We start from the raw sequence: 72,089 nt of genomic DNA on the forward strand, positions 1-72,089 counted from the left end.
ATGTGTAGGTAACTGCGTGTTATTGTGGTGGAGGATAGTATTATGTGCGTTGCAGGGATGTTGGGGACAGCACAAATACCCAGCTCCCGAGCCACTGGAATTAACCAATGAAGGTTAATATCCCAGACCCGGCCGGTAATCGATTCTGGAACCCTCTGAATCGAAACCAGTACGCTGACCATTCAGTCAACGAGTCGGATGGGATTTTTGGTGAAGATGTTAGTCAATTATCTACAATGTGACACTTGTAAGAAAGTAGTTGTACATAAAAGAAAATCCTTATCCATTCATTTCTTTCAAGAATAGAGGTAATCAGGATGTTCCTACGAAAGATGTTGTTCACGTGTGCAAAATTACAGAGATGTATTTCAGAGAGAATAAATGTAATGGTTTAAGCTAAGTCGTGAAAGGGAACATACCTAATGAAGTTACAGCTCAGTTGTACGAAACTTTTTAAGCTCACATAGATCTAAACCCAAAGGACACGCCCGTTTATCGCCTTATTAGTGTAATTTCATCATAGTGCTTGAAAATACGTGTGAATCATGTTGTACAAGACTTGAATGGAAACAGATTTTACCATAGATTGATTTAAAACATATGGCTATTTGTAAGCATTTATACCAGTGCTTCTTTTTCTTAACAGTAGACCTAATAGGTCTAATTAATCAGAATTTTTGCTATTATATCTAAGTTATTTTAATTATTTGAATTATCTCCTGTCCAATATTCCTGTTTCGGCTTCTATTTTACACTAATGCATCGGGGTAGTTTAGTGACGTAAGATGGCGGCGGCCGCACGCTTCCGGCTTCAGAATCGTTCTGCTTATTGCCAGTCTAAATCTATATGTCTGTGATTCTGACTCAGATAGATACAAAATTGTGTTATTTAGGTAGAAAATGGTAGGACCGTTTTGTAATTTTCCTCTGATTTTTGAGTGTTATTATCAGACTCCCATTTGGAGAGCTTCCTTGATTTTCATGCGAAATAGTGTGGATGTGGAGTGGGCGCCAGGATATTGAGAGAGTGATAAGAATTGACGGCAAGTGGGGAGAAATTATGAGATATGAGATAAAGGTCAGTGACAGCCTTATCCCCAAGGGGCTAGGATACGCGATATGAGAAATAATGAGAAGGCCGAATGCACAAAATAGCCTACGATGAGACCAGGAATGAGGATTTCGAATGTTATAATGCCCCAAAATCGTCGTGAAGAAGGAGAGAAGAGAGAGTAAGATATGAATAATATTCCTTGGGAACTCTGCGGTGATATGAAATAAATGGGATAAATAAATGGGGGTGAAAATAAGTGTATCCTCGGAGGAGAATTAGCCGCTGTAATTGCACTGAAGAAAATGGAAATTGCAACACCTAGAAGGAGTGGTGCTACATTGCTGCAATTGAAAATGCAGGACGAGTGTTCGGTTGTGATTCGATTATTACACTTTCAGGTCCCTCTGGCCGCAAACTTTGGACAACCATCAATATAGGATGTGCCCACCACGAGCTGCAATACATTGATGAATTCGTCGAGGCATGGAGTCAATAAGGCCCTGGATCGCTTCCTGAGGAATTATGACCCATGCTTGCTGCACTGCACGGGTCAGTTGTTCCAGAGTTGTGGGTGGCTGAGGACGGTTGGCCAGTTGCCGACCAATCATGTCCCACACATGCTCAATAGGACTGAGGTCCGGGGATCTGGCGGGCCATTCTAAGGTTGTGATGTCATGGAGAGCTTCTCTGGAGATGCGTGCAGTGTGAACCTGGGCATTTCCCTGCTGAAACATCCCATTAGCAATGTTCGCCATCATAGGGACAACCACTGGATTGAGTACCCTATCAACGCACTGTCGAGCAGTCATAGTGCCCTCAACAAGCACTAATTATGATTTCACATTAAAGCCAATAGCCCCCCAGACCATAATGCTTGGTGTTGGCCCTGTGTGCCTCTCGACAATAAGATCTGGGCGGCCCGTCTCCCCGATACGTCGGCGCACACGATTCCGGCGATCACTGCGGGCAAGACAGAAGCGCGATTCATCACTAAAGACGACCCTATCCCATTCGTCGACCCACGTCGATCTTTCTCGACAGCAGGCCAGCCTTACACGTCGCTGTTGTGGAGTCAATGAAACACCTTCTGCAGGGACACGGGCTCGTAAGCCAGCTGCACGCAGGCGATCACCAACTGTTTGTTGTGTAACGTGGGGTGCCACAGCTGCTCGAATTTTCGCTGCTGTTGCATGGGGTTCCATCCGGGCCATCCGAACGATGCGGCGATCCTCTCTCACAGTTGTCTGTCACGCTGGGCCTGTGCCAGGTCTACGAGTGTGGGTACCTTCATTTGACCACTGCTGCCATACACGTTGTACGTAGATGCCTGTCGGCCAACACATGCAGCGACAGTCCTTAGCGATAATCCAGCCTCACACAGCCCAATTATCCGAGCCTTCTCAAACGGCGACAGTTGTTTATAGCGTGCTCTTCTCTGTCGTCGAGGCACGTTTGACGGGGAACACTTCACTGCACAGACTGCAAGTCAACTACGCTATACCAGAGTCCGTATACTGGAGTTGATTCCTCCGCGACCAATCACGTGGGGAGAGCTGTAGCAAAAATCCAATGGGTCTGAAACTTGGATCGTTTACATACCTACATGGCAACGTTCCATATCTTGAAAATCAACACAAACGACCAATGCCATCATGGTGTTGCAATTTCCATTTTCTTAAGTGTATGAAGGGTTATGGTCCTGGCAGCCAGTGAATAGGAGGGACCGTCCGACTGACCTAGTCGGGCACAATAGAAGGGAAATTTTTCTTTCGATCTATCTTCCTTCAGTGCAGAGCGGCATGCCGTGTTAGTGTCGTTTAAGGCCATGGAGACCCTGGATTCTACACTGTGTCTCCTTTCAATAGTTCGCCTTAAGAACACTTGTGTTAAATGATAATATGGTAATAAAAACTGTTAGTTAAGTGGTGTTCCGTTGTTCACAAGTATGGCGAGATAGATGGTTTAGGGATTTCAGATGTATGCATCTCAGTCAGAGGAGCCCCATTCGATTCCGGACGATGGCCGGGTTGTGCCCGCATGCGAGAGCTCCGTGCTGAGCTTTCAAACTTGGCAGAATAAGTATGTGTCTATGTTTCTCTTTCAAGAATGGCTCTTTTGTACATATAATTTTTGTTCAGTGCATTATTTTATTTCTTTGAGTTCAAACATAACCGATGTTCATCGTTGTTTGTCCTGGTTTCAGGGTATACGGTGAGTCCGGAGAATTTTGCTCATTGTTGTGTATTTTATATGAATAGTTTGTGTGTACTCATGTAACGTAAAAACCCGGTTGAACGTGCTAAGAATAGAGTGCATTATGTAGGCAACATCTACTCAAATGATATGATGAAGGTGATCGACCGAAAGAAAGGATAATTTTGATAAAAAGGTAAGATAATATTTAATTGCCAGATTTCGATTTTACTTCATTGCCAGATGAAGTCCGTGAGGATCAATGGACGCCCTTCAGGCGAATCAATTTATTTTGCGTACTGCCCTTTTTCTTTTGGTGTGGAGATTGTTATTATGATAGTGTTGTTTATACTTATGTCGCAATTCAGAAATAAATTTATATTCGTGGCCCCATTACATGATTTTTGTCATTTATAGTAGTGCTAAACAGTATCCAGTAAATAGTTGAACCCAAAAATCCTACTTTCACCTTAGATAAGACTCCATCTTAAATATTTTTTTTCTTATTTACTTATCCCATTTTACGACACCACCCACATTGTGCTCGAGCAACGCCAAGACTCACCCAGAAAGTAGGAGGAGGGCGGTTCGCAGCACGTGTTGGCCGTTCGGGCCGCTCTTCGATATAGTCTCATCCGCGATTGATCATCAGGTTACACAGGCATATTATTATGCTTGGATCCCCTAGTCAAGTCCAAGCCCCTGTTTTCACAGGCCTCAACAATTGCTTTAAACCCATTCCATAGGCTGTTAACATTTTTATTTACAATTTTCCATTGATCAAAATTGCTTTTTTTTTAAATTTCCCCATGCCTCTCTTATCAACCATATGGTATTGCCTAATAGTCCTACTTTTTTCGACATTCCTTTCTATCAAATATGTTCTTTACAACGGCAAATACAGCTTCATGATCACTTATTCCATCTGAAGCCAGTAGCGGCGATGGTGGTGGTGGTGGTGGTTGTGGTGGTCATTGCTGTAATGGTGACTTGACAATAAGGTGAATAGCGATACATGACGGCGATTGATTTTCCTGAAGACTGAGGAGATATAGTACTGCTGACGATGGGCTCGCCCTGAGGTGATACCTCTCTTCTGTCCGCATAGTCAGAACACTTTTTAACCTACGAGCATGAGTTACGGTGTAGAAAAACCGTTGGTTGGTGAAGGATTCCCTCTTCGTCTGTAACTCTTCCCCGATTTCCATCTTCCCTCCGCTGATCTGCGTGCAGCGACTCATACCGATTCCTCACCGATATCTCTCCTGGGCCCACTCCCAGAAGAAATCCCTTAGCCCTCATTTCCCTTCCTCTTAAATTAGCCCACCTGTCTTTCGTAACGTCTCTCCTTCCTTCCACCCCCATCCCCTCCTGCCTACCTACTAAAGGTCTGAATTCCCCTTTTACGGTCGGTCGAACGAAGTTAGTCGTATAGTTAAGTATTGCTCCGCTAGTGTCGGACCACTTGGTGCTCCATAGTCTGAGCGAACGCACCACATTCGGTCCGACTGATTCACATTCGTAGTCACTAAGACATCAATTATGAACAGGGAACGGGAGTCCAAAGACAGGGTGAAAGCAAAACCTGTGAGGATGACATACGGATTACTAAATTAAGAAAGCATGAAGAGCGAATACCTCTTACTAGTAACAACTGCGAATGGTCAACATGCAGGTTATGTGCCATGTAAGCGTTGTGCTACCCTACTGACGTTCGCATCTACTAACTCACATATGAGAGCACGTGTGTGTGTAAAGTGCTGCCGAATACAGTGCGTCCATAAAATACGTGATATCAAATTCAACTTTACACAGAAGTGCGTCAAAATAAGTTCAACAGATCTCCGTCCCTTTATGACTGCTTCGGGAATAGGTTCCTACATCTATGTCAAAAAAATGAGTTCATTTTGGCGCAGACTATGTACGAATAACCGTTGCCGATATTCTTACTACAACAATTTATTTATTAAAATCTCACCTTTTTGATGACGATCCCCTTGCACAGTAGACAAACAACAGCACAGAATATCCAAGACCTGCTCTGCTAGCGAAGAAAATATTGTCTATTCCAGCCTCCAATGTGGCAAGTGTAAGACATTTCGGTTCAGCCGGTAACTTTATTAGTGGCAAAAGGAGCTCGCTTAACTAAGATATAGTATATGACATTCTCTTGATTCATTCTGTAATAAAACAGGCAACACAAAAGTGACGAATGTTTGTGACGATGTGCAAGACAGTACGAGTTAATGTCCCGTGTCGACCAACGTGACAAGTTGATCTCACAGTGTTCATAATAAGTTTATAATTGCATTACTTCAATGCATATTTCGTTAAAATATTTGCACGGTGTCCGACGTTTTATAGTCAGTCACTCTCCTTTCCGCGCTCCTTCAAATCTGTTCGTCGTAACCCCCTTGACACTGTCCGTAAGGGCACCAGCCGCCTTGCAACAGATTACATGCTGCTATCCAACCCGCTTAAAGTCGACCGAAATACGGTCGACCGTATGAGGGTCGAATGAGCGTGAGCAAACGAACTGTGTCGTTTGCAGATCCCTACCACATACCGTATCCTAGACATTGATTGAGGGGGGCTTTAACAAGTTAGCGCGTACGGGCATTGACATCAGAGTTGTGAAATGGATGCGAGAACTCCTCAATGGAGGAATTCAGAGGGTGCGAGTAGGAGAAACGATATCTTCTCCAAGAAAAAGCGTTACGTCTGGTGTGGCTCAAGGTAGCATTATTGGGCCAATTCCTTTCATACTTTTCATGAATGATATGCCTGATTCGATAAAATGGGAAGTGCGCCTCTTTGTCGATGATTGCGTCATATACCGGAAGATAGTCCGGCCCCATGGCTAAATGGTTAGCGTGCTGGCCTTTGGTCACAGGGGTCCCGGGTTCGATTCCCGGCAGGGTCGGGAATTTTAACATGAATTGGTTAATTTCGCAGGCACGGGGGCTGGTTGTATGTGTCGTCTTCATCATCATTTCATCGTCATCACGACGCGCAGGTCGCCTACGGGAATCAAATCAAAAGACCTGCATCTGGAGAGCCGAACTTGTCCTCGGACACTCCCGGCACTAAAAGCCATACGCCATTTCACTTCATTTCACCGGAAGATAAAGACAGAGGAGGACGAAATATTGCTTCAGCAGGATTTAGATACGATTGAAAAATGGGCCGTGAAAATCCACAACGGAGAAAGCAAGAAATTGTGTTTCAGTAAACAGAAAATGACAGGAAATAGTGATTACGAAATCGGAGGGGAAAGTTTTGTTGAAGTTGATAGTTGTAAGTACTGAGGTGTTACTATAAGAAAAGACTTAAACTGGTCAGAGCAAGTGGAAAATGTAGTTAAGAAATCCTGGAGATCGTTATATTTTATTATGCGGAATCTCAAGAAAGCTAATTCTTATTCCAAAAGTAAAGCTTAAAAATGCTTGGTAACACCGGTTCACCAATATAGATCTGCGTGCTGGGATCCGTGCAGGGTGGGTTTAATAAATTCTCTAGAAAACTTTCAAAGAAGAGCGATGCGTTTCGTAACCGGGAATAGGAGGAATACCGTTAATTGGGAAAGTCTAGAATCTAGAAAACTAGAGCTCGGCTGTGTGGTCTTTATAAGAGCTATACGGGAAGGGCTGCCTGGAGTAGTATTAGAAATACAGTAGGTTGGAACCTCCATCATACATATCTAGAAATGATCATAAGCATAAAATTAGGCCCAGAAACCAGCATACGGACGTGGACAAGTTTTCCTTCATAAAAAGGACGATAAGGGATTGGAATAAATTACCTAAAATGGTCTTTCATAGATTCCCTTACGGTATCAAGTCATTTAAGAAGACCATTAGTGCTAGTGTAAAGTGAAAAGTAAAAGTTGTAAATTACGAACACTGAACTTGTGATTTTCTGCTTGGTTTAGATTGTGAAACTAATAGTTTTTTTTGTGGTATTCCCTTTCCATGGAATTGCTTGTTGTACTCATGTTGTTGTTGTTGTTGGGTAATTACTTATTGTTTTAACTTTACTTTATTATCACTTGTAATGTTAAGTTAATAGTAACCTCAGCCTATAGTACTGTAAGCTGTAGTGTTAAGCACTGGGAAAATACTTAAGTTTTGTGTCAATTTGTATATCGATGACTTAGTGCACAAACATTGTATGTCCATTTATGGCCAGTTTGAAGTTAATACCCTACTTGGATGTCCCTCAAACATACCTAGCTAATTCACAATTATAGTAGTCTATATCCAAATAATAGGGAACATGCTAATTTCCAAGGTACAAATATTTCATGTCCTAGTTAAATCAACAACTCTACTTCACGAATGTTGTATGTCCCGTATAATAACTTTAGCCTAGGTATGTCCATTTGGTTTTCATCCCATTGAAGGCGCAGATATTGTATGTCCGGACGTACTCTTTTCCTGTTGAAACGTTCAAGTTCTTACTGCCTTGATGGAGCACAAATATTTTATGTCCTGGACACTGTTTTGAAAGATTTGAGATATACTTATAACTGAACAGTGATTATTCAACTTTATTCAATTACTTATTATTCATACCTTGTGACTTTATTAAGAGAATAAAACGATTTAATAATAAATGATGAAAAAGAATGTTGAAATTCATTCCTTTGAGAAATACAAAGATTGTGCTTTGAAGCTCTCTTTCACATTATTAGTGATAAATGTTGTATGTTCCAAACTTCCATTAAAATATAGTGAATATTTCCTTTACTGATGCACAAAAATGTGGTCCAGTTAGTAGAAAAAGTGGATGGTTCGGCCGCCGCCTCCGCCTCCGACTCCCAGGGGCCTCCTCCGCCTCCCGTGGGGCCTTCCCAGGAGCCAGCTTCTCCTCCTCCTCCCGGGAGGCCTTCCCAGCGGCCCGCTCCTCCTCCTGCCGGAAATTTGAATTGGTAAACAAAGCTACTTGCTTTTTGAAAGCTATCATCGACAACAACGCATCGCTAACCTCAGTACTGCCATCTTGACTGGCCTAAACATCAGTGGTGCCAACTTAACCTCGCTAGCGCGAGATTTGAATCGGTAAACAAAGCCACGTGCTTTTTTGACAGCTATCATCGACAACAACGCATCGCTAACCTCAGCGCTACCATCTTGACTGGCCTAAACTTCAATGCTGCCAACATAACCTTACTAGCGCTAGATTTGAATCGGTAAAGAAATCCACGTGCTTTTTTACAGCTGTTATCCACCATCTTTAATCAAGAGAGCACCGTGCTGCTATCTTGCAGGTAATTTCGTCAGCTGTCATCCACCATCTTTAATCAACAGAACACCGTGCTGCCCTCTTTATGGCTACTACCTTAAGCACGTAGTAGCGGGCAATTTAAAAAGTTCCGTTAGCTGTCATCCGCCATCTTTAATCAAGAGAGCACAGTGCTGCACTCTTTAGCTACTTACCTTTGAAATGTGGTGACGGCAAATTCCATGTGCTCTTGTTTGGAAACAAACCCACGTGCTCTTTTGACCTTTGAAATGTGGTGGCGGCAAATTCCACGTGCTTTACAAACTCACGTGCTTCTTTGACAGCTGTCATCCGCCATCTTGCATCACAAACCTCATTGCTGCACTCTTTAGCTACTAGCTGAATTAGTAAACAAAGCTACGTGATTTTTTCAGCCATGTTGCATCTCTAACCTCAGTGCTACACTCTTTAGCTACTTACCTTTAACATGTAGTGGCGGACAATTTGACATGCTGCCATCTTTAATCCAGAGAGCACCGTGCTGCCCTCTTTACCTACATACCTTTGAAATGTGGTGGCGGCAATTTGAAAAATTCCACATTCTCTTGTTTTGAAACAAATCCACGTGCTTTTTTAACAGCTGCCATCCACCATCTTTAATCAAGAGAGCACCGTGCTGCTCTTTTTAGCTACATACCTTTAACATGTGGTGGTGCACAATTTTAAAGTATTATATTTGACAAGCTGCCATCTTTAATCAACAGAGCACCGTACTGCACTCTTTAGCTACATACCTTTAACATGTGGTGGCGGACAATTTTAAAAATTCTATTTGACAAGCTGCCATCTTTAATCAAGAGAGCACCGTGCTGCACTCTTTACCTACACACCTTTGAGGCAGGCAATTTAAAAAATTCTATTTGACAAGCTGCCATCTTTAATCAACAGAGCATCGTGCTGCTATCTGGTCGCGAACCTAACCTCTCATCTACTATCTTGAAGTAGACCATCCTTAGTTTACAACAAGATGTCCCTCCCGACGCTAATTACTACTTAGAGGTTACTACACAAGATGGCGGTAGCTGTTATGACTACCTCCTCTACCTCCTCTCCCCCTACCTCCTGCGCCTCCTCTACCTCCTCCTCATCCTCTATCAAGGCATAGCTTTATCGAACATGCATCGCGAATCGAACACGGTACTCGATACAACATGTGTTTAGAACATGCTAGGGGATAACTTCGTTCTAAGAAAATCAGTTTGAAACATTACAAGACTAGAATCGAACACTGCACTCGATGTTGTTAACTTCAACATGTGATTAGAACATTAAATCAGATTAAAACATAACAAGACTAGAATGGAACACTGCACTCGATGTTGTTAACCTCGACATGTGATCAGAACATTGATGTGTTCAAAACACTAAATAAGTGATTAAGACTAGAATAGAACACGATACGACATGTTTGAGGATACCTTTATGCATATCGCGTAACTGCAGTGATGCATGTTTAGACTTGAACACATACTGCTGTTTAAAACATATTACTACTAGAATCGCACACTATAGTTCGATGTTGTAGAACACTGCATTGCAAGACTAGAATCAGGCACTGTTTAAAAAATTTTCCTTTTTACATACTTACTAAGCTGCTGTTCCTCCTCTGTCAAGGTAGATCTCTATCGAACATGCATTGCAAAAGCAAGATTGTGAAACATAACAAGACTAGAATCGAACACTGCACTCGATGTTGTTAACTTTAACATGTGATTAGAGCATTAAATCAGATTGAAACATAACAAGACTAGAATCGAACAATGCACTCGATGTTGTTCACCTCAACATGTGATTAGAGCATTAAATCAGATTGAAACATACCAAAACTAGAATCGAACACTGCACTCGATGTTGCTAACCTCAACATGCGATTAGAACATTAAATTAGATTGAAACATAACAAGACTAGAATCGAACACTGCACTCGATGTTGTTAACCTCAACATGTGATCAGAACATTAATTGATGTGTTCAAAACACTAAATAAGTGATTAAGACTAGAATAGAACACGATACGACATGTTTGAGGATACCTTTATGCATATAGCGTAACTGCAGTGATGCATGTTTAGGCTTGAACACATACTGCTGTTTAAAACATATTACAATTAGAATTGCATACTATAGTTCGATGTTTTAGAACACTACATTGCAAGACTAGAATCAAGCACTGTTTAGAAAAAAATCCTCTTAACATACTTACTAAGCTGCTCTTCCTCCTCTGTCAAGGTACATCTCTATCGAACAGGCATTGCAAAAGCAAGATTGTGAAACATAACAAGACTAGAATCGAACACTGCACTCGATGTTGTTAACTTTAACATGTGATTAGAGCATTAAATCAGATTGAAACATAACAAGACTAGAATCGAACACTGCACTCGATGTTGTTAACCTCAATATGTGATCAGAACATTAATTGATGTGTTCAAAACACTAAATAAGTGATTAAGACTAGAATAGAACACGATACATGTTTGAGGATACCTTTATGCATATCGCGTAACTGCAGTGATGCATGTTTAGACTTGAACACATACTGCTGTTTAAAACATACTACAATTATGATCGCATACTATAGTTCGATGTTGTAGAACACTACATTGCAAGACTAGAATCAAGCACTGTTTAGAAAAAAATTCCTCTCAACATACTTACTGAGCTGCTGTTCCTCCTCTGTCAAGGTACATCTCTATCGAACATGCATTGCAAAAGCAAGATTGTGCAAGTTTAGACTTGAACACATACTACCGTTCAAAAACATATACATACTATAGTTCGATGTTGTAGAACACTGCATTACAGGACTAGAATCAAACAATGTTCAGAAAAAAATTTCTCTTCTCAACATACTTACTGAGCTAGACGATAACATACTTACGAATTTGCTCAACACCTTCTTTCTTGCTCTGTACTTCTTCGAGAAGAAGGAGTAGGAGGAGGAAAAGGTAATACCTAATCTAAAATAAAGGAATATGCCAATTCTACCTTATTCATTTATATTAAATACTACAACTTAAGCTAACTTACGCTCTAAGTTTAGAGCCCTTCTTAGGACTTAGCCTTTTACGAATGTGCAGCTAGCTGTTAGACATTGCAACAGTATAACTCTTACTTCTGTAATGCCGATGATAATTCTCGATGTGCCTGACAAAGAGCAAAAATATATGAATGTAGCGTTAGCACATGCATCGCATATAGTGATGATGGGATATGAAAGGGTAAGTTGGTTTGATCGTCTGACTGTCTGAAAGTAGCGTTAGCACATTATCATGTTCACATACACAGCACTTGTATTACACATAGTGATAATAGGATATGAAAGGGTTACAAAAGTTACTTGGTTTTTTAACAGTTAACCTAGCTATCTTTAGCTCGAAGACCTTTATTGCCTAGCGTGAAAGCACTTGTGATGATGGGATATGAAAGGGTAAGTTGGTTTGATCGTCTAACAGTCTGAAAGTAGCGTTAGCACATTCTCATGTTTACATGCACAGCACTTGTATTACACGTAGTGATGATAGGATATGAAAGGGTTACAAAAGTTACTTGATTTATTAACAGTTAACCTAACTATCTTTAACTCGAAGATCTTTTTGCCTAGCGTGAAAGCACTTGTGATGATGGGATATGAAAGGGTAAGTTGGTTTGATCGTCTAACAGTCTGAAAGTAGCGTTAGCACATTCTCATGTTCACATACACAGCACTTTTATTACACACAGTGATGATAGGATATGAAAGGGTTACAAAAGTTACTAGGTTTGTTAACAGCTAACCTAGCTATCTTTAACTCGAAGACCTTTATTGCCTTGCGTGAAAGCACTTGTCATAATATAATATGAAAGGGCAAATCAGCTAGCCTAGAGTTGCTATGTTCGGAAGAAACCAAGATTCAACCTATAGAGGTCAGATATTTGTGTGAGTTTGAAGTTACAAGATTAACCTCTTCCTTGTCTACGCCTTCTAATCCTCCTATCCTAGAATGCTAAAAAAATGAGCTAGTCTAGCTATCTTTACAAACATGCAACTTAAAGATTTTTATTACCTAGTGTAGAAGCACTTGTAATAATAGGATATAAAAGGGTAAGTTAGTTTGTTAACAGTAACTGTCTGAAGGTAGCGGTAGCACATTCTCATGCTTACACACAGAGCACTTGCCTCATACATAATGATGATGGGATATGAAAGGGCAAGTCAGCTAGCCTGCAACTCGAGGATGTTTATTACCTAGCGTAAAAGCACTTGCATCGCATATAGTGATGATGGGATATGAAAGGGCAAGTCAGCTAGCCTAGCTATCTTTAAATCAAAGACCTTTATTTCCTAGCGTGAAAGCACTTGCAATGATAGGATATGAAAGGGTAAGTTGGTTTATTAGGTAGAGTAGAAGTTGCTTTCGAACAAAAAATGCAAACACTAACCAACAGTTTAGGCTTGCCTTAAGTTGAAGGCTGCAAACTGAAGAATAATATTCACAGCAGACGGGAATTTTCTAAAAACAAAGAAAAAAGAAATCGTAAATAATAATAATAATAATAATAATAATAATAATAATAATAATAATAATAATAATAATAATATTCAAGGAATTAATCTTACCTTTTGTTTTTACTACTAGACGGTAGGTGAGAAAGTAGAGGATGCGCACACCTACTTAACGCACACGGAGAACTGTGAGCACAGACTACACCGAGTAAATATGCAGCTTGTTACCAAGCGGATGTGTAAGTTGCAAACGTCTGCACTACAGTTGTAACGAAATGTTTATGCAACAAGAGTTCTTTCGAGTGGTTTTAGAAGAGACGCTGAGTTCTGCAGGCTGACGTATATAAGCACTATCGGACTAAGCCAGGATCGAACATGTTGTTTTCGAAGATGCTGGGGTGCCGGAATTAAGGAGTTCTGCAGGCTAATGTATTATACTAGTGGATCGAACCTGGGAGGGCCAGCGCGCCATCCTCGACCTCTGAACTTAAACGGGGCACTAAGCTAAGCAAAAAGCCATCATCTACGGTATCCCTTGCCTGTAGGCAGACAAGCGTGCTGAGCTGAGTTGCGATCTTCAAGAACACTAAGCTAAGACCACATCTACGGTATCCCCTACCTGTATTTAGCAGGGTGCTGAGCTACGCAAAAAGCCAACATCTACGGTATCCCTTGCCTGTAGGTAGACAGAGGGCGCTAGGCTAAGAAGCGATCCTCAAGGGCATTAAGCTAAGACCACATTTACAATATCCCCTGCATCCTCAAGAGTACTGAGCTAAGACCACATTTACAGTATCCCCTGCATCCTCAAGAGTACTGAGCTAAGACCACATCTACGGTATCCCCTGCCTGTACCTAGCAGCGTGCAAAGCTAAGCAAAAAGCCAACATCTACGGTATCCCTTGCCTGTAGGTAGACAGAGGGCGCTAGGCTGAGAAGCGATTCTCAAGGGCATTGAGCTAAGACCGCATCTGCGGTATCCCCTGCCTGTACTTAGCAGCGTGCTAAGCTAAGCTAAGCAAAAAGCTTACATCTACGGTATCCCTTGCCTGTAGGTAGACAGAGGGCGCTAGGCTGAGAAGCGATCCTCAAGAGCATTGAGCTAAGACCGCATCTACGGTATTCCCTGCCTGTACTTAGCAGGGTGCTGAGGTAAGATAAAAGCCTACATCGACGGTATCCCTTGCCTGTAGGTAAACAGGGGCGCTGAGCTGAGTTGAGATTCTCAGGGGCACTAAGCTAAGCTAACATCTACGGTATCCGCTGCCTGTAAGTAGATATGGCGCTGAGCTGAGGTGCGATCCTCAGGGGCGCTGAGCTAAGCTAACATCTACGGTATCCCCTGCCTGTAAGTAGACGGAGCGCTGAGCTGAGTAAAAAGAGAAGGAGCCAAAATCTCCGGTATCCCTTGCCTGTAGGTAGACAGAGGGCGCTAGGCTGAGAAGCGATCCTCAAGGCCATTAAGCTAAGACCACACCTACGGTATCCCCTGCCTGTACTTAGCAGGGTGCTGAGCTAAGACCACATCTACGGTATCCCCTGCCTGTAAGTTGACGGGGCACTGATAAGCAAAAAGCCAACATCTACGGTATCCCTTGCCTGCCTGTAGGTAAACAGAGGGCGCTAGACTGAGAAGCGATACTCTAGGGAATTAAGCTAAGACCACATCTACGGTATCCCCTGCCTGTACTTAGCAGGGTGCTGAGCTAAAACCACATCTACGGTATCCCCTGCCTGTAAGTTGACGGGGCGCTGAGCTAAGCAAAAAGTCAACATCTACGGTATCCTTACCTGTAGGTAGACAGCTGCGCTAGGCTGAGAAGCGATCCTCGAGAGCACTAAGCTAAGCCTACATCGACGGTATCCCCTGCCTTTTAGCGACCTTTGAGCTAGGGTAAGAACAACACGAGACGCTGAGGTGCCGAAATATAGAAGTTCTGCAGGCAAACGTATTTGTACCCCGATTAAACCAGAAGGCCTGCACCTCTGAACTCAGCCCGACAAGCTGCTGATGACAATTTTGATGTGGACTGTAGGTGTGCAGTGAACTTCGTACTCAGCGAAAGTAGCTGAAGCATCACACTCTAGCAGTGTCTATGTGCTCGCCGGCCTGATGTAGCTCGTGTGTGTAGGCTTGCTTCAAGCTTACTCTAAAAACACATCCCCGATATTTTTTCTTGTTTAGGAACTCTAGAGTCTGCTTATTCGAAACCCGGTGTTAGTACATACCTACTCGCAAGGCGTAACACCTGAACTGCACTAGGAAGCAGCTAGCTGGTGCTCCCCCACTCCTAGTCCTGTTTTACAGCCGGATGCCCTTCCTGACGCAAGATTTTAAGTAGCAAGAATCCGTCTTACGGTCACAGGCGCTTCCTGGCGCAAGATTTTAAATCGCAAGAATCTGTCTTACGGTTGGATACCCTTTTAGGATTTTCCTGACGCTGAAAGACCGAGATTTAGCCGGTTGCCCTTCCTGACGTAACAAGACCAGGATTTATTTTTTCCTAAGTCACTTCCTGCACAAAAGCATGTTAGGTGCAAGTCATGCTAAGCAGCATTAGCTTTAACTCGAATCCTAAAACAGATCCGTTGGATAGGGACCGTCCAAGCACCTAACAAATTGCCTGCGTAAAGTTGCAAACATGCGGATTTAGCTAGCACATCGTTGATGGTCGCTGTAAAATTACCTACCACCACGTGCCAAAGGTATTAAAGATAGCGGATAACAGCTGTCACAAAAGCACATTACCTACCACAACATGTCAAAGAATAAAGTTTAGTGTTATAAAGATGGCAGCACGATGCACTGTTGATTAAAGATGGCAGCTTGTCATGTAGATTTTTTAAATTGTCTGCCACCACATGTTAAAGGTATGTAGCTAAGGAGGGCAGCACGGTGCTCTCTGGATTAAAGATGGCAGCTTGTCAAATTGTCCGCCACTACATGTTAAAGGTAAGTAGCTAAAGAGTGCAGCACTGAGGTTAGCGATGCAACATGGCTGAAAAATCACGTAGCTTTGTTTACTAATTCAGCTAGTAGCTAAAGAGTGCAGCACTGAGGTTTGTGATGCAAGATGGCGGATGACAGCTGTCAAAGAAGCACGTGAGTTTGTAAAGCACGTGGAATTTGCCGCCACCACATTTCAAAGGTAAGTAGCTAAAGAGTGCAGCACGGTGCTCTCTTGATTAAAGATGGCGGATGACAGCTGTCAAAAAAGCACGTGGGTTTGTTTCTAAACAAAAGCACGCGGAATTTGCCGTCACCACATTTCTAAGGTAAGTAGCTAAAGAGTGCAGCACTGTGCTCTCTCGATTAAAGATAGCGGGTGACAGCTAACGAAACTTTTCAAATTGCCCGCTGCTACGTGCTTAAGGTAGTAGCCATAAAGAGGGCAGCACGGTGTTCTGTTGATTAAAGATGGCGGATGACAGCTGACGAAATTACCTGCAAGATAGCAGCACGGTGCTCTCTTGATTAAAGATGGCTGATGACAGCTGTCAAGAAAGCACGTGGATTTGTTTACCGATTCAAATCTCGCGCTAGTAAGGTTATGTTGGCAGCATTGAAGTTTAGGCCAGTCAAGATGGTAGCGCTGAGGTTAGCGATGCGTTGTTGTCGATGATAGCTCTCAAAAAGCACGTGGCTGTCAAAAAAGCACGTGGCTTTGTTTACCGATTCAAATCTCGCGCTAGTGAGGATAAGTTGGCACCGCTGAGGTTTAGGCCCGTCAAGATGGCAGCATTGAGGTTAGCGATGCGTTGTTGTCGATGATAGCTGTCAAAAATCACGTAGCTTTGTTTACCAATTCAAATTTCCCGCAGGAGGAGGAGCGGGCCCCTGGAAAGTCCTCCCGGGAGGAGGAGCGGGCCCCTGGGAAGGCCCCCCGGGAGGTGGAGGCGGAGGCGGCGGCCGAACCATCCACTTTAGCTACTCCAGTTGTTGAAGTACAATTACAAAGAAATAATCTGCAGATCAGTAACACTGGCTACAGCTATATCATTTATCGTAAGTAACTGCAACTTCATAAAATTTCAATTTAAGTATCCTCAGAATCATGATTTTTGGGCATACAATGTTTGTTCACTAAGCCATCGATATGGTGGTGATGGATTTAGAATTTTAAACTTAAACTAATAGTATTTCTTGTAATATTGTCCTTCCCGGGATTTGCTTGTTGTACTCATGTTGTTGTTGCTCTTGTTTTTAACTTTACTTTATTATCATTCTAATGTTAAGCTAGTAGTAAGCTCAACCTATAGTATTTTAAGTCGTAGTGTTAAGCACTGGAAAAACTTAAGTTGTGTATGCAATTTTATACGATGATGCTGAATTTAGAATGTTAAACTAGTAGTAGTTCTTGTATATTTTCCGTAGAATAGCTTGTTGTACTCCAGTTGTTGTTGTTGCATAGTTATGTTTTAAGTTTACTTTAATATCACTTGTATTGTTATGCTAGTAGTAAGCTCAAACTGTAAGTAGTAGGGAAATATATGTTCTAAAACAATGGGTGCTGAGTCAGCATTTTCTCACGAGGTAATTGACGCCTAGTTCAGTAGTAAGGATGTGCTGGTTTTGACGCAAGGTCATTGACCCCTAGTTGAGTAGTAATGCTATGAAGGTTCTACACCATTAAGTGCGGAAAATGCAACCAAGAGCAAGCCTAACCTCACAGATTCCATTTGAGAGGCCTAATTGGTCAGGGAATGATCTGATGTGTTTAGACACCCTAGGTTACGTTATGACATCGTACACATACAGTACGTACGAAGGCAACGCTAACCTCACTGGCCACCCTGGAGTGTTTTTGACTGCTAGGTGAGGCTATGACGTCATACCCTTACGTACGAGGGAAATGCTAACTTCACGGGCCCCCTGGAAGAGCCAAGCCGGACAGCTTTTTGGCTGCTAGGTGAGGTTATGATGTCATACCCTTAAGGACGAGGTCAATGCTAACCTCACGGGTGACTTTGGTGGAGCTGAGTTGGACGGCCCTCTTGGAAGAGCCGAGTCGGAAAGTTTTACTGCTATGTGAGGTTGTGGCGTCATACCATTACACACGAGGAAAATGCTAACCTCACGGGCCACTTTTGAGGAGCCATATCGGATAGGCCCCCTCGGAGGAGCCGAGTCGGAAAGGTCAAAAACCCCTTTGAAGGAGCCGAGTAGATCGGGCGCCCATGGAGGAGCCACAAATCGGCTACGTGAACTACAGACGGTGATAAGATGTCATTATGACGTGTTATCCTGTCCTTGAGCACGAACGCTAATCTAACCTAACACACAAGCTCCCCATGGAGGAGTCCAATCGGTAGTTGAAGATATGACATTTAATCCTAACCTCGCTACGAGTAACGCTAACCTACTTTAGATGGGTTCCCCCTGGAGGAGCCAAACTAGTGAGGTGAATTGTAGGTGTGGTTAACACGTGTGCTAACCCAACCTTGGCCACGAACAGTAACCTAACCTAACATATAGGCTCTATGTTGTCTCCCCCCTTGGAGTAGTGTCAGAGCTGTCACGTAGTAAGGGCGGCCGATTTAAAAATTCATGCTTATCTTTACCTTTACGGTGTTGGGTTTCTGGTGAGATGAATAATTTAAGATGGATTTTTTATAACCGGATGACCTTCCTGACCTCAACCTCATCAGGGAAGGTAATAAGATGAAATGAATGACATGATATATGGTAGTAGGAAGGGAGAGGGTAAAAGCCGGTAATGACACATAGCCTTCTGCTATCGAATAGCATCGAGAGGTCTGCTGAAGGTTTTACGTCTTCATCCGACGGACAAATAACCATCAACAGCGTTATATGCCCTCACTCCAAATGAGGACTACGGAGCGGATTGGAATTTAATCAAGGCATTTTTGGGCACACAATCTGGTGATTAGAAATTGTATACCACCACCTACCTTACCCTGCCAGGCTGAATGGTTCAGACGGTTGAGACGCTGGCCTTCCGTCACAAACTTTTCAGGTTCACCTCACCTCATACATGAACACTGTAGATAAACGGGACAAGGGTTGGACATGTCAAGGTCGATTTTTATAACCGGATGCACTTCCTGACTTCAACCTCACCAGGGAAGATAATAATATGAAATAAATGACATGATACATGATATTGGGAAGGAAGAGGGTAAAACCCGGTAGTGGCACATAGTCTTCCCTTGTCGAATAGCATCGAGAGGTGTGCTCAAGACTGTACGCCTCCATCCGACGCACAAATAACTATCAACACTCCTCCTCCTCTTCCTCCTCCTGAAACGCATCTCTAATAAGTTGAGCAATATATATGATAGGTATGACGAGGCAAAGAAAATGCAATAAGAAAAACATTTTAATGTTAATGAAATATGTATTTTATAATTATTTACTAAATTAAACAAACAACTACCGGTTATACTTCAGTCTTTGTTACACTGCCCACAAGGTTGTTGTACTCTTGAACATCTTACTGTGAGGAGGTAGCATACTTCCAAAATTGCAATGCCCCCTACAACATTCAAATTACACAAAACATTTATTGTATATGAAATTAAGTTCTCAAGATACAGTATATTATACTATGCAGGTAGTGCTTCACAAAGAAGTCGATGCAGTTCCTTCCTTGATGTCATCCATGTGTTTAATTCCTTTCAGAATCATTAACAGATACTGTAAAGAAGGGAAAAAGTTCAGGCATACACTGTCTGCAGATTTCAATCTTCGGATTAGGTCCAACCCAATCGATGTGATTTACACTTCCGAGGCATGTAATGTCGTCGACAGCGTCTGCATGAAGCTGAATCGATTGACATCTTATTGTGGAGAGGTAGGAAGTCCCAAAAAACGCATCTAAAAAAGGAGCAGCGTACGTAGATAAAAATTCTGGTGATAAACACTGAATGAGACGTTTAGGCATCTGATATAAAGTTCTGTGTTTATAGAACATCACAATAGCCTCACTTACTTGAATGAGGTAAATAAGATCTAGGGTATTAGTTTTACTGGTAGGCGAACAGGATGTACATTCACAGTTTTGTTTGTTATCAAGAAGATTGTCTGTAACCGTGTAGTATTTTTCTTCTTTCCGTTCATAGTGTACGGTGTAGCACACACTTATGTTAATGATGAAGGACTACCCTTTTTATAGTCTTGTAACAATATTCGGTATTGGATGGTAAGTGACATCACTCATGTGAATAATAAGAATATAGGCTGTTGTGTTAGTAGCAATATTTTCAGATGTTTAAAATTCTAAACGGCTATCGACAGGAGATTCTTTCATAGATTCTTCATGATAAGAGCAGTCTATAACTACAATCGGTGCTTTATTTCTAAATTCTTCAGGTGAAGATAGCGGACGATCTTCTTTCTGATAATACGCTGATTGGAATTTACTGTACAAAACATGTCATATAGTACCCCAAATTTATTTTTCTCAGAATTAATGTCCATGTTTCCGTAGGGATACGTAATTACGTTGAGATATAGTCTAATAGTTCTTCGTTTACAGTGATCAAACTGTGAGCTGTCTTTTTCATGGTTGAATTTACGATGGGTTTGAAATCCACAAATAATACATAAGTTAAAGGCTTTTCAGTAAAACGTAACGTTTTAACAGCCCAGATGTGCTTGTTTGGAGGTGGTAATAGAGGATACTCACGTAGCTCCCGACTTCGAAAACGTACAGGTAATGGTGTATCATTTTCTACAATCTTGAGCAATCGAAGTTTTTCTCGATCAGATAATGTTATATCTGGAATCATCCACAATATACGACGAAGAGTAATTTTCGAGTCTCTTGGCGATTCTGCTGCTTTAATCATTGCCCCAGAGGAGTGTGACAGGCTTCGGCAGCCGGCACAATTCCTATTGTCGCCGCTAGATGGAGGCTTTATTCATTCCATTCCTGACCCTGTCGAATGATTAGAAACAGACTGTAGATTTTCGATGTACTTATTCTGATCATAAACCGATCATTTTTAATCCTTCTTGGGTTCGTTTACAAGAGCCATCTTTTCCTTCGGAGAACGTTCTTAGATTACAGTAGATTCTCCTGGCATATAAACAAAAATTTAAACACATTTGAAATAAACGATAGGAATGAGATTGATCGTCCAATTGTTCACCTCTATAATAAGGTCAATAATGCACGGAAGTACACTATGTCATTCGTGAAATGAAATGAAATCCCGCACACTTGCCTACGCGCGACAATGGTGCTGGTCACATTGTCAACAATGACAATGGCAGCAGATGTAATTTACCGCCAAGTAGCGGTTTTGCATCTTGCTGTGGGGTCCAGAACATCTATAATAATAATAAGAAGAAGAATGTTCTGGACCGTCGTCAAATGTGCGGACCTCGCTGGAAACGGGTCCTGGACGGGTAATGACTAAGAATGCAGTCCGGCCGCGGGTTCAGTACCGCCAAGGCACCCAAGACGACACCACGCCGGATCTCCTGAAGGATTTGATCCATATTAAAAATGCTTATAGGGAAAGATGGCAAAGATTTAGGGACCCAACTGACCGGGTAGAATACCTGGACCTAGCCCGGGAAGTACGAAATCGATTGCTGGAAAGAAAGATTGAAATACGGGAAGAAACTTGCCTAAATCTATTAGAAAACGAGTAAGATCGCGATTTTGGCGGATTCTCTCAGAAAACGAGTCAGGTCGCGAATTTCGGCGGATTTGATATAAAACAATAAGCATTCAATTATAAATTTCAGTATAATACCGTAGCGAAGCACGGGTATCTTGCTAGTGGTAGATATAAATCATGGTGTTTATGTAAAGTTAAAGGCTAAAGTGCCAAATCTACAATTAATCAGATGCGTTTGTCACTCTCTACAATTGGCAGTTTCACATGCATCAGGGTGTTTGCCGAGGAACTTAGATTTTCTCATAAGGGAAAGTTACAATTGGTTTCCACAATCATCTCTACGGCAGGTAGTATACAAAGAACTGTACGAGACAAAAATAAAGGCGACTCTCCCTTGGAAATAGTACAGTTAACCCGAACTCGGTGGCTGTCCATCGAAAGTGCAGTGACAAGAATAATGCAACAGTTGATCGCTATTATACAGCCGATATTTTGTATTCAATGTATAGCGACCCTCAGAATTACTTGTACTTGCCTTTTCTGAAGCCAATTTTGTGTTAAATGCAGACCGTAAATAAGAAGTTCGAAAGTCGAAATCAAGATCCTTCAAAATTATTAGGTGACCTAATCTTTCTCATTAAGTCATTATGCACCAAGGTGCTACTTACTACCCAGTGTCGAAGTAGATGTGCTGAAAACAGAAATTAATAATCATGTAGACCCAAAGCCCTACCTAGGTTATGATTTCGAAACTAAAGTATCATCGTCCTCACTTTCTGAAGACGAACAGAAACAACTACCGGTAGGTACGCGATGGATGCGTGCAATTCATTGTTAAACTTATCCAACAATTGAGGCAAAGATTACCTGAAAATATAGGGATACTTGAAAAAAAAAAGTCTCTCTTTTCGCCTGAAAATTGTTAAAGGCCTTTTAAGTTGCAAATTATTGATACAGCACAACTCTTTTATTGCGGCAGTAGATAACCAGTGGAGAAATCTGCATCATATCCAGTGGACTGAAGTTAAGGACACTGTGAAATTTTGGGCAGAAGTTGATTTGTTTAGGGATTCAACACGAGAAAACCCTTTCAGCGAACTTGCAAATTTAGCTATATCGACTCTCGTACTTCCTCATTCTAATGCGGATGTAGAACTAGTTTTCAGCCAAGTCAATGTAACTCAAAATAAACTGAGAAATGAAAAGTCAATTCAAACTCTCCATTCGGTCGTGTGTGTAAAATTTGGATTGAATAGGACAGGGAAATGCTGTTATACATACGATCTACCGAAAGAAGTACTGAAGAAAATAGGCACATAGAGTCATATAACTATCCAGATCAAGGGTACCCTCAACTTCTACAGATCAGCCATAAATAAATATACCGTAGTACAGTTTTTAAATTTGTGTATATAGATTGCAATTAAATAGACTTATGTTAGGATTGCAATAATTGATAAAACGCAGTGAAATTTTTATTATTATTATAGTACTAGTGTTTTAGTGTGACTTGTATTCAATTTATCATATGGCTATAGTATAGGCTAGACCTATCTTCACAAGAGGACACCATTAGAGTTACGGTACTTAACTCCAGAGGCAGAACAGCATAACTGAAAGAAGGTAAGTGTAATTTTAATGCCTTAACTTATTAAATCTATAGAATTTATAGAGTTTTCAAATCCAGATCTGGTGATTTCTGGTATTTTTCAAATCCATATCTGGTGATAATGAGTATCTAGGCGTTGGCCGTTGGCAACCCTGACTATTCTTCCTTTTTGTTTCTTTGATCGTGACCATCGTGACTGTGTGTAGTCGCTGGTTGTACTTTAGTGCTGTGGAGTGAAATTTTAAATACTGTACTAATATGAGAGTTGAAAGTGTAAATCCACTGCATTACTGCCGATTAGTGTACCACGATCCATTCAAATGGTAAGATCGAACACTATTCTTCTTATGTGTTCCACATTGTATTACCAACGTATATTTAGTGAATTTTTTAGTTATTTACAAAAGTAGTGAGGTTAAGCACAGTGTCGTTCACCACATGGTCTTGTACATGCGAAGAACCACTGTGTGGGTTAGCTTTACGAGTCTAAGTAGGCGAGTTCAGTTTGGTGGCATTTAAGGGGGCTCACATACGCCAGCCTCGTGTAGGTAGATTTACCTGCACATAAAACAATTGTGGGACAAAATTTCGTCTCCGAAAAGCACAAAAAATGTTAAAGAGAGTAAAGTCATCTCCGTACAGGCCATGAAGGTCCTTCGAGGGGTGGAAGGTAAAGGCTTCCACCATTCGTAACCTCGGCACGTGATGGGGTAGAGTGGTTAGCTCTACGCCCGGCCGCCTTTGCCCCCAGGAAATAACCTGGTACTCATTTTTGGTGTAGGCTAGTGGGATGTAAAACCGATAGCACTGATATTCTTAGTTTAATGATAGACTGCAATGTTTGATTGTATGTTATTTTCCAAGTATTAATAGATCAATTAGAGCAGAACATTTTAAATCCTGTAGCCGAGGACATCAGATTAATGTCGCATGCTAGCCTACTATTCTAGAGTATGTTTTGGATGGATTTTGTTGACATATTGCAGACTGCAGGTGCAGCCAAGTTCAGTTACAGTAATCGGTTTAGAATTCCAAGCTGCAGTTATCAGACTGTGTAGGCTACATACAGTCTTTAACTCAGGAAATTCAACCGATACTAGGCTTATCGGTAATGACACACGATTTTCTCATTTTCGCAGTTGACTCTCTCATCCCCCAGAGCTATTCCTTTTTCATACTTATCAACTTTCTAGGATGTATAGTGGCAGCTGGTGGTTGTAATGAAGTTGAATATTGTTTTTTTTAAATTCAATTATTACTGTAGTTAGCGAGCTTGACGTGACCACAGTAGTCCTGAACAAGGTACCAGTATTCTGAATTTCTTCCCTACACTAGTTTTAATTAAGACACTATGCTCTGTAGAAGTTATGAATCTAGTCTATCATGCAAGCAGCCTATCAGAAATTAAATTAACAAGAAAGTGGCCATGTGGTTCGAGTCACGCAGCAGTCAGCTTACATTCGGAAGATAGTGGGTTCGAACCCCACTGTTGACAGCTGTGAAGATGGGTTCATGGTTTCCCAATTTCACACCAGATCAATACCTTATACCGTGCATACCAACATTAGTGCCTCGGCTCTGCGTGGAATGACTGTCTTTTGTTTACTTCTCGCGGAGGATGTGGTCGGGACGGTCGACAAGGCTGCCAACCTCTCTAGTTAAGAAATTAGATGAGGCGTGAGCCCCCTTGAGGAGAGGAAGGAATGGAAGTTAAAGAATATTGGTCTGGATTGGTTAGGGTAGGGGGTGGACAAGACCATTGGGACCATTGGTCTCTATAGGTTAGGGCCTGGACAAGACCATTGATATGGGGACAAGCAAACGGGGTCCCAGGTTTGAGCCGCAAAGCCCTCCTAGGCGTCTGCACTGGTTAGGGTCACGTTAGGACGATAGCACATTCCATCTGGCTAGTGGTGGGAAGATGAATTACAGTTTTGGGTACATGGCTTTCGACCTCTAGTTTTTATAAACTTAAAACTGTAAAAGGAATTCCAAATTTGATTTGCATAAATTCTATGTCTTAATAATGCTACAAAGCTTGGGGTACACGGTGTATATTTTTACCATTCATGGAGTGGCCCAGCTAAGCCTCTAGTATCCTATGTGACAGTACTAAAGAAATATCCGAGGATGACAATGATGTCAGATGGTGTGAGGGCAGCCGGGGGGGGGGTTGGATAACGGTGTATACACGTTATGAAATTGTGACATTAACACGTAACACACAGCTTGGAATGAACCATGAACCGACTGTTGATGACGAACGTACGCTTTTTTTTTTTTTTTTTTTTTGCTAGTTGCTTTACGTCGCACCGACACAAATAGGTCTTATGGCGACGAGGGGACAAGAAAGGCCTAGGAATGGGAAGGAAGCGGCCGTGGCCTTAATTAAGCTACAGCCCCAGTATATACCTGGAAACCACGGAAAATCATCTTCAGGGCTGCCGACAGTGTGGTTCGAACCCACTATCTCCCGGATACGAGTTCACAGCCACGCACTCCTAACCGCACGACCAACTTGCCCGGTGACAAACATACGAATTTCGAAAACACCGAAACAAAATAACGATATAGAAAGGACATGTAAATCCTTAATGGCTGGCAACCACATATTACTTAAGTGATAGCCAGTGTCCCTGATGAAATTTTAAGGATTTTTACATATATCCACAGCTTACCCTATAATCCTCGACCTGTAGTGTTAAGTGTGATTAAGAGCTCGGAACATCTTGGAACAAGACATCATACCCGATAATAGGGCATGCTCGGCTATTATTCACTTATTTGGCTGGTTGAGACGGATATTTGGCTCCGGTAACGAAGTAGGGGACTGGAAATAATAATATTGCATTGAAAATTACTCACATGTGTTTAGGACTCCATTCTGAATAATGTTAGGTCCCGAAACATCTTAATTGGAGCTCAACATTGTTGTCAGCTCCCGTTTGGAGCGCTGTGCCAGCATACAGCGAGCCACCTGGTGACGAACGAACGTGCCACTACAGTTCCAAGGGTAAAGCCTTCTTTAATTCAAACCCTCATTATTGTAGAAGACTTCCCCGTGAAGTCCAGATTTTCTTCTGAAGATGTGGAGCAAAGTTCTTTGCGAAACATAAAGAGTTTTTCCGCGTTTTCTTGACTCGGCATAAGCCCAAAAGCTCATAGTGTGTCTAAAAGTACAGGCCATGAAAGCTTCGATGTTAACATACATAGGGATGTTTTATACATTGTTTATACGTTTCAGAATTCTATCCTTCAAAGAAAAAAAAGTTATCAGTTATGTATGCTAATTTTATCTCAGCTTGGGGGATAGGAAAATTGCATTATTGGTAGCATTGTGATCTTTATATATCCAATGGTTATGCGCTATGACTGTGAAATACATAAATGAATTCACTTTTTTTAATATTGCTTTGTATTTATATTCGGTAGAAGGATATGGGTGGGTTGCCAGCCGATGCAGGGGAAACTTCTGCGATGTTACTGCAATAGAATCTGACAATGCGCCATCCCATGCCTTGCTCAGATTTGAATCCACTGGTTACAAGTTGCATGTACAACAACATTTGCCTAAACATTTCCTCTGGTATTTAGTAATTTCCTGTGATTGGGATTGAAACAAATGGTCTTAAAAGGCCATAGGATTGAAACAAATGGTGTTAAAAGGCCATGCAAAACACTTCCCCCATCAGCTTTTCTAACAAGGACTTTGAAACACCAATAGCGGATTTAAAATTTATACGCATGGTTTTTGTAGTATAAGTTACTCACTGTCAGCTCACTAGAAAATAATGCTCAGTTACGAGTGAAAAAGTCGACAAGATAATTTGTGATATAAAATATCATGCAGCCTGTTACATCAGTACACAAACTTTGAATTTTGTGGAAAACCACAAGTTAGTGTTGTCAGTTATTATTGCATTATTATTATTATTATTATTATTATTATTATTATTATTATTATTATTATTATTATTATTATTATAACTAGGAAATATTTGTTCTGTAGTTTAATAAGCAAGTATCTAGTTACCTGACAAGTAATTTTCTCGTACATGTTTTTAACTGCACTCATGAGAAAAGCTGAAGGGAAATGTTTGTTTTATGATCTCTTAATACACCGGGCGAGTTGGCCGTGCGCGTAGAGGCGCGCGGCTGTGAGCTTGCATCCGGGAGATAGTAGGTTCGAATCCCACTATCGGCAGCCCTGAAGATGGTTTTCCGTGGTTTCCCATTTTCACACCAGGCAAATGCTGGGGCTGTACCTTAATTAAGGCCACGGCCGCTTCCTTCCAACTCCTAGGCCTTTCCTATCCCATCGTCGCCATAAGACCTATCTGTGTCGGTGCGACGTAGAACCCCTAGCAAAAAAAAAAAAGATCTCTTAATACCATTTGTTTCAATGCTAATCACAGGAAATTATTAAATACTGGAGGAAACTGATAAATAAATGGTGAAACTGATGTTATTGTACCTGCAACTTGTAGTCATTAGATTCAACTCAAAGTGAGGCGTGGCATGGCACTGTGTCGTGCACTATCGCGGCAACATCGCATGACTTTCCCTGCATCGGCTGGCTATCCGTCCATATTAATCTACCCATTACAAATACAAACATAAAACTGAATTTATTTATGTATTTTAGTCATACAGCATAACCATTGTATATAAAAAGACCACAGCGCGACCAAGAAAGCAATTTGCCAACCACCCTAAGCCGAGAAAAAAGGTACCGTACAAAACTGATGAGTTTTTCCTTGAAAACATAAAATTCTGAAATTTTTAAAGAATCTATAAAACATCCCATTGTATATTGTCGAAATTTATATTCGATAAGGTGACTGGTTTTGGAGAAACAATGTCCTAAATTCAACATACATTTGAAACACACTTAAAAACGGGTACTTTTTGTGTTCCATGTGCGATAAAAATCGTCAAAATATAAATTAAACCTTCGAAACTTTCACTACTTAATGTTAAATGAAAATATAAAGATAGTGTTATTGTATTTTCTGTAAGTCTATTTTGGTTATTTCATAAACAACCTCCTGACTCAAGTGCACATAATATTTTGGTCTACAGTAGTATAATGGCAGCATATGATCACATATGCCGGCCATTTTCGAGAGGGTGCTGGAGTCCGTGAGGACACGTCACTGTTGCCGAGAAGGTAGGAAGTTTACACTTTGAACAATTGTAGGTTTTATGGGCTGCTGACCTAGATATTAGGCCCCTGTAAACAACAAGATTTTTTTCATTTTTATATTTTTACAATCTGCTTTATGTGCCAACGACCAATTTCATGGGGAGGAGAAAAACTATCTTGGTGAAATTACGCTTGGGGAAGTGGAAAGGATGGTAAATAAACTCCATTGTCATAAAGCAGCAGGAATAGATCTGAAATTAGATCTGAAATGGTGAAGTATAGTGCGAAGGCAGGGATGAAATTGCTTCATAAGTAGTAAACTTAGCATGGAGTGTTTGTAAGGTACCTTCAGATTGAACAAAAGCAGTAATTGCACCTATCTATAAGCAAGGGAACAGGAAGAATTGCAACAACTATTGAAGTATCTCATCGATTAATATACCAGGCAAAGTATTCACTGGCATCTTGGAAGGGATGGTGCAATAAGTGGTTGAGAGGAAGTTGGATGAAAACCAGTGTGGTTTCAGACTACATTATATTTCGTAGATCTCGAGAAAATATGACAGGGTGCCAAAGGAAAAGATGTTCACCATACTGGGGGATTATGGGAGTAAGGGTAGATTATTAAAATCAATCAAAGGCATTTATGTTGACAATTGGCATTGGCCTGCAGTGAGAATTGATGGTAGACTGAGTTCTTGGTTCAGGGTATTTACAGGGGTTAGACAAGGCTGTAATCTTTTACCTTTGTTGTTCGCAGTTTACATGGATCATCTGCTGAAAGGTATAAAGTAGCAGGGAGGGATTCAGTTAGGTGGAAAATGTAGTAAGCCGTCTGGCCTATGCTGATGACTTGGTCTTAATGGCAGATTGTTCCGAAAGCCTGCAGTCTAATATCTTCAAACTTGAAAATAGGTGCAATGAGTATGGTGTGAAAATTAGCCTTTCAAAGGCTAAATTGATGTTAGTAGGTAAGAAATTCAACAGATATGAATATCATATTGCATTGGTGATACAAAACTAGAACAAGTATTTAGGATGTGTGTTCTCTCAGGATAGTCATATAGTGAGATTGAATCAAGGTACAGGAAAGCTAATGCAATGAGCTTGCTGTTGTGATCAGCAGTATTCTGTAAGAAGGAAGTCAGCTCCCAGACAAAACTATCTTTTACATCGGTCTGTTTTCAGACCACCTTTGCTTTACGGGAGTGAAAGCGGGTGGACTCAGGATATCTTATTCGTAAGTTAGAAGTAACAGACATGAAAGTAGCGAGAATGATTGCTGGTACGAACAGGTGGGAACAATGGCTGGACTGTACTCGGAATGAGGAGAGAAAGGATAAGTTAGGAATGAACTTGATGGATGAAGCTGTACGCATAAACCGGTTTCTGTGGTGGGGTCATGTGGGGCGAAAGGAGGAGGATAGGTTATCTAGGAGAATAATGGACTGTGTTATGGAGGGTAAGAGAAATAGAGGGAGACCAAGATGATGATGGTTAGACTCAGTTTGTAACGATTTAACGATAAGAGGTATAGATGTAAATGAGTCCATAGCACTAGTTGCAAATAGAGGATTGTGGCGACGTTTAGTAAATACGCAGAGGCTTGCAGACTGAACGTTGAAAGGCATAATGGTCTATAATGTTGATGGATGTATGCATGTACACAAGAACCTCATTTTAAGCCATATCTCCTGTTTTTCCAGATCGAAAACAATAAAAAATTATTTTTACTTGTACAGTACTGCTTTTACTGCGTCGACTCTTCTTGAATGTCTTTTCTGCCAAGGATAGTTAACAACGGGAATTAGAAGTAATTCGGCCATTGTCTATCAATGGTACCGTCCCGGCGTTTGCCTGGAATTGAGACTGGGAAACCGTGGAAAACCATTCCCAGGATGGCCGAGGAGGGATTCGAACCCATGCTCTTCTGAATGCAACGCACTATTAATTCACTGATGGTGAATTCGAAAATGAAACCAGCTCACCATGAGAAGAAACATTGACTGATGGAGAGGCAACAATGCAGCTGGACAAACTGATGGTCTATTTAGAATCCTAAACTGAAACCACACCAGCAGAACTATTGTTAGTAAAACATCTTTGTGATTGTGCTGCGCGCAACCGCTCTGCAAATGTAAAACAGAAAAAAACTCTCACATTATTTTAGTCCATAAAGCGATCATGAGTGTACGAAAAGTGTTCTGATATTTTTTGTACAATTGAGAAAGGTGCCTTCCTTTTATGCTTACAAGTTGCACTCAGTTCATCATTCCAACCACATGTTAGCTTTTTCCCATCTTTACACACAGTTCCTCCTAGGCATTCCCTTGCTGTTTCTTCAACAGTATTCCTGAATGACATCCATTATCTTGGTAGGTGTGCTAGGTACCAACTGATGAACCCAGCCTAGCACATGAGGGCGAAACGCTGGCAACCAGGAATGAATTAGCTCGAAAATTTATAATGTCCAATAATGGACCATTTATATTGGTATTATAAATTTACTCATTCGGAACAAACATGTCAGATTCCCTATGGGAATCAACATCTATATCATCTGATGGCCAAGCAGGCATCAATTTTTGATGAGACAAAGTCTCTCATAGTTCATTGGCACTGCCGGTGGCTACAATTAGCCTACGCAGTGGCCTCCACGGTATGCACTAGCCAGCGTCTTGGTAGGTGTGCTAGGTACCAACGGATGAGCCCAGCCTAGCACATGAGGGCAAAACGCTGGCAACCAGGAATGAGTTAGCTGGAAAATTTATAATGTCCAATAATGGACCATTTATATTGGTATTAACTAACATCAAACCGATAAACTGTTTCATTTCGATCATTGACACAGGTTTCCAAGTTTGATAGATTGAATATTCAGTGAATGGACGCGGTGCGCTACTGGTAACCTGCTGTGCATACAAGTTAGTCTGCTCACAAACATACGCAAAAAAACTGTCACTGATAAATATATTTACAACAGACATATCTTCAGCGTTTGGAACCTCTACATTTAGGTCTACATTTCCTAAAAATTCGGGTAACGGGGGAGAATAGCTCAGAGAGGTGTCATATAGAGGAACACTGCCTGGTATTTCAATATTATCGCGCACTGTTGTTTCATCCTCCAAGCAAGGACTGATGCAGACAGGGAATTTTATGTAGTTGAAAGAGAGTTGTTACTTGAAATTGAAAGAAACAGACCGAAACAAATAATTCAATGAATTCAAGAAGTCATATGGGAAGATTTTGGTAATATTCTGTAAACACTAGTTCAAACATCCAGGAAACCTTTGTAGACAGTAAGAAAGAATCTTAGAAAGGGAAGGAAAAGGGAATGGAATAGTATTTTTTAGTACATCAGGTCGAAAATCAACGTAGCATAAAAAAGAAATATTTCTGGTTATGAATTGAACAACCAAGCTTTGGAAGGAGGACAGTCATGTTGGCAAAATTGCGCTTGAGGGAGTGGAAAGGATGGTATATAAAGTCGTTTTCTTAAAGTAGCAGGAATAGATAAAAATAGACCTGGAATGGTGAAATAGAGCGGAAAGGCAGGAATAAAATAGCTTCATAGATTAATAACATTAGCATGGGTGTTAGTAAGGCACCTTCTGATTGGAAGAAAGCAGTACTTGCATCTATCTATAAACAACGAAAACTGAGCGAGTTTGCCTGCGGATAGGTGCACAGAGCTGTGAATCTTGCATTCAGAGAATAGTTGGTTCGAACCCCACTGTCGGCAGCCCTATAGATGGTTTTCCGCAGTTTCCCCATTTTCACACCAGGCAAATGCTGGAGCTGTACCTTAAGTAAGGCCACGGCTGCTTCCTTCCAACTCGTAACCCTTTCCTATCTTATCGTTGCCGTAAGACCTATCTGTGTCGGTGCAACATAAAGTCAATTAAACAAGGAAACAGGAAGAATTGCAACAACTATCGAAGTATTTTATTCATCAGCAAGCTTAAATGCTGTAACAACTTGCTGGGTAGACTAGCTGGTACTTCATGAGGTGCAGATGCGTGTACACTACGAACAACTGCTCCAGCAGTAATATATTCACCATCTAAATATTGCTCCTCTGCATGGCTCAATAGCTTCCACATTAGTCTGGTTGATGTCCAACTGTACCACACAATAAGAATTATATCTGATACATTGTGCTTCACCCATTATTCATTGGTTACCATTACTAAGCAACATTCAGCCTCACAACAGACGGCGGAGCACCCTTGTTGGACTGTGGACCAGGATACTGAAGAAGTTACCTCCAAAGGGATGAGAATACTGATGAAAACGCCGTAAAGAGACTGAAATCACGGCAACTTGCCAGAAACACGGCAGAGGAATCAGTTTATTCACATTTTGAACCTGATGAAACCTGGAAACATGAATGATCTCAAATACACTCTCACGGTATTGTCAACATCAGGGATCCAACTACCAAGTTGCCTGGGTTCGTAAAGTCCTCGACTGAGTGATCTACTTGAAATATCGGAGACCGTTAAAGGATGATATCCGATATTAGGAAAGCTCGCCAGTAAAGTGGCAACAATTCCTGTATCACCCTCGTCATGTGAGCGAGGGTTGAGCACAAGCTTGCCGTGAAGAACTTGAGTGATCTCATGATGATATCTTTGAATGGACCATCTATAAAGGAATTTTCAACAAAATGTATTGATTGTTGGTATTTTGGTGGGAAATCAAACTGGCACATGTAGTGTCATTTTAAAAGAGCTGACTTTGAAGATTACTGGTGACTATTTGCATTAGTATATCTTAAAATAGAAATTGTTTCAATTCCATTCTTATGATTGATAGACTAGACTACTTAAGGACACATTTAAAAACAATACGTAGCTTTATCCTAGTCTAATCTGTGGCTGTCATATTCTTTATTTACGAAAGATGTGCTGTCTCGTGATAAAAAGGGGCTGGCTACTGAATTATTTCTATTTTTTTTCTCCCTGTGTATATTGTTTTTTTGTGTGTCAAGGACATGTGCATAGTCGGTTGTCAACTGTAGCATCATATGCTAAATGTTGTTGTTTGAGTCATCAGTCCATAGACTGGTTTGATGCAGCTCTCCATGCTACCCTACCATGTGCTAACATTTTCATTCTACGCAACTGCTGCATCCTACATCTGCTCTAATCTGCTTGTCACATTCATACCTTGGTCTACCCTTACTGTTCTTACCACCTACACTTCCCTCAAAAAACAACTGCACAAGTCCTGGCTGTCTTAAGATGTGTCCTATCATTCTCTCTCTTCTTCTGGTCAATTTTAGCCAAATCGATCTCCTCTCACCAATTTGATTCAGTATCTCTTCACTAGTAATTCCATCTATCCATCTCACCTTCAGCATTCCTCTGTAACACCACATTTCAAAAGCTTCTATCCTCTTTCTTTCTGAGCTAGTTACTGCCCATATTTCACTTCCATACAAAGCCACATTCCAGGTGAAATTCTTCAAAAACATCTTCCTAATTCCTATGTCAGTGTTCGAAGTGAGCAAATTTCTTTTCTTAAGAACGATCTTCCTTGCTTGTGCTAGTCTGTATTTTATGTTCCGCTTACTTCTGCCGTCGTTAGCTACTTTTCTACGCAAGTAACAATATTCATCTACTTCCTTTAAGACTTCATTTCCTAATCTAATATTTCCTGTATAACCTGACTTCGTTCAACTGCACTCCTTTGCATTTGTTTTGGACTTATTTATTTTCATCCCATACTCCTTACCCAAGACTGCCCATACCATTCAGCAGTTTGTCCACTTCTTCTGCAGTCTCGGGTAAAATAACAGTATCATGAGTAAATCTCAGGGTTTTGATTTCATCTCCTCGGATTGTGATTCCCTTCCCAAATCCCTCTTTGATTTCCTTTACTGCCTCTTCTGCATAAATATTGAAAAGGAATGGGAGCAATCTGCAGTCATGCCTCACTCTTTTCTGGATTGCTGCTTCTTTTTCAAAGCCCTCTATTCTTATAATTGCAGACTGTTTTTTGTACAGATTGTAGATAATAATTCTTCGCTCCTGTATCTGATCCCGATCACCTGAAGAATCTCCAATAGCTTGGTCCAATCAACATTATCAAATGCCTTTTCAAGATCTATAGGCTTGTTGTCCTTAATTCAATCCTCTAAGATGAGATGTAAAGTCAGGATTGTTTCACGTGTTCCTCAGTAGGTAAGAAACCTAATAGAATGGAATGTCAGGTTGGGAATGCAAGAGCTGGAACAGGTAGACCATTTCAAGTGTTCAGGGAGTAATATCCTCCCAAGATGATCCGACTCCTTGGCTGATTGTTCAGTGTTGAGGGCTTTGGTTCAGCTGGTCTCGTATTAGATTCCCGGCCAGGTCAGGGATTTTAATCTTGTCTGATTAATTATTCTGCCTCGGGGACTGGATGTTCGTGTTTGTCCCAACACTATTCATATTCAGACAACACACTACACTACCAACCACAACAGAAACACCCAGTAGTGATTACATCCCTTGACATAGGATTGGTGTCAGGAAGGTCATCCGGCCTTTTAAAAAAAAGGGCCAAACTCCCCCTGCCCTCATGTGCAACACAGTTCGCACCCGCGATCCCACAGGTGTGGGAAAAGTTATAGAAGATTCTCCCAGGATGGTAGTATAGTAAGTGAGATTGAATAATGGTGCAGCAAATGTAATCTGTAAGGAAGAAGATAGCTCCCAGACGAAACTATCTTTACACCGGTATGTTTTCAGAGCAACTTTGCTTTACGGGAGTGAAGGCTGGGTAGACTGTATATCTTATTTATAATTTTGAAGCAACAGACATGAAAGTAGCAAGAATGATTGCTGGTAAAAAGAGGTGAGAACAATGGCCGGAGGATACTCTGAATGAGGAGATAAAGGCTAAGTTAGGAATGAACTCGATTGATCAAGCTCGGGTAAAATAACAGTATCATGAGTAAATCTCAGGGTTTTGATTTCATCTCCTCGGATTGTGATTCCCTTCCCAAGTCCCTCTTTGATTTCCTTTACTGCCTCTTCTACATAAATATTGAAAAGGAGGGGGAGCAATCTGCAGTCTTGCCTCACTCTTTTCTGGATTGCTGCTTCTTTTTCAAAGCCCTGTATTCTGCTGCAGTGAAACTGGCTACTGTGGTGAGGCGGATGGAGGAGGATAGGTTACCTAGGAGAATAATGGACTCAGTCATGGAGGGTAAAAGAAGTAGAGGGAGTCCAAGATGACAATGGATTGACTCAGTATCTAATGATTTCAAGATAAGAGGTATGCAGTATGTATATTGAGGCGGTGAATGGACCTCATGGGGATCATTGAATTTTATTTTTTTAAGAGGCCCAGAACCAGTTATGCTATAAATCTAATCTCTATACTCAATGAAATACACGAGCTAGAGTTCTTTCGTAGATTTCTACATAGCGTAGTCAATAAGGTTCCATGCTTCTGTCCTTAATGTTGGGGTTTTGAAACCTAGTTTGTTTGGTCATCATTCAAGAATGCTTGAAAATAAGAAATCTGTCTGCATGTTAGAGAAATCCATTTCATGACAAGTCTGATGTCTGCATTATTATTTGTTTATTCCACTACTAATAATAATTTTCTGGTGTGACATGAAAATTGCTTGTTTCTAATTGTTTTTCTCTTCTCTTTCAGGTCTGTTATTAAATCATTTGCAATGTTTCTTGCTGGGGTTGGGCTGGCGCAGCAGTGTACGGGAATGGAATTCATGCCAGCTGCAGTGAAAATGTGATGTTCCTGGATGATTGGATCATGTGGACTGATTCTTTTTTTAATGATCCTGCAGCAGTAGTATTGTCAAAATATTTGTAAATATGGATTTAAGTTAAGACGGTGTCCATCTACATTGAAATTTTGAATTTTTTCATCAGTTTGTAAAGAAACATGATTTTCTGTTAAATTTAATGTATAATAATCCAAATAATCAGAATTATACTGTATGTGTGTTGGCACTGATTTAATAGTAACCTGTCAGTTGAAATGTAAATTTGGTAACTGATCATTTTTTCCTCATTGCTCAGGAGACCAGTCAGTAGTGTTCAAAATATTTCTGTTCTAGTCTGTTATGAAGCATGATTGGTTTTGATAAGTGAATAAGTTTAATTATGTAACTGTCTAAATGTAGTCATGCTCCCTAACATCTGAGGGTTTTAAAGGGATGAAAACAATGATCAAATAAGTAACCACTTCATAAACCAATTTTGATAATGTGTTTTTGGAAAGGTGGATTTGGTCATACATAAATATATTTTTTGTGACTAACTGCATAATTTGTTATCCTGTCAGATAGGATTTCACAAAGTGACAGCCGTACTGTTTGGTATGATGGAAATGTATTGGTTGACTATCGGACAGTCAAATTTAAGCAGTTTATATTCATGGATGATGAACAGGTGAGTAATGAAAGGAGACCTAAGTAACAACACAAACAAAAATAGAAAGCTAGGAATGAGGATAGGAGCAGATACTAGGATAAAATGAGTGATTGGTCTGTACCACGCGAAGAAAGAGAAAGGAAGGACATGAACAAACTCCATTCTTCCTGCACTGTCATTTTTACATTAATAGGCTCTCTGCTCGATACCATTTCTACATTCATGTCTTCTTGCCTTGAAGAGTTTACCTCTGTTTACCGATTTGGGAACTTGACCATCCAGACCCATTGAGGGGGAAGCCATTCTTAACAGAGAAGATAGAAAGATAAGAAATGAAAGGAAAAATTTAAAGGAACCCACTAGCTTGTTTTTATTATTATTATTATTATTATTATTAACAAATACATTGCAGTTGGGAAACACGGGGCGAGTTGGCCATGCAGTTAGAGGCACGCGGCTGTGAGCTTGCATCCGGGAGATAGTGGGTTCGAATCTCACTGCCGGCAGCCCTGAAGATGGTTTTCTGTGGTTTCCCATTTTTGCACCAGGCAAATGCTGGGGCTGTGGCTGTACCTTAATTAAGGCCATGGCCGCTTCCTTCCAACTCCTAGGCCTTTCCTATCCCGTCGTCGCCATAAGACCTTTCTGTGTCAGTGCGACATAAGGCCACTAACAAAAAGAAAAATAGCAATTGGGAAATATCCCAGTGGCAATAGTCACTTACAGTAGTGTGATAATAAGGCAAAGTTAAACCATAATTACCCAACAAGAACAAAAGTACAACAAGCAATTTCATGGAAAGAAAAAATAAGAAGAAATATTACTAGTTTAACATTCTTAAGTATGTCCAGTGCTTAAAATTACAGCTTACAATATTGTAGGTTGAGCTTACTACTAGCTTAGCATTATAAGTGATAATAAAGTTAAAAACACAACTACACAACAACAACAAGCAATTCCATGGAAAGAAAATATTACAAGAAATACTACTAGTTTAACATTCTAAATCCGGCATCATCATAATAAAATTTCATACACTATTGAAGTATTTCCAGTGCTTAACACCGGATTACTACTAGCTTAACATTACAATGACAATAAAGTAAAGTTAAAAACATAATTACCCAACAACAAAAATTACTACTTATACGACTACCACAGCAACATGAGTACAACAAACAATTCCCTGGAAAGAGAATACTACAAGAAGTACTGCTAGTTTAACATTCTTAATCAAGCAGAAAATCACAAATTCAGTATCCACAATTTGCAACTTTTACTTTTCATTTTATACTAGCACTTCATGATCTTCTTAAATGACTTGTTACTGGGAGGGAATGTATCAAAGACTGCTGCAGGTGATTTATTCCAATCCCTTATGGTCCTGTTTAGGAAGGAAAATTTGCCCACATCTGTATGCTGGTTTGTGGCCCTAATTTTATGCTTGTGATTTCTCGATAAGTATGATGGAGGTTCCAACCTATTCCTAATACTACTCCAGGCAGCCCTTCCCATATAGCTCTTATAAAGGCCACACAGGCGAGCTCTAGTTCTTCTAAATTCAAGATTTTCCCAATTGTATTCCTCCTATTCCCAGTTATGAAACGCATTGCTCTTCTTTGAACTTTTTCTGGAGAATTTATTAAACCTACCCTGCATGGATCCCAGCACGCAGATCCATATTCGAGAATCTGTCTTACCAAACATTTATGAGCTTTACTTTTGGCACCAAAATTGGCTTCCTTGAGATTTCGCATAATAAAATGTAATGATCTCCAGGATTTCTTAACTACATTTTCCACTTGCTCTGACCAGTTTGTCTTTTCTAATAGTAACACCTAAGTACTTACAATTATCAACTTCAACAACACTTTCCCCTCCAAGTTTGTGATCCTTCTTTCCTGTCACTTGTTTTTTAGTGAAACACAATTGCTTTTTCTGCTGTAGATTTTAATTTGATTTTCACGCATCCATTTTCTATCTTATCATATCCTGTTGAAGCAATAGTTCATCCTCCTCTGTCTTTATTTCCTGGTACATGATGCAATCATCAGCAAAAGAGGTGCACTTCTGATTTTATAGAATAAGGCATATCATGAAAAGTATGAAATAATGCTACCCTGAGCCGCACCAGATGTCATTTATTAGAGAAGATAGCGTTGTTTCACAAATGCGCGCCCTCTGAGTACTTCCATTTAGGAGTTCTCATATCCATTTCACAAGTCTGATGTCAATGTCCGTACATGCTAACTTGTTAAGGAGGATGTCATATGGCACAAGATCGAATGCCTTAGCAAAATCAATTGCTACTGCATCAATCCTTGACCCATTATCGAGTTTATCCAATATATCTTGACGTACGGAACAGAGCTGGCTTTCACAGGAGAAGCCTTCCTTAAACCATGCTGCCCCTTCAATATCCTTCCAGAAGAGTCCCATTTTAGCCTCAAATAATCTTCTATTAATTGGTCCATTTGTTTGCATACGATTGATGTCAAATTTGCTCATTTGTGGTCAAGGTCCGATCGGTCGCGACAGTCAAACGCCCGCGAATATATGATGAACCGCTGCGCAGATGTGTTGCGCAACGTCTCTGAAATGACCGTTATGCGCCTCACCTCAGTCCCTTCAGTAGTGAACGTTCAGCGTGCTCGTAAACATGGCTACAACGATCGCTTCGCCCGCCGAGTGTGAAGTGCACGGTGTTATTCGATTACAGGCTGAAGATGCCCAAAATAATGGGTGAAACATGTACCTGACCAAATAAGTCTACATAAAATAATATAGATAATAACCACATTAAACGTGGAAAGTATTGAATAGGTGGTTTTTTATTAAATTATCCTTGATATCTATGCCTGACTTATTCTTAGTCGAGTTCACTAGATCATAAATGTCCCCCATTATGTATTCAGTCCGTTACCTTTTTAAATCATTAGTTCCTATGTGGAGAATTACTATTTCCTCATTCCCGCCGCATTCGTCCTCTATTTTCCTGTTCAACTGTTCCGCTCAAATTCCCGGCAAGCACATCACTTTCACTGACTTATTTTCCTGTCCTATAGGCTCCGTGCGTATAGCACTGTGCTGCTGCGGGTGGATACTACGAGAACTACTTAGAGGTATCTTCATCAATAGCTCAACATAAAAAAGCTGGAATATGTGTGACGTTTACATGCATTTATTCAATTATTTAAGGTGTTGTCTTAAGATGATTATTTTATGTCGCAATGTTCCGACAGAATGATGTGCTTGTGTGGGCTGCGTTAATACTGTAATTCAGAGCTTTCTTCACGTCCTCACGAAATGGATTTGAAAAGACGGTGGATCGTAGCAGTAGTGATGGGCAGTCTGAGACTGCAGCGTGTCGCAAGCCTACAGTTAGTCGAAGCTGAATGTTGTTTGTTCCGAATGTTTGAATAGCCAAACTCGGGCCTTCTCATTTTCGTAAATACGTGTCAACAAGCGACTAGGGCGTTCATTTCTACCGAGGTCTATTTTGACGCAGTATAACATAATTATAAAGGATACGCATTCGGGCATTGTATGCACTGGTAGGTACACGAATGAGTGGTTTAAGTACGGAACCTGGCGGCTACTGTAGGTACACGTAACTGGATACTAGAGGCGTGCATTATTCAAACTCGAGACGAGGCAAGATGCGCCTTGCTGCATATGCAACCACCATTACGCATGAGTGAAATGTGCAATCTAAATTGCTTCAGTTTGCTTCAATTCTTCCGACAGGCAGGTGTACATCGTTATCACACCCTGCATTCATTAACATATAACCACTGCTTTTGTTTATCGATATTTTGGTGACGAAGGAAACATACTTACAATGCTATGGAGTATTCGCGTCATAATTAGGTAGGTACTTCGAAATATGACTGTGCAATGTGAACTGTGTCTAATTGTACGCGACAACTCGAAGACGATGTCCGAAACGCAACGTGTCGTGGATGTCGGTTATTTTTAAGTGATGTCACATAGCACAGCCCACTCTGTTGCTTATTCAAAAGAAGTAAAATGCATCGGCAGAAATACTTCTGGGATGATCCGGCACTTAAAAACGCATAATATCAATGAAGAGGAATCGTCGCAGAACACCTCCAGCCCGGTCTGAATCACAAGAAACTACCCTGCCGACAACGATTGTGAGGCATCCAGGTAGGTTTGCATCCTAATAAAAATTATTAACAAATTATACGGGTTATTCAGCTAAGAAGTTCAGCTGACATAACTCGTGAACAGTTTAAGATACTGGTATTCTGTATTCACTTTTGTTAATGGTAAGGATCTCATAGTTCAACATGCAGTGCTATCCTAGGCTTTTGACAAAATTTATCGTCACACACGTGTCCATGTAAGAACTGCTGATGATAACTATCAAGCTTACACTCGTAGTTACTGGGACGTCGCACAGCTCACAGCACACGAGAATCGGTCTTGGGAGCATTGCCCATCACCCCTGCTGAAAGAACTGGGGCAAAGTCGGGCATTTTAGATTACACGTTCCACTCATGTGTAATGGGGGTTGCGTATGTAGCAAAGCACATCTTCCCCGTATCGGGTTCGAATAATGCACGCCTCTAATATCCAAGTAGGTGTACATCCTATCTACAGTTATTCACAAATTATGCATTGTTATTCACCTAAGATGTCCACCCCAAATAAGTCGTGAACAGTTTAAGATACTGACATTCTGTTTCCACTTTAGTTAATGATATTAAGGGGTTCATAGTTGAACAAGCAGTACTTTTCCAGGCTTTTCATAAGAGAGCGATATTTCACGCAATAACTGCCAATGATATATTATCAAGTTTACAGTCTTAGTTACTGGTACGTCCCACAGCTTGCGCTACAGGAGGATCGGTCTCGAGATCTGGGACGTCAGTCTCGAGCGAGAGCGTTGCCCATCACTACGTAGCAGTAAATCTCAAGAAGTGATTCAGGATTTGTGCATTTATTTAATATAAAACACTTTACAAAATGTAAAAGTTAACAATTACAAACAAATTATTGTAGCAATGTTAAATTTCACATTTTTTTGAAGCACACACATCATAACAGATAGGCCTACAATGTATTCTATTGACGTAGTCTTAATTATAGCCATAATAATAATAAGAAGAAGACTGAAGAAGTTGGATGTCAACACCAACTTCTACAAGACCCTGCAGAAGGCGGTGGTTGTTGAGGTTTGAATGTACAAGCGACACCAACCGGACAGACTAGTAACTAAGTGGAGTTTTACGCTTGTAGATTCCCTTTTGTTTTGTATGTAGTAGTAAATAAAGTGTTGTAAGAAAGATGTAGTTATAATTTGCACGTTACAACTCAACATATTGGTGCCGAAAACTCGCTCACGGTTCAAATTATGTATCACGGCATCATGAGACGACGTTCTTTGAACATTCTTAGACCAAGATACGAAGTGGAAGGTGAAGTGTAGTGCAGATTATATTAAATAAGACACAGGACTTCACAACACGAGACGCCAGCCGGTAATATCCGATACACACTTGATGAGTACAATATTTATTCATTCTGTGAAATATATCAAGATTCGTTTGCTTAACAGAGCATGCTAGCAAGGAATTCACAACTACTGAATGGATTGAGTCGAAATTACTGTGAGCATGCACGCATGATTTTCTCATTGTGCACGAGTAGCCATTTTGAATAGCTATAGGAACACCATCTGCCGCCTTCTAGGTATCTCCACGATTAAGTACGTGACTACTGCTGCCATCTCTGAGCACCTACTGGAGTCAGAACACTGCATAGCGCGCCATCTTTACGACTTCGTCGTACCACATCACATCAGAACTGACCCACCCCAACCCTCAGTCGCATACCTACCTGGAACAGCAATGAATTACCTCACCTACCCAATCGGCACTTTCCATTCACAATGACTGACAGTGAACAGCAGCTTAAGAAGCTTAAACAGAACAGCTCAGTGTAATAATGCTACACGCTTCTCCACATTTTTAAAAGGCTGTAATGACTCTACAGACCTCGGTGAGATTCAACACATCCATGATCGTCTTCAAGATATATTGCAACAGTTAATAGCCTTAGATGACTCTATACATGACCTGTTACAAGATGAAGATTATGAAGCAGACGCATGCACTTGTGAAGAATATATAGATACCTCAAAGCGCGCTATTCAGGAGGCTAATAGCCTTCTCGGAAAAAAGAAAGAACAAACTAGCGTGCCTTCTACACCCTGTTCGGACACTCATCCCACGAATATTCAAGGAGTAAAATTACCAACAATCAGGCTCGAACCGTTCTCCGGCCACATAGAGACTTGGTCTTCGTTCTGGGAGCAGTTCCAGTCCTCGGCCGACAAGAACCCGTCAATATCCGACATAAACAAGCACGTGTTACTGCGAGGGTATCTCGAAGGGGAGCCAAAGCGACTCGTAGATGGCATTGCAGTGCGCGCAGATACCTACGAACAAACGAAGACAATACTGGTAGCACGCAATGGAGACAAGAACAGAATAATCCAGGCCCACCTGGACTTCCTGGAGAATTTAAAACCTGCTTTCTCGGAGACTCCTGAAGAACTAAATATGACATACGTGGAATGCCACCGAAGAGTTCAAGCCCTCAAGACCCTAGGGGAAGATGTAAACCTGTATGGTCGCGTGCTGGTACCAAAAATCCTAAGAGCATTTCCAGCTGAGATCTGTAGACGTGGTTGATCCACACCAAATGCGAAAATATCCCAGAAGGTCATTTGATGACATTAATGGAATTCCTAAATGAAGAGGCAGAAGCAGCACCAAAATCTCAGAAGATACGAGGAGAATTTAGTATGCCACCTCCATCACCCTACACACCAACAGCGGCTACTCTTCAAGTTACTATGGGAGCAGAAAAATCTAAGATGAAAAGAAAGACGACAATAACCCCCTTTTGTGCCTTTTATGAAAGTAGAGGCCACTAGGCGGAAGGATGTAAAGAAACAGCTAACCTTCAGGACAGGATAGACAAGCTAAAACTTTCCAAAATATGTTTTCTCTGCCTAAATAGGGGCCACAGCATCTGCCAGTGCTACAAGAAAGGGAATGTTTCCTGCACAAAATGTAAGCAACTTCATCACGTATCAATCTGTAATGCGAACTCTCAACCCACGTCTGTCAGTAAAATAGAAGTTACCACATCAAATTTTTCCTTCCTTCAAACTGCTCGTGTTTGAATCATAGGACCGACGGGAATATCTAAACTAACAAGATGTCTGCTAGACGCCGGAAGCCAGTCCAGCTTTATAGCCAAGTCTTTGGTGGATGCTCTTCAACTACGCTTGACTGGTACCCCGAGAACTTGCAGTGACAGCCTTCGAAGCGACGTCGAGCATTACCCAGCCACGCCGACTTATCCAGTTTGACACGATTGGATTTTCAACGAAGACAACCGTAACACGGCCTTCGAAAGTCAGAATACCTATTCCTCTCACCTAAGTGTCCCTCAGGATTTCCGGAACCTGACACTCGCAGATTCGCAAATTGGCAACAAAGAACCACCTATTGAAATATTAACCGGCGTGGACCATTATTGGAAAATTGTAAAACTGGAACAACCAATGTCAATCACGCCTTCCCTCATACTGCTACCTACAGTGTTCGGCTGGGTACTAACGGGAAACCGGTCTGGAGCCTCAGCAAATAAGGTTACGACGCACCACGTCTCAGTCACTAATAGTGAGATATCTGCAGAAACCATGTGAAGATTCTGGGATCTGGAAACAATTGGCATTCGCGATACACAAGACAGGACACTGAACGATACGGATGCCGCTATCCTTCAATAATTTCATGAGACGCACCAGATCCTAGACGGAAGAAGAGTTGTCATGGGACATAGTCTTGTCTGATAACAGGTCAACAGCTGAGAAAAGATTTCAGAGCCTTGAGAAACGAATGGATCAAGATACGGACTTCCAAACTATGTACCACACGCACATGTTAGACTACATAGTGAAGGACACGTAGAAATAGCTCCGACGTATGAGACTCCCGGAAACGTCTTCTACATACCACATCACACTGTGAAGATGAAAAAGAGAGAGGGCACAACATGGGGGATCGTGTTCGATGCCTCTTCTCATGAACGAGGCCAACCAGCATTAAATGATGCCCTAGAGATGGAACCAAATCTGCTGCCTGAAATTCTAGCGACGTTGCTCCGTTTTCGAATGTGTCCAAGTGCCATTGTCTGCGATGAAAGTCAAGCCTTTCTACAGCTATCCCTAGATGAAAACGACAGAGATCTCACAAAATTTGTGGTACAGAGTCCAAACTACCACTGATGGCACGTACCAGATCACCAGAGACGTCATAACGTATCGCTTCACTCGATTACCGTTTGGACTTACCTGCAGCCCATTCCTTCTGTCTGCTACTCTACAAGAACTGGTTCCACTGCAGCAGCACTCCTGGATGGTTGTACCTTTATGGACGATTTCGCAGGGAGCGTCAATAATAATAACTTGGCCGCTGTCGTACTTCGACACATCAAACTTCCGTTGTCGAAATGGTTTACAAATTCAGAGCCACTGAAAGCCATCTGGAGAGCAGAAGGTCGAGAGGTGAAATTGGAAACACGAGTCCTTGCTGTTAATTGAAATACGGAATCTGACTACCTCTTCGCAACTCCAGACGATATGACCACCATACTACTTGACCAGCCAGCAACTAAACGCCACCTTCTGTAAGTTACTGCCAGAATTTATGACCCTCTAGGGCTATTTTCCCCCGTCCTGATCAACGGAAAGATCCTCTTCCAAGACACTTGGTGCAAAGGACTGCAATGGGATGAAATCCTCCCAACTGTCCTAAGCCAAACGTGGCAAGCTTGGACATCTAACCTGCCATATTTGTCTTCCATCTGCATTCCAAAATGGATTGGTACATCTAAATTTAACGACGATTTATCCGTGCACGTGTTTTGTGATGCTTCTGAAAGGGCATATGGTGCTGTGCTGTACATTCGGATGACTACCAAAAACACTTCCTCTGTCACGCTGGTTTGCAGTAAAAGCCGATTATCGCCCGTGAAGAAAGTCACACTTCCCAGACTGGAATTGCTTGCAGCCTTGCTTGGATCCCGTCTTCTTCACTACAATTGCCAAAAGACTGGAGTTGAGTCCTCTTGTGCCACCTTATGTAGTGACTTAACTGTCACATTAGGATGGATCCGCAACAATCCAAACTGCTGGAAGACCTTTGTCTGCAACCGCGTGACAGAGATTCAGACTCATACCGTGTCCAGTCAGTGGAGACACTGCCCCGGCATCGACATTCCTGCTGATTGCCTCTCCAGAGGAATTACAGCCCAAGATCTAGCTTCGAGGGATTCATGGTGGCAAGGACCTTCGTGGCTTGCCGAACATCCAAACTCCTGGCCCCGTGACGTCACTGTCCCAGACATGACCCTGCCAGAAGAAAAGAAGACGTCTCAAGTCCTAGTAGCCACAGCTCCAGAACCATTGCTCCTCGAGTCACGTTTCAGTTCGTACTGGAAGTTATTACAAGTTACTGCATGGGTTCTACATTTTGTTGCGTGTATGAAGAAGAAACAAAAGGGCAGCGGAAATTATTTAACTGTCAAAAACATATCAGATGCAAGGCTTTTCAGGCGTTTGCTCTATTTACCAGCGTTTCGTCTTAGGTCTGACACTAGACTCATCAGAGCGGGATGTGTCAGACCCTACCCACTGAAGCTGGGGTGTATGCAGGTGAACTTATCAGACAGACCGAGCTCGATAGCTGTAGTCGCTTAAGTGCAGCCAGTATCCAGTAATCGGGAGATAGTGGGTTCGAGCCCCACTGTCTGCAGCCCTGAAGATGGTTTTCCGTGGTTTCCCATTTTCACACCAGGCAAATGCCGGGGCTGGACCTTAATTAAGGCCACGGCCGCTACCTTCCACTTCCTAGGCATTTCCTATCCCATCGTCGCCATAAGACATATCTGTGTCGGTGCGACGTGAAGCAAATAGCAAAAAAAATAAAAAAATAACTTATCAGAAGCCCTTATAAGAGGCACAGTCTGATAACTGCATACGGGAGATAAATCTCCACAATGGAATTATTGTCCGCCTAGCAATTTTGAATGGAAAATTCTTAATTCCCATGGAGGGAATTAGATATTTTTCACCAATAGAGCATGTCAAAAATGTCAAAAACATATCAGATTTAAGGCTTTTCAGGTGTTTGCTCTATTTACCAGCATTTCGTCTTAGGTCTGACAATTATTTAACTACCGAAGATATCGAAAATGCCAGAGTGTATTAGATACGTCAGGTTCAAGAGGAATGCTTCACTGCTGAACTGGCAGCCTTGAAGAAAAATCATCAGTTGCCAAAATCATCCAAGATTTTGCAATTCAATCCCTTCTTACAAGATGGTATTATTCGTCTTGGTGGCCACCTACAATTTGCAGACGTGACAAATGCTGAGAAACAACCAGTGCTTTTGGATGGATCGCACACTTTCACGCACCTGCTAATTCGGCACACCCATATCAGACTCCATCACTTGGGCGTATGCATAATACTCACTGAATTTCGCAATGAATTTTGGATTCTACGAGCCCGCCAAATCATCAAAAAGGTGTTGCACGGATGCCTGCCGTGCAAAATATCCCACAAGAAAAGGTGTGAGGAGGTAGAAGCCCCATTGCCTCTAGATCGCGTCCGTCCTATTCGACCATTTACTGTGACTGGAATCGACTTCGCAGGCCCACTCTATGTCAAGTCGGAGAACACGACCAAGAAGGTTTACATCGTTCTGTTCACATGTTCCACCGTGAGAGCTATACACCTGGAACTCTCAACGGATTTAACTACCGACAGATTGTTAATGGCTTTTCAACACTTCATAGGACGATGAGGTGTCCCACATTCCACCGACAATGCCCAAACATTCCAAGCAGCGAACAGAGAACTCCAACTCTCAGACGTGCTCAGCAGTCCAAAGGCTCCTGAATATGTGGCACATCACAATGTGTCGTGGAAGTTTATAGCTCCACGGGCGGCTTGGTGGGAGAGAATGATTGGTTCCACTAAGCGCTGCCTTAGAAAGGTTCTAGATCGCTCTCAGGTCGATGAAGAGGGTCTCCGTACAGTTCTAATCAGCATCGAAGCCACCCTGAATTCACGTCCCATTGTTCAAGACGAAAGTAACTCTGATGTGTTAACACCCTCACATTTCCTCAACAGTGAGAAACTCACGACCATTCCAGTTGGACCTGAGCCAGTAAATAAGAAAGACCTTACAAGGGAATTTCGCACAAAGATGAAAATGGTTGAAGACTTTTGGAGAAGGTGGAAAAAGGAATACCTCCTTCAGCTGCGGAACTACCATGAGATCAAGTCTGCAACCGGTAAACATCCGAGACTTTGAGTAGGAGATGTTGCCCTCTTACAAGAAGACGTCCTGCCTAGCCATATGTGGAAAAGAGCCCGAGTCAACCAAGTCCTTCAGGGGAGAGACGGCCGAGTGAGGACAACCATCCTGCGTCTGTCAGATGGTTTGAGTCAGCCGACCGGTGCAACTGGTGATTCATCTCGAAATCGACCAGGGTGGGGAGGATGTTGAGGTTTGAATGTACAAGCAAACCACACCTACTGGACAGACTAGTTACTAAGTGGAGTTTTATGCTTATAGATTCTCTTTCGTTTTGTATGTAGTAGTAAATAAAGTGTTGCAAGAAATATGTAGTTATCATTTGCACATTACAACTCAACAGTGGTCATTGCCACGAGAGGAATTGTACGGAAATTTATGGGTTCAAATTCTACATAAAAATGTAGCGTAAATTAAGGTTTATTGTGCTTTGATTTCCTAAAGTCTGTACAATTGCTTGAATATCATTACCACGAAAGTGTGCAAAATGAATAATAACATACCGTACTGTACTACAGACCACAATGTGATATTTTATAGTGTTTTGTCACAACCTAACGAATTGGATTTAAAAAGGCAGTAGCCAAATATAATTACAGAAATGGGCCACCATTACACAATGTCAATAGCTCACAGAAATACCGCATTTTACATAGGTACGTAAAGTTCTGTCCTCGCCCTGAGGTGGTGCAACTCTTTTCAAGCAACCCCTAATGAACATGAGTTGCATGTACCATCATGTCAATCTTAAGTTTCTGTCTGTATCAGGAATCAAGCCTGGGCCCCCGACGAAGGAAACTAGTAGCACTGACCGTTATATTACAGAGGTGGTCGTCATCATGTTATAAATGCAGACATAATCATTTATTGGCAACGTTAAGATATTCTGGTATTTTCTCCTCCTGCAACATTTACATTTGGTTTCAAAATCTGGAATTTCAATTGGTCCAACATCAAACCTGTGCCTTTTTATCAGACAATGGTCCTCTAAGTTCTTCTCCTTGTTTTATTTCTCTTTCCCTGCTTTTGAGGTGCGAGGTCGAGACCATTCACAGGCTTGATCAGTATGCGAGGTGACATGTTCTGAGTAAACTGTGTAAATATCAGCAGAAGTATTCTTTTACCAAAGCCTCCATGGCAACATAAACCTACGCTAACGTGATAGCATACCTGTTAGAATTAGGTGAAATATCTTTTTTTCTGAAGACAGCATTGTTGAATGTGTACATGAACAATAATCTCGTTATCACCACAAATAATACATAAATTACTATGTTGCCTCTATCGTGAAATGGCAGTGTATCTAGTGAACCAATGTTTTTCTCCTACCATATTTGCAGTTATTCGCTATGTTGCTATTTCCTGAGAACAGTTTTGCTTGAAAATTTAATACATGCCCACTTTCTGGAAGTTCAGAATACTTTCGCCGATTGTTGTTGCATAAAACACTCTGAAGTCCCACTGTTATTATTTAGTCGGCCATGGAAGCACGCTGTCAGATGTCCAATAGCCACGTGCATACTAGCCACCACTACTTCTTACCCTGGATGCCAACACTGTAAAGGGCTACATTTTCATCCATTCAATCAGTGCATCATAGCGGTTGTACTGACCGATCAGATGTGGACGTAGGACTGAGATTTTCTTCCTATCAGATTGACTACAGTATATCTACTGACATTGTATATGGACAATATATGATATAATACCACTGTCCCAACTGAGTTATCCGAACATCATGCGATACCTACCTGTTCTGTACTTTTAGCTAACTGAAATGTTCCTCTTTTTCTTCTAATTATTATTATTATCATCATTAAGCAGACCCTACACGGTCAGTAATACTAATCAGTAATACTGAGTCAATAATACTGACAGTACGCATCAATATTGTAGCGACCTTACACGATCATTATTACTGTCAATATTTTGATCAGTACCAGTGCACTGGCTTACCATTGCAGCATTCTCACTTTACAAATAAGGTCAATAACCGTCACTACGGAATAAGATTTATAACATGCAATTGCGGTATTCTATCCGAATGGATCATAAAAGACGGGCATTTTTGTAGCTATCATATTAGTACTGCATGAAACGCAGTTTTAAACGTAAACGATGGGTTAAAGATTGGCTTAGGAAAAGAGAAGAGTATTCTCATATGAAGTGTTGAGGGAAACACAATATACCGAAGCAGAAGATTATCAGAACTATCTCCGAATGCGTGAGGGTACTTTTGCGAAATTACTACGAATGGTAGAGTCTTTTGTAATAAGGCAAAATACAAACATGCAGTGCTGTTTATCGGTGGCAGAGGGATTAGCGGTGACAGTGAGGTATCTTACAACTGGTATAAATTTTGAAGATTTAAAGTTTTTCACTATAATGTCACCAGTTTCCATCAGTACAGCAGTTGTGGAAACATGTAAAGTATTATGTTACGTTTATTCTGGCAGCGTTTCATATAGCTCGATAAACTTTTGCAATAGGCCTACTTGACGGTTCCACAAGCATTTCTACTTAGCCTTGGTGAGAAATGCATTTGTCGTCCACCGCTGCTCCATTGATACTGACAGAATTAATGACAAGATCACTCACACGGTCAGTATGACTGTCAGTATCCCCACCACTCTACAGTACTGACGCTCGCAGATCAGGAAATCCGGATCTGCTTTAGTACTGGCCTTCATTTCATCATTCCAGTCCACACGTGATCAGTATTACTGTCAATATTTTTCGGTACTGACAGTTTTATTGACCGTGTAGGGTCTGCTTTAGGTGTATCTGTCAAAGAGGACAGTCCTTAGGGACTCTTTTTTTTTCAAATAGTCCTGATGCAGCCATACCCGCCAGAATGAAGGTGTTTAATAAGTTTGAAACCAGTGAACAAATTAAAAAAATAAAACATGTAGGGAAAGTTCTGTTCAGCAGCATATAGCTTGTCTATCGCAGGTACTGCTGCTGCCTTACCAAATTACTTTCATACTGTGTATTTGCTAAAAGGTTCTTTCCTTGCTAAACTAAAAAAGACACTAAGTAACAATCCACTGAGTTCAAGCATCAAACCTTAAAGCCGAATCTGACTGGCTTCCTCCTGATAAACTGTTTACAGCCATCATGTTTACAGTATCATGCATTCATCATAACCCAAATTTTTTGCTGCTCTTAAGTCATTTTTGTTCTGAGATGTTGATCAGAGGTTTTAATTTTTACATTTCATCATAGTCATTCATACTTTTGTCTCAATGAATGAACCACATTATCTGAAGGAAGCAATCTCGACGCATGGCATTATTAATTTCAATGGTGAATGGCCTCCGGAGAGGCCTGGTCTAGGTCTTTTTCTAGTAGGTATCCTACAGGCAACCTGCATGTCTGTGAGGATGGGGCCTTACCTAAGATTATTCCCAATGATGTAGGCAGCACACACACACATCCATACCTGGAGCCAAACGAATTAACTAAGGTTAAAATTTTTGACCCGACCGGGAATCAAACCTGGGACCTCCTGGATCAGAGGCTAAGTATTTAGCCATGGAGCTGGACATTGCATTCCTAACAGTCTCATTATGAACATCAGCTGCTTCTTCCTTTGCCACTTAGAAGTAAAATACGAAGGTCGATCGAATATAAACAGGATTTTTGTACCTGAACAGCAACAGTTTTAGGACTGGCCCCGCGCTTCTGCTATGCTTAGGCGGGACCGTTAGAAATGGGGAGAGCATGCTATTAGATATTTCCCTCAATTTCGTCAGTAACCCTCACTATATTGGAGCAACAGATGCACCCCTCCACTGCGCAATGCATAATTATAAAATTTCTAGCTCCTGAAGGAGTTACAGCAACGGAAATTTGCCAGAGATTGACTGCACAGTTCAGCGATCAAACACTGTCAAGGACGCATTTGTTTGCCTGGCATAAAAAGTTGAAGGAAGGATGAGAACTTGTGGAAAATTAGCAATACGGTCGCCGTCCTCAGACCAGCATTACAGATGAAAACATTTGTGCGGTTAAAGACATTGACGACGATCACCGTGCATGAGCAACGCACAATCGATGCTGCTTGCTATTCGAGCTGTTGAACATGGCAAGGATTGCATATTGCCACAAAAGGTGAGACCAACTGATTTGACAGGTCATCCTCCTCCACGACAATGACCGCCCTATACTGCAGCTCTGTCTTCAAGCTACAGGAAATGCACTGGACTGCACTTGATCATCCTCCTTACAGCCTGGACTTATTGCTCTGCGTTTTGCATTTGTTCAGACTGCTTAAAGAAGCTCTAGGTAGGCAACCATTTGAAGATGACCAGAGTGTGGAAGATTTCATGCGCAACTGGCTGGTGACACGACCCTGTTCATTTTAGGATGAGGGCAACAAAAAGCTGCCCATACGCTGGGAAAAATGCATTTCCAAAGCAGGAAACTATGAGGAATAATAAATTTTAATTGCCTTGTGTTCTTCAATAAATGAACTTAAATAAAAAATAAAATCGCATTTCTATTTGATCCTCCTCGTATATCTTTATTTCTTTGGAATTTACTTGAGGATCTGCTTCATTCTTAAACAGCGTGTATTTGCTGGCTTTAGATCCCGAAAAAAATTTTATTTCCTGGCCAAAGAACACTTCAAGTATTTTAGTAGGCATGATAATTTGAAAAGAATATCAGTCTGCTCCAGGGAAGGGGTTTGTTGTATCATCAAAGTCTTTCTCCGTGCAGATAGGTAGCTAAGGATTCACACACTTCTTGGTCACCTTATCTTCTCTATCCATGGATTCTTGACTGCAGTAGGAAGTTTGCTGTTTGAGCACTATTTCTGCTTGGGCGCTGAGCTGACATCCTCTGAGGTTATCTGCAAGACCCTCTTAATCTTCATCGGTGAGTACATTAGTCTCATGTGGCCTGATATGGACAGCATCAGTCTAGGCATTCTCTTCTTCTAGCAAATGCAGAACCTCTTCAAATGGAAGTCCACCCTAATACAATACTCACAATTATTAGCCTCAATATTGTGCATAGACAGATGTGCAAGTGAATTTTGAAACAAATTATACAATTATACAATTGTGAACCTCCACTGTCTCTTATTTCACAACATTATCCTTCAGATTGTCCAATTCAGGTCCAATTTGATGCATTTTATTCAAATAGGTTTTTCAGGAAATTGTTTTTTGATAAAAATTGTTCTCTTCCGGGGTAACTTCGGCCATACCAAGAACGTACAGGAAAACATTATGCGGCCGCGGATATTGTAATTACAATCCTGTTTACTTCAAGAATGCTTTAGAAGAGATTAATAAAGGCACAATAACAATAACCGGGGAAGTTTATCCCGACAGGGAGGGAAAAGAGTTTCCATTTTCAATGATAAATAGACAGATATCAGTTGACATGGACGATACACATTTAAGAACTTGATTGACGGCCCAGATATTTTCTAATTTAGAACACAGTGTGTTATGAGGACAGTCTAAAATATTGCTTCTTTTCCAACCACCTTTTCTCTCCATACAGTTGGGCTTTATGATTTCCGTACCTTTTTATTTATTATCTTTTGTACCATTACAAATATTTATGCAATGCAGCATGCAATTTGTAGTATCATACAATGCTTGTACGCTTAGGCTAAATAAAATAGTTTCTTACTTGGGGAAGAAGTGAATTTGATCACTATACATCTGTTTCACCATAAACCGTTTTAATTTGTTTGTGATTGTTGATACTGGGCGTTTTTCAGGTTTTTATAAACATTCACGGTGGCTGAAGTAACCCTACATCGAAGAAAACCTTGTTTCTTGAGTTATTTTTATGGCGGCCGGTTACCCCAAAACATGGGGTAACTCCGGCCGCTCTTTTGATAATCATTATTCATTACTGAATAACAATAGAATTATATTCATATTTAAAAATGAAGAATAAGCATGGCAGAATTTATATTATATTTTTCAGAAAATTAGAGGGAATATTTCACATTTTATTTTTTTAAATATACAAAAAATGTAGGATTGTGAAGAATAGTCTTTGAGTGGTTTGACTATAGTTTCCTTCTATTAAGCTGTGATGTGCTCAAGTAACAGTTACTCTGGAAGCAAGAAGAATTGTAGTATTAAGCAGGGGAATTTGTAGTGGGTTAAAGGGTATTACGGTACCTATGATGATGATGATGATGATGATGATGATGATGATGATGATGATGATGATGATGATGATGATGATGATGCTTTTCTTGAAAAAGGCTCAACCATGTAATCTGGACCTTTTGGCCTCTCTTTTCTCTCATGCAGATTATATGTCATACTTAGCAATGTTAACAATTTTCACAAGCATTGTAAAAAGCCCTGGAAGTACTCATAGCCAAGTGGGCAACATGGCTTGCTTCTGTTTGCTAGACAAGAAAGCCCTCGACTTTCAGCTACCCATGAACGACGAAGAGGAAGGCCGTAGAACATCTGGACACAACAGATAAGGCAACAACAATTTTTTGGCGCCACTAATTTTGAAACACAACCAGTTGCCAACAACAAAATGCAACTGCAAATACACCTACATTTCCAACAAGTCTAGTGTAAGCAGGGTGTTTCTAAATTCTCATTACAGACTTCAAGGGCTTGCAGTGGGGACCAAGACAGTTAAATTTATCATAGGAACTTGTGTCCGGAAACGTACCATTCTCCTGCTATCCATAAAAAGCCACCACAACACAAGTTTACAGCTCCCGCATTTCCGGCGCACTGTCTGACTCCTAATGCTTGTCGTCTGGGTCCAATTACCGGTGGGGCACGATGTAATGACCACCGACGTCAACACAGACATGGTACGTATGTATCATGTTCTCGTACACGGTCACCAATCCCTGGTCCTCCAACATCTGCCGCAGCCATAACCCACGCCAGTAGGTCTAGGTGAACGTGCAGGCCAAGCAATCGGGCTACTGCGACCTATCCACTATTGCACAAATCTTTGGTACAGTACGGTACGTACAGCTTACTGCTGTGTACATAGTAAATTATTACTGCTGTACTGTAGTATGAACGAAGATCACATGCACAAGAGCAGGTATAACACGTCTCCGTGTGAATCACACACTCAACTGAATGGCATGAAATATCGTCAAACCTTTATGGGGATGAGACATCACGTGGTCGTTCAATGACGTACGTACTCGAGTCAGTGATGCGTACAATGCAGGAGATTTGAACATGTGCTATGGTGGGTTTTTTACAGTTAGTGGGAAGACGGTACATTTCCGGACCCAAGTTCCTATGCTAAACTTAACCATCTTGGTCCCCAATGCAAGCCCTTGAATTCTGTAATACCGAGCTCGATAGCTGCAGTCGCTTAAGTGCGGCCAGTATCCAGTATTCGGGAGATAGTAGGTTCAAACCCCACTGTCGGCAGCCCTGAAAATGGTTTTCCGTGGTTTCCCATTTTCACACCAGGCAAATGCTGGGGCTGTACCTTAATTAAGGCCACGGCCGCGTCTTTCCCACTCCTAGCCCTTCCCTGTCCCATCGTCGCCATAAGACCTATCTGTGTCGGTGCGACGTAAAGCAACTAGCAAAAAAAAAAAAAAAAAAAAGAAGTCTGTAATGGGAATATAGAAACACCCTGTATATATCTTAGGTGCCATCAAGTCAATGACGACTGGGAGACTGTATAGATGGAGTGTTCCCAGATATTTCTGTTTTCCACGAATCCTTTCAAGTCTTCCAGTGACATATTCATTGTACCTGCACTGAATTTTACTGATCTCAGCGCTGGCCAGAGAAATTATAGAAACCTGCTTCCGTGAGGATGTTCCTTCTGAGATGTATACATACTGACTACAATTTGACAGAAAATAATTTATCCACGTTTTTACATCGGATGAAAAGGTTGATTCTAATTTCACCAGAAGTGTGTCTTTATCCGTGCAGTTGAAGGCTTTAGTCAGTAATCAAATTGTTAGCTGACCATTATCCATAGCACATTCATCATCATCATCATCATCATCATCATCATCATCATCACTGGCATGACAGCCCTTTGTGGGCCTTGGCCTTCTGAAGAAGTTTTCCCCATTCTTTCCTGTTAAGTGCAGAGCTCCTCAAATTCTTGACTCCAATTATCTTTTCATCCTCTCTCACCCCTTCTTTCCACCTTAACTTTGGTCTGCCAGCTTTCCTGGTTCCTTCTGGTACTGGATTAAATATCTTCTTAATCATTATGTCATTAACACGCAACACATATCCTGCCCACTCCAACCTTCTGATCTTTATACAGTTAACAATGTTTGGTTCGTTATATAAATTATACAATACATGATTATATCTTCTTCTCCAGACACCATTTTCTTCCACTGGCCCAAAAATTTGCCTCAAAATCCTTCTTTCAAATATACCGAGCTGTCTTTCATCAGATTTTGAGAGTGTCCAGGTCTCAGCACCATATGTTAATACAGGCTTTACTAAAACTTTATACATCAGGACTTTAGTTTTCCTAAACAGCAACTTAGACTTCAGATGTTTTCTGAGGCCATGATAGCACTTGTTAGCAGACAGTATACATTTTTGAATTTCAGAACTAACATTGTTCTTGGAATTAACTTCTGATCCAAGGTAGGTAAAGCTATGCACAACATCAAACTTATACGAGCCAATTTCTATTAATGTAGACCCAGGTAGTCTTTCTTGGTTACGGGCATATACTTAGTTTTCCCTTCATTAATCTGTAAATTCATCTTTCTTGCTGCTTTTTCGAGGCTTGTGAAAGCTTCTTTCGATAGTCTTGGTGTTCTTGCGATTAAATCAATATCATCGGCATATGCCAAAATTTGAACTGATTTATATAAGATGGTTCCCCTTGTGTTGATACTAGCATCTCTAACAACTTTCTCCAGAGCTATATTGAACAAAGGGCATGATAATGAATCTCCTTGCCTAACTCCGTTCTTGGTCGTTACAGCACTTGAAAAAATATTCTGGATCTTAATTTGATTCCGAGTATTTTCCGTGGTAGCTTTCACAAGGGCGATAAATTTCTTAGGGATCTCAAACTCCTCCATTGCTACATAGAGGTTACTTCTATCAATGCTGTCATAGGCTGATCTGAAGTCTTGTCTTGTCTTGTCTTGTCTTGTCTTGTCTTGTCTTGTCTTGTCTTGTCTACATTATTTAATGGGCTTCGCTTGAGAGCGGTATACCCAGCCACGGAACCGAACAAAGAAACCAAAGTATGGAGGAGGTGGACAAAGAAAGTCAAAAGTGTAAAAAAGGTGGGAAATTAAGGAATAAAACAACACGACTACACAGGAAAAACACAAGGACACAAGGGGACTAATCTTCACGCCAAAGCGACCGATACTTGGTGGCGACTTTCTACTAATCACAAACAGACCGGGTCAACACCGAGGGGAGAAAGAAAGGTATCGAAACTACTAGACCGGGTGGGAGAGAGAAAAGAAATGGATAAGGTAACTACGTTAGATATCGAGAATCGAACACGTCTATATTGTGGTACCGCGAAATTGGGAATGAATATTATATGAGGTAGATAGACAACTATTATCAGAGGGAATACGTGTTATTTGGTTACATTACTACCGGCATTCCTGGTAGACCTATGCTGTGAAGCAATAGAAGATTTGAGGTTGCGTAAAAGAGCCACAACTTCCTCCTGTAGAGTAAGAAGCCTTTTTGACCATGTGGCATCGTGCTCAGCTGCCTTAGCATACGCCCCAAGTTTATCGGAAATAGCTGGAATTAATTTCGAAACCGGGTTCAAAGCCCGGGATGTTTCTGGCTTTACGGTCGCAGGCGACACAGCCTGCTGGGAAGGAACGGGAGTGCTCGTCCCAGATACAGAGGCAGTGGAAGATATGGCAGTCATAGCCGAGGGAGGTATTTTGAGGAGTTCCCGATATCCCTGGACATCATACCCTGGTGACCTATCCGGACTCGGAGTGGGGGAGGAGACAACCGCCGTAAATTTACGTTTTCTGGGCTGCTGATTCTGTAGAACCGGCGCAGATTTTTGGAGTGGAGGAAATTGTTGTAGGGTCAAAAGGGGGCTGAATCTATTGGACACTGGGGTAAAAAAGGACTCGGAGGATAAAGGAGAAACTTCCAAAGCCTGCTGTTTTTTCATAGCCTGTTGTCGTTTATGTTCTGGGCATTGTAGAGCTCCCACGGAATGCTCCCCGGAACAATTGAGACAAAGTCTGGTAGGATTCTTACATACTGTAGTTTCATGATCTTGTGCGCAATTGGCACATCGAGGGAGTTGAGCCCTACAGTTTTTTCTGGTATGACCATATCGATAGTCGGTTGAAAGACAAATGGGTCGACCTGGGTTCGAACCCGATAAATGGAGACGAAGGCAGGTAAAGTCTGGCTACGAAATGTGAGTTTAATGGTGCCAGTTGGAATATAACTGACCCAGCCATCCTGAACGGAGCGGCGGTTCATTCTCTGAGCTCCAACGATAGGGGCGGTCGATTCAGCAACCTGACAAATTTCCTCTACGGACAAATCTTTATCAACCCCTCGAATAACTCCGATCTTATAGAGTGACGCGGAAGGAATAAATGCTTTAAGCTTTTTTTCCTTTAAGATAGGATTGGTGAGAAAGTTATTAGCTTTTGTGCTTGTCTGAAACTCTATTTGAATCCTATGGCGACCTCGCCGAGCAATTTGAGTAACACCTGAAAATTTACGGTCATAAAAATGTTTTCCCAAAGCCATGGGATGTATACTACCCAATTTCTTACTTACATCAATGGCCTCCACAAATACTAGATAGGGGCCTTTATGGGTATCATCGTATGTCTGTGTTTCAGGTTTAAGAGCATACACATCAACCTTAGTAGAGGAAGCACGGTTACTATCCGATGGGGTTGGGTCATTTAACACAAGTGTATTGTCCATAGAGTACTCACGAGTATCAACTTCTACAGACTCCTCCTCCATACTCTGACCCCCACTCGACTCCGCCATGATGTGGGGAGTGAGTTAGAATTTAAGACATATAATACAAAACCTCGTACCGCTCCCAAGGAAGCTAAGTAAGACGAAACACTGAACACCCGAACCTACTCGCACCACACGGAGTAATATACTAGCACCGATAGTCACACGTCCACTCTCCAACGTGCACCACAGGCAACTGCATCTGAAGTCAATGAAGAGATGGTGTGTAGACTATCAATTCCAAATTCTTTACATTTTTCAAGTATCTGGTGAATTGTGAAGATCTGATCAATAGTAGATCTTCCTTGGTGAAATCCGCATTGATAGTCACCAACCGCATTTTCCATGTAAGGTACCAATCTGCTAAAGAGAATATTGGAAAATATTTTACAATTAATGGATAATAAGCAGATACCTCTATAGTTAGAACACATCATGATATCACCTTTCTTATGTATCGGGCAGGTGATACCTACGTTCCATTCATCACGGATTGTTTCAGCTACCCATATCTTGGCCACTAGTTTGTGAAAGTGTTTAACAAATTCTTTTCCAGCATTTTTTACAAGCTCTGATTGTATTAAATCCATTCCTGGGGCTTTGTTATTCTTTAACTTCTTAATGTGAAGCTCAACTTCCTCAACAGTAGGTATCGGTAATTCTATGTCTGGTTTTCTTGTATTTACAGGAGGTAAGGTTACTTGGTTATCACCTGGACTTTCATTCAACAGTTCGTCAAAATATTGGGTCCATCTTTCTAGTACTGCTTCCTCACTGCCCACTATTATACCATCTTTATCTTTACACAAACTTGTTCTAGGCTGGAAATCCTTACGACTTTTATTTAACTTCTGATAGAAAGCTCTCATATCATTCATCTCTTTCAACCGTTCCATTTCTTTTAATTCTTTCCTCTCATACTGTCTCTTTTTCTTCTTGTGTAATCTCTTTTCTTCTCTTCTGGAAGTTCTATATTCTTTGACTGCTTTTCGGGTGTTGTTTCTCTGTTGTATTCTCTTGTATGCTTCATTTTTTAAGGTTGTTGCTCGTGCACACTCTTCATCAAACCAATCATTGTGCCAGACTTTCTCTTCCCTTCCTAACACTTCATTTGCATTTTTTGATAATGCGTCTTTAAGATTCTTCCAGATTTCATCAATACTCTCACTATTAGGCATATCGGTCAGGGCCTCATTAAGCAAGCTAGCATATCTGAGAGCAGTTTCGGGCTCCTTCAGCCGAGCACTGTTGAACTTTCTTGCATTGGATCCATGTACCTTTCTTGCATTAGATATTCGGCTTCTAATGGCTGCTACCACAAGGTAGTGGTCAGAGTCGATATTGGCCCCCTATAACTTCTAACATCCATCAAGTTAGAGAAGTGTCTTGCATCTATTAGGAGGTGGTCAATTTGGTTAAAAGTACTTCCATCTGGAGACTTCCATGTCATTTTATGTATGTCCTTGTGATTAAAAGTTGTACTGTCAGCAGCCCTGAAGATGGTTTTCCGTGGTTTCCCATTTTCACACCAGGCAAATGCTGTGGCTGTACCTTAATTAAGGCCACGGCCGCTTCCTTCCATCTCCTAGGCCCTTCCTATCCCATCGTCGCCATAAGACCTATCTGTGTCGGTGCGACGTAAAGCCCGTAGCAAAAAAAAAAAAAGTTGTACTTCCCACTACCATATTTCTCGAGGATGCAAAATGTATAAGCCTGATTCCATTATCATTAGAAATATCATGCAAGCTATATTTTCCAATACAAGATCTGTATTCATCTTCCTTTCCTATCTTCGTATTCAAATAACCGAAGATTATTTTACAGTCTGCTCTTGGGCACTCATAAATTTCATCCAATTCATCATAAAATGAATCTTTATCTTCGTCGCTCTTCTCTTCATTTGGAGCATGTGCGCAGATAAGGCTGTAATTGAAGAACTACCCTCTAATTCTAAGTCTGCACAATCTATGCGATTTTGCCCGAAAATCCATGATAAGGTGTTTTATCTGCTTATTGACAATAAAACCAGTACCAAACATGTGATCCTTCATGTGGCAACTATAGAATACCATGTGATTTTTCCTCTGTATCACTCCTTCACCAATCCATCTCACTTCTTGAATAGCAGTAATATCTAGTTGATTCTCATCCAGCTGATCGAGCAACTTTCTGAGGTTTCCAGCTTGGTAAAGAGTTAAAACATTCCACAAACCAATTCTCAAGTCCTTTACACGTTTGCGAGGTCGTCGTAAAAAGGTTGGGCCGGCTATTTCTTCTTCAGATTTCGTAACGAGAGTTTTTTACAGATTGGGTTGTCAGCCCAACGCCATCCCCCAGCAATCCTGGAGGGCCGATGTTTTCTTTCAGGGTTGTCTCCCTTAGCTGGCGGATCCCCATTTTGAAGCGTCGGGAACTCGCTTTATCGCCCTTACATGACTTAGCCGTGTACACGCAGTGTACCCGTTGCCCAGGGGCCACGGCGTGGGCATGCATGTATCGGACTTGGTAGGAATAAATGGCATTTCCTGTGTTTTATTAGTACACTTCCACCAGCAAGAAGTGAACCCACAGGAACACATACTACCCCTTTGCCCCCCCCCCCTACCACATTCAGTATCATTAATTACTTTCACCAGAGCTGTTGTAGTACTGTAGTTAGGGCAAAATTCTGGCTGATATCTGTTGAGTAAATTGTTCTTGTCTACATACATCATGATTTGTGTATGCTCTAATTTTTGACAGAAAGGTAATTCAGGTAAAATAGGATTTTTTTAAGAGGGGGGCGGGGTTGGAAAAATAATAGCTTACTTCCACTGCAACAGAAAACTGCCAGTCATAAAGGATGTATTTATTATGTGAGTTGAGGTAGAAAGTATTTATAGTGTATTGTTCCACATTTTAAAACTAGTTCCATCACAGCCAATAGCACACGAACTGATAAGCAGGAAGGCTTGCTTCACTCAAGCGTGTGAGACATGAGAGATATTTAGTCGTATAGTATTTGGTTTCTCCTTATACATACATACATACATTATCATTATAGACTGATATGCCTTTCAGCGTTCAGTCTGCAAGCTTCTGTGAATTTATTAAACGTCGCCACAATCCTCGATTTTCAACTAGTGTTGTGGCCTCATTTAGTTCTATGCCTCTGATCTTTAAATCGTTAGAAACCGAGTCTAACCATCGTCGTCTTGGTCTACCTCTGCTTCTCTTACCCTCCATAGCAGAGTCCATTATTCTCCTAGGTAACCTATCCTCCTCCATTTGCCTCACATGACCTCACCACCGAAGCCGGTTTATGCGTACAGCTTCATCCATCGAGTTCATTCCTAAATTAGCCTTTATCTCCTCATTCCGAGTACCATCCTGCCATTGTTCCCACCTGTTTGTACCAGCAATCATTCTTGCTACTTTCATGTCTGTTACTTCTAACTTATGAATAAGATATCCTGAGTCCACCCAGCCTTCGCTCCCGTAAAGCAAAGTTGGCCTGAAAACAGACCGATGTAACGATAGTTTCGTCTGGGAGCTGACTTCCTTCTTACAGAATACTATTGATCGCAACTGCGAGCTCACTGCATTAGCTTTACGACACCTTGATTCAATCTCACTTACTATATTACCATCCTGGGAGAATACACAACCTAAATACTTGAAATTATTGACCTGTTCTAGCTTTGTATCACCAATCTGACATTCAATTCTGTTGAATTTCTTACCTACGGACATAAATTTAGTCTTCGAGAGGCTAATTTTCATACCATACTCATTGCACCTATTTTCAAGTTCCAAGATATTACACTGCAGGCTTTCGGCACAATCTGCCATTAAGACCAAGTCATCAGCATAGGCCAGACTGCTTATTACATTTCCACCTAACTGAATCCCTCCCTGCCATTTTATACTTTTCAGCAGATGATCCATGTAAACTACGAACAGCAAAGGTGAAAGATTACAGCCTTGTCTAACCCCTGTAAGTACCCTGAACCAAAAACTCATTCTACCATCAATTCTCACTGAAGCCCAATTGTCAACACAAATACCTTTGATTGATTTTAATAATCTACCTTTAATTCCATAGTCCCCCAGTATAGCGAACATCTTCTCTCTCGGTACCCTGTCGTATGCTTTCTCTAGATCTACGAAACATAAACACAACTGCCTATTCCTCTCGTAGCATTTTTCAATTACCTGGCGCATACTGAAAATCTGATCCTGACAGCCTCTCTGTGGTCTGAAACCACACTGGGTTTCATCCAACTTCCTCTCAACGACTGATCGCACCCTCCCTTCCAAGATGCCAGTGAATACCTTGCCTGGTATACTAATCAATCAGATACCTCGATAGTTGTTGCCATCCTTCCTGTTCCCTTGCTTATAGATAGGTGCAATTACTGCTTTTGTCGAATCTGAAGGTACCTTACCAACACTCCATGCTAATTTTACTACTCTGTGAAGCCATTTCATCCCTGCCTTCCCACTGTACTTCACCATTTCAGGTCTAATTTCATCTATTCCTGCTGCTTTATGACAGTGGAGTTTATTGACCATCCTTTCCACTTCCTCTAGCATAATTTCACCAACATCATTTTCCTCCTCCTCATGAGCTTGGCTGTTCGCAACACCACAAGGATAATTTCCTTTTACATTGAGAAGATGTTCAAAATATTCCCTCCACCTCTCCAGTGATTCCCTGGGATCTATTATGAGTTCACCTGAATTATTCAAAACACTGTTCATTTCCTTTTTCCCTCCCTTCCTAAGATTCTTTATTACTGTCCAGAAAGGGTTCCCTGCTGCTTGACCTAGCCTTTCCAGGTTGTTACCAAAATCTTCCCATGACTTCTTTTTGGATTCAACAACTAGTTGTTTCGCTCTGTTTCTTTCATTTACGTACAAATCCCTGCCTGCCTCGGCCCTTGTTTGGAGGCATTTCTGGTAAGCCTTCTTTTTACGTTTACAAGCTGCTCACACTTCATCATTCCACCAAGATGTTCGCCTTTTCCCATCTTTAGACACAGTTGTTCCTAGGCATTCCCTTGCTGTTTCTACTACAGCATCCCTGTATGCCACCCATTCACTTTCTATATCCTGAACCTCCTTACTGTCTACTGTTTGAAACTTCTCACTAATCATATCCATGTACTTCTGTCTAATTTCCTCGTCCTGGAGATTTTCTACCCTTATTCGTTTGCAGACAGATTTCACTTTCTCTACCCTAGGCCTAGAGATACTTAGTTCACTACAGATCAGATAGTGGTCTGTATCATCGAAAAATCCGCGGAAAACTCGTACATTCCTAACAGATTTTCTGAATTCGAAGTCTGTTAAGATATAGTCTATTATGGATCTGATACCCCTAGCCTCCCATGTGTAGAGGTGAATAGCCTTATGCTTGAAGAATGTATTCGTAACAGCTAAACCCATACTAGCACAGAAGTCCAGCAAACGCTTCCCATTCCCATTAGCTCCCGTATCTTCCCCACATTTACCAATCCCCCTTTCGTATCCTTCAGTTCTATTCTCAACTCTCGCATTGAAATCGCCCATTAGCACTATTCTATCCTTGCTGTTCACCCTGACCACGATGTCACTCAATGCTTCATAAAACTTGTCAACTTCATCCTCATCTCCACCCTCACATGGTGAATACACGGACACAATTCTAGTCCTAATTCCTGCAACTGACAAATCTACCCACATCATTCGCTCATTTACGTGCCTAACAGAAACTATGTTGCGTGCAATGGTATTCCTTATAAAGAGCCCTACCCCAGACTCTGCCCTTCCCTTTCTAATACCCGTCAAGTACACTTTATAATCTCCTATCTCTTCCTTGTTATCTCCCCTTACCCGAATATCACTTACTCCTAGCACATCCAAATGCATCCTCTTTGCTGACTCAGCCAGTTCTACCTTCTTTCTTCCATAAGCCCCATTAATATTGATAGCTCCCCATCGAATTCCATTTCATTCGCCAAGTTGTTTCCAAGGAGTCCCTCGCCTGTCAAATGGGAGTGGGACTCCATTACTCCCATAGGTCCGAGGCTTGCTTAAAGTGTTCTGAGCTTGGTAAATTCATGAAGCAGGATGCTGCCCTACTTGCACATAGTCCAAGTGAGGATCTCTCCTCTAACGGGTTATGGACCACCGGTGAATTGTATAGTCCTAGCCGCCTGACCACAAGGAGGGCCATGACTCAGAATATATCCGAGATGCCCACTCCCATTCCATAGCAACTGGTATCCCGACTCTCAGAACCACTTACTAGGCCACTCAGGCGTTGCCCATGGTTCACGAACTAGGACGTGACTACAGTAATCCACAAACATGAACCATGTTTCTCCTTATATTTAATTTTATTAAAATATTGGTTTTTACTTTGTCTCCTTTCAGAATCCATCCTGCTAAGAGTGGCACCTTAACATCTTTGCTATTAATTAGTTTGCTGCTGTCAGGAGCCTACCTAAATCTAGATCTTGCTCTGATCTCCACAGACCGAGCTCGATTGCTGCAGTCACTTAAGTGCGGCCAGTATCTAGTATGTAGGATGTTAAAAGGTTTGTTTTGTCACCTATTCAATATGTATATGTATTGAATAGGTGACAAAACAAACCTTTTAGCATCCTACATTCAGTATCTTCAATACGGATAACCGACACATTAAATTTATTAAAAATGTCAATGGCATTAATATGTCAATAACTGCTGTGATTGTATTGGAGAAACCATGAATGTCTTGGATACTAGATGAATTCAGATTTGTAACAATACTTCTGACTGTTGCAGATTTACTTCCACCCACTAAAATCATTATTCAATACATTTGAGGGAAGATCAAAGTTATGCAACCAAACTGAGAAATTATGTTTACTTGCATCCCCATCTGATGAAATGCTATTATCCTGACCACATGTGCTTTCATGTGCATTGATAAAATATCTGTTACATTGATCAGGTTCTAGAGGAATCACATCCTTGTTATTTTAAGTTTGACTAGGACTTCTTATGATAAACCATGCAGCTTTCCATTTATTGTTCGCACTTTGGATATACCTGTCATTTGCTGCAAGTTTAGTCTCGTATACACTTTTTATATAATTTCCTGTAGTTCTTTAATATCTTTTATCCTCTAAATTATTAGTTAGTTTATCTTATTATAGTAAGCTAACATAATGCTATGCATTTTACCCAAATCAGGCGTAAACCAATTTTTAACTCTATTTCTTGGTTTAGAGCTGTTGGCCTTAATACCGGTAGTTACATCTTTTTCAGGAAAAGCTGAATTAAAATATATAATTATCATGTTAATGAAATAGAGTAGAAGTATGATAGTCCGGCACATTCGGGACCGGCCCGGTGCCGAATTGCCGAAAATGCCGGACTATCGGGCGGTACCTCTTACTACGATATAGGTTAAGGCGTACAGCAAAAACAGCTGTAACACAGCGTTTTGCAGTAAAATGTTGATCAGCAGAATCATTAGTAACTGCGATTATTTCTTAAAACTCGTCTTTGTATTTTTCTGCTGAATCTTGGTTTGCTGAAAGTGTCTCACTGGTTACACCAAATCTTCGAATTCCATGCCAAAACTTAAAGTTTCTGAGCCAACCATCAGAAAAATTGCATTCACTTCCTGCAACATCTATGTCTTGTCCAAATTTCTTTACCTTTTCAATAAACATTGACCCCTTTACCGGCTTTCCTTCGGAGTGTACTGCACTGACCATTTGTACAATAAGCTATCTAATTGTTCCAGTTTTGGTTTTTATTATATTTGTCTGGTAGCCAATTTTTCAGTTGTTACTGATTGAGAGCCAAATTTCATTAGTTCATCTCTTTTGTTTTTTATGTCATAAATGGTTGACAAGCCAATATTAAACTCATTCAACAAAATATTTCTATTTTCACCTTTCTCCAGGTGTTTGATGATTTCCAGTTTCTGGTTGATGGTTAGAGTTACGTGCTTACGTTTCTCTCCTGATTCGGAACTTGAAGGAGGTTTTGGTTTCGAGAACGTTGCCACTGCTTGAATACCAAGAAAACTTCCACAGGTCACTTTGATATGTATGTTCACTACACTACTGTAATACGGATCCTAGATCACAAGAATAAATACTGTAGCGAAAAGTGCTCGCAATCAAAACAATGAACTGAACCTGTTTGTGCTGACAGCCAACAATGCCGATTGTGTCTAACAATAACAGACACGTAGTGGACACTTCCGGGTGGTTTCCAACCGGGCCGTGCATTTTTAACTGTCACAAACGAAAAAGAAAATAACAAAAAATCCATGAATGGTGCCGGACTGTTGGATACCGGACTAATGGAATTCTACTGTAAGAAAATGCAAAGTTGACGTCACTCATGGCACAAAGGCTAGTCAAGTCTGTTCTTATTAATTTGTCTTGGAATTCACTAACCCCTTTAATTGATATGGCACGTCTGATGCATTTTAATTCTTTCGATGATGCAAAGACTCTTCTCTTATAGTTAACTTTAAAGTAAACCCAAATACCATGGTCTGACAATACATCTTGTCCTAGAAACGAACATTTGTAAAATGATTTGTGTACATTGGTTACAATATTATCTAGGCATGCATTATTTCTTGTAGGTTCACCATGTGTACAATATAAGTCATGTGATCTTAACATACTGAGGAAGTTTTGAGTATTTTGTGATACCTCTAAGATATTTATATTCAAGTCACCAGCTATAGCAATCTTTTGATCATATTTACAAGTTAAATAAGAAATAAACTTCTCTAACTGTGATAAAAGTAATTTTACGTTGGTGTTAGGGGCACGATACACAGATACTGCAACAAAATCATATTCACACAGTCTAATAGCTACTGATTCACATAGGTTATTAATGCAAAAGGAAGAAATATCTATTATTTAAAATTTAAGTGATTTCTTAACGTATATTCCAGCTCCACCATGCGTTAGTGGGAAGTCTGTAGTAAAAATACTTCCTAATTCAAAATCATGAGGTATATATTGATTGGTCTCATCTCTAGTCAGCCAGTGCTCATTTACACACAAAATATCAGTAGCCCTTTTATTGAGTATTACATCCTGATTGACTGTAAGTTAATGTGAAAAACAGCTATGTTGATCATGATTATTTGTAGTTTTGTTTCTTCAGGTTCATTGATTTTAGTGAACTGATGAGAACCTAACCTAGTCTGTCTACCTTGCACATTAACACTATTCCCCAATACAGTTTTAAAAGTACCTAACCTGTCTAGACTACCATAAGCATGAATATCATTCCTCGACTCTAACACAACAGACCGATCTACTTCGGTCACTTTAATACCTTTTTCCCAACCTATTTAGGTGCAGACCATGCCAGGTAAAAAATCTTCTTCCTAAATTACTTATATCTACATATTTTACATTCTTGAAGTGCCTACATATTTTTAAAAGTTCTTCATTAACCTTGTTTACCTCCTTGTTAACACAAGACCATGCCGGAAGATCGTGTCTATGAGGAACCAAAAATACCACAACATTGGTGTGATGCACCTCCTGTAGTCTTGATCTGAGGGAAGAGATCATTCCTCTTGCATTATTCCTTCCCACGTTGTTAGTCCCTGCTAAATAAACAGCAACCCCCATAGCTCCTAAATATTTACAATATAAACCAACCCTGGAGGATAAACAGATTAAGAAATAATATAACTTTGTAATAGTTGTCAATTTTTTGTCCAGCTCTACAGCTCTTTCTTAGGGGCCTTGTACATGATGTGGACTGACATGCAGGTCAGTTGCAGATGGTTTGTAAAGATACTTGACCTGCATCGAGTGAATGTTCATCTGTTTGACAGACTTGAAAGTTACCTGCTGTAGGAAATCTTCAGGCCATTTTCCAGTAAATCAGGTAGGTCAAAAGATGTGCAGTCTTCTTGAACAGGTTGGAACCCCCATCCAACAAAGTGACATGACATGACACAACGGTTACTTGCTTGTAAATTGTTTCATGTAGATGCACACCTGCTGATCCAGTTATTGTTTGCAGTGAGTGGTGTGATCTAGTTTCCCTGCTCTATGTTTGTTATGGTGCTTTCATCTGTAGAATGGCTGGAATAAGGTGGTGGAAGACCAGACCCGCCATTTTGTTGAAAAATATCGTACTTTCTCGCGTAATTAACGCACTTATTTGACGAAAAATACAGTCCAAAACTTAGAATGCGTAAATTATTCGAGGGGTTCAGGTACGGTATTTAAAAAATTATTTGTAATTCTTTTAAATTTAAAGGATTCATCAAAATATAATACGTGTACACGCAATTGGTTCATCTCATTTGCGGTCAATCGTCATTTGGCGTAAAATTTCATCGAGATTTTTTCCGAATATTCAAATAGGGTACGTCAGGTAAGTTGGACACGTGGGTCTGAAGGTATAGACACTGGAAAATATTCTTCCCATTACGAGCTGACAGTACGACGTGAAGTTAAATATGTATGTACTAATAAAAGTAAAATTCATGTAAGTACATAATAATGACATACCGGCAAAAAAAATTATAATAATAATAATAATAATAATAATAATAATAATAATAATAATAATAATAATAATAATAATAATAATAATAATAATAATAATAATAATAACTGCCCAACACGAGAAGGGCCCGGGCGTCGAAGGAGGGACCCCTGTGATATTTCCCCAAACCGTTCGTATCCAATTTTGTACGAGTGATGTGTCCATCCACCCATTTTCTTGGATACATACGTGGATCCCTCCCTGAAATTTTACTTTAGGTTTTTGTTTTATAATAACATAAGGTGCAAGCTTTCTGCCATCACCTGTTACAGCAAGCATTGCAGTACATCTTTCTTTTTCGCTTCCGGTAGCGTGTGCGATAACACCTGATGTCCCTGTCTTATCGATTGTTTGACTTTGTGACATATGGAAACTGATTGGCGTTTGACCTGTGGTTCCTATTTTGGGGGAGCAAATATTCCCTCACTTTATGCTTCTCAATCACAAAGCGATGGAAATCAATTAAATTTTGGTTGAAATCATTCTTTGTGGCATAATGTTATTCTTCGTCGAAGAGAAGTCCATTTCTCTTAATAAAATTAATCATCAAGCCTCAGCTAACCTTAAAATCCAGGACCCTGATTCCATGTGAAGCAGCTATTTCTCGTCCTTTAAAATACGGTACAGCATTTCGTAAGAAACGGCATATCCAACGTTGCGTAACGAAATCGTATACATAAGCAGATTCTGCCCTATTTTCGGAAACTTGCCATTTTGTTGGTCCGCGGAATGCTTTGAGAGACTTGTTGGTCGCTTGAATACACTTCTGTTACTGCAATAGCGCACGTTGCATGCGGACACGGAATACTTGCGGTCACTGCTCTATTCCTGTACGTCTCGGCGTAAGTGATCACCGCGAGTTTATATGATGCAGTATTACTCAAATTCTTGCTCACTGTGGAATAACAAACAGTTTTGAAATCACATACAACTCATGTCCCATACCCGAAACACTCGTAAAATACCTTAGAGGTGAAGCTTCCACGGTATGAAGAATTATTTAGTTTAATTTCCGGGTTGAACCGTGTTGTAGTCGTCTGTATATCACGTACAGTTTGCCGACGTTTCGAATACATTGCAGTATTCTTCGTCAAGGCGACTGAAATACCCCTACTCGATCTGAGGTAATCAGTCTCCCACGCAGCAATTTACACTACTAGAGTGGCCCTGACCTTGGCTTTTTATATCCTAGCCTTTCTGGCTGACTTAAACCCTGGCTGTCTCGTGAGCATTCTGGAACCTATGTGTCAGAGCCAGGTAGTGGGGACTTGCCCGCGCTGTTATGTAATGGGGTTTCGGCCCGTGTGTTTATGTGGTCTGTATGTCTTAAACTATGAATGATAGGCATCCAAGAATTACTGATTTTATATCCTTCTTCTAAATTTATATTGTTCGGATGTTTCTTGATTTCGATAGCCTCGTGGATTTTCCTTTCCAGATTCCAAGGAATAGCTGCTAGGATCTTGGTCTTGTCAAATGATATTCCGTGCCTTGTTTCGTAGGAATGCTTGGCTACCGCTGAAATATCTATGTTTTGGTTCTTGGTGTGACGGATATGTTCTTTTAGGCGGGTGGAGATCAGACGTTTTGTTTCACCAACATAACAAGCTCCGCAGCTACATTCAATGTGATATAGGAACTTCTGGAGCCTGTAATTCTATTGTGTCTTTTACTGGTGGTAGATAACGGCGTAGCTTCCGGTGAGGTTTATAGATGGTTTTTATGTCGTATTTGTCCAGTATCTTGCCGATCCTGTCTGTAGTACGGTATTTTTAATGTATGGCAGTATCGCTGTTTTTGGGCGGGTCAGTTCTCTTTCCTGTTGTTTTTTCCTACGGCGGCCTTTTCTTTGTTTTCTTCTGATTTTTTAAGGACTCGTCGGATGTTATTGAGCGAGTAGCCATTTTTCCTGAGGAATCTCGTGAGGTGTTATTTCTCTTCCTCGAGGTGCTCTGCGTCTGATACCGCTATGGCCCTGTTCACCAGTGATGTTAGGACAGCCTGCTTTAGCCATTGGAATTGACCAATGAAGGATAAAATCACCGACCCGGCCGGGAATCGAACCTGGGACCCTCTGAACCGAAGGCCAGTACGCTGACCATTCAGCCAACGAGTCGGACAGCCAGGGCTTACGTCAGCCAGAAAGGCTAGGATATAAAAGGCCAAGGTCAGGGCCACTCTAGTAGTGTAAATTGCTGCCTGGGAGACTGATTACCTCGGATTGAGTAGGGGTATTCCAGTCGCCTTGACGAAGAATACTGCAATGTATTCGAAACGTCGGCAAACTGTACGTGATGTACAGACAACTACAACACGGTTCAGCCCAGAATTTTTTTTTTTGAAAATGGCGCCCTGTAATGACGACGTAGTGTTTTATTCTCCGAGTAAATTA

The 72,089-nt window shown here is 41.1% G+C and overlaps 1 long non-coding RNA gene across 1 annotated transcript; it reads left to right on the plus strand.

Annotated features, from left to right (window-relative positions):
* The first annotated feature begins 23,383 nt into the window (after positions 1 to 23,383).
* Positions 23,384 to 36,324, plus strand: LOC136863297 (uncharacterized). The gene is made up of 2 exons (XR_010859191.2): positions 23,384 to 23,540; positions 36,020 to 36,324. It is a non-coding gene; the product is annotated as an uncharacterized lncRNA (long non-coding RNA).
* Positions 36,325 to 72,089: the final 35,765 nt, after the last annotated feature.

This window comes from Anabrus simplex, chromosome 2 (genome assembly GCF_040414725.1).
Source record: "Anabrus simplex isolate iqAnaSimp1 chromosome 2, ASM4041472v1, whole genome shotgun sequence".
Taxonomy (NCBI): domain Eukaryota; kingdom Metazoa; phylum Arthropoda; class Insecta; order Orthoptera; family Tettigoniidae; genus Anabrus; species Anabrus simplex.